This window comes from Jaculus jaculus, chromosome 18 (genome assembly GCF_020740685.1).
Source record: "Jaculus jaculus isolate mJacJac1 chromosome 18, mJacJac1.mat.Y.cur, whole genome shotgun sequence".
NCBI lineage: Eukaryota > Metazoa > Chordata > Mammalia > Rodentia > Dipodidae > Jaculus > Jaculus jaculus.
Window position 1 is genome coordinate 36,708,320 of NC_059119.1, and position 72,089 is coordinate 36,780,408.

At 42.0% G+C, this 72,089-nt stretch overlaps 1 pseudogene; it reads left to right on the forward strand.

The window, feature by feature from the left end:
* Positions 1-27,827: 27,827 nt before the first annotated feature.
* Positions 27,828-29,471, forward strand: LOC101617863 (annotated as a pseudogene).
* The last annotated feature ends 42,618 nt before the right edge of the window (positions 29,472-72,089 follow it).

Consider the following 72,089-nt stretch of genomic DNA (forward strand, 5'->3'; position numbering starts at 1 on the left):
AGGATCTCTGAGCCAAAGTCTAGGCCCTGACTCTGATTCAAGAAGCCAGAACACTCCTAAGCAGGGGCCTTAAGAGGTAACCAGAGAGCCTGCTCCACCATTTCCATTTAGAACATCTACATGTTTTAGCATCAGTCACTGCTCCCCCGTTCTTGCCCAAGGCCGCATAGTGTCCCAGTGGAAACGGTTTGCTTATTTTTATCTCCATGTGTTCATGATGATCTTCACAGAAATTGGGTTTTTCATGTCTTACTTTACACAAAGGCGGGAAAAAGAGACGAATAGCTGACCTGGTGGATAGGTCAGTTATGCTGGACGCTGAGGCATGGAGATTGAAAGTTCCTGAGCTGTGGAGTGAGTTTAAGGGCAGCTTAGGCATCTTAGTGAAACCTTGTCTCAAAGTGCAAAGTAAAAAAGAGGCTGGACATACAGTTCCATAGTTAAGAGCTTACCTAGTATGTGAGAGGCCTGGGCTTAATCCCTAGCAACAGCACAGCCCTCCCTGCAAAAGGCAAAGATGTGATGACGGCAGGTGAGTGACTCACTGACCTGCTCAGTGTGACTGTCCTTCTTCCAAGGAGGAGTAAGGCCCTGGAAGGGGTTGTGCTCACTGTAGTATCCCTTTCTGAACCCAGAGACAAAAGTTCATGGGAGGGTGCAGGAACATATGGGCTGGACTCCTGTTGGGGAGATCAGCTGGGGTTCCTCACCAAAAGATCATCTGTGCTTTAGGCACAAGGGCGGCCAGCTGTATGTGTGTGGCTGCAGTAACAAATCTGGTCAGAGGAAGGAACCTCCAAGCAGGGCCTGAGACATTCCCACATCAAGGTATGTTGTGCCTCAGCCTATAGGAGAAGGGAGGGTGGCTGCAAATGCGTACTCCTGAGGTGGCCACAGAAGTTCAGTAGATCTCCCAAGATGCAGCTCCTCCCCCAGTCTGGCTCAGCTGCTAGTTCCACCTACAATGGAGGGTTCAGTGAGGTCAGGAGAGAGAATGCCCCAAGTTTCAGGCAGCAAAGATCCCTGGCCTTGCGTAGTACCACTCCAGCACATCCCTGGAAGGGAAAGGCAGAGACTGAGCTGGGCACTGTCTGCACTCTGATTTGGCAGAATGAAAAGAAAAGGGAAATGTCATGAGAAACATCCACTTCCAACAGAAGATGGAAGTCTTGAATTAAACAAATTTAACAAGTGTCAAAGCCAAATATCTCTCACTGTACTCCATACAAATGAAAATACAAGGAAAAAAAAAAAAACAGAATCAATGCCAAGTAAATTGCTGGTCCCACCCTTACCTTCTACCATCTCCCAATGGAGACAGATACCACCTGGGTTCCTGGCCTAGAATGGTATTCCCTCAGTGCCCTGGGAAATAGGTCTAGGCCTTACTCTGAGGACAGATACCTACCCAGGGGCCCAGCCTTCCAGGTTAAGCAGCAGAGCTCCACCTGAGTTTAACAGCCACTGAGCCTGGGGCTGAGAGCTTATCGATGACAAGAACCTGAGAGACAGCCAGAGAAGCTCCTGTGTTCTCACTAGAGGCGGACAGCCCTATACTGAGGCCCTTGTACACAGAGACCCGAGGAACCCTCCTCTTATCCTGTGTGCTCTGCCTCTGGGTCATTCTTACTGGGAGGGAAGGAGAGGAGAGAGAGAAAAGTCTCCACCCAGGAAATCTATGGAGGTCATGCTAATTGCAAAAGCCTAATCTGCTGGTCATGGTGGCGCATGTCTTTAATCCCAGCACTAGGGAGGCAGAGGATCGCCATGAGTTCCAGGCCAGCCTGAGACTACATAGTGAATTCCAGGTCAGCCTGGGCTAGAGTGAGACCCTACCTCAGAAAAACTGCAAAAAAAAAAAAAAAAAAAGACTAGTCTTTGCGCAGGCTAAGCCTGGAGACATGGAAGACCATGTGCCTTGGGAGGAGCTTCGTGACAGAAAACTCTCAGCTCCTCCAAAGGTCTCCTGATGAAATAAACCTAAACAAATGACCCGTGATCTGGTCTGATGCAAACTCGTGATCCGTCTTGTGCTCAGACTCCCCATAGCTTGGACTGCCTGATTCCTAATAAAAGCTGTGAGAACAGTCAGTTCAGGGAGCTCTAGGAGTACATCCCCAACCCTCCACTAAATCACAATTTGCCTGGTGTGTGTTCGTTTTGTGTTTATCCAAATGTTGCTGGATGGTGTGCACAGAAACTCAGGTCAGTTGAAAAACATGTGCCAAGTGCCCACAATGGGCCCCAGGTACTCACTGACAAGCAGGATGAAGTCCCTTCCTTCCTAATCCAACAGGTCAAGAGTCTTTTCTGAGAAGTGAGCTCTGAGCCTAAAAGGTAACAGAGTCACATCACAGCAATGAGGATCCACTAGAGCCTTGCTCATAGGAACGCTGCAGGCAAGCTCCAGTCCCAGCTTCCGCTGCAACGAAGGCCATGGGACCCAGGGAAACCACAAGGGAAAGGAGGAAGGGGCGCAGAGTCTTCCAAACCATGTCGCTATGTTATAGGAATTGATGAGTCAATGAGAATAACCAGGCAAAATCCACTCCAGAAAGAGGGAGAGGGCCTTTATCCAGGCGCAGACCTCTGCTGGCTCATGCCAAAACTGACAGGGGCCCTGAACTCAGGCTGAGCTGGGCTTATATACCTTTTACAGTCCTTTGTCTGAATTTTCCTGCTTGGAGAAGGGAGAGATTCATATCCATGAGGGTAGGTTCTGTCAAATAAGATTAAGTGCAGGCAGTTGTCTCCTGAGATGAGGTATATTGTCCAAAGGGGTCAGGCTCAGAGTCAGAGAATTCTTGTGAGCTACCATCAGAGGAATCTTCCCCACTGCAGTTTCAGAGGAGGGAAGCGCAGCATCCATTGCTTCACTGGTAGTCCTGGGCACATTTACATTTCTTACAGATATACTGATTGTATCCCAGGTGAACCAACATAAGCTAGAAACATTAGCTATATGGTATTCCATCAATAGTCCCCCCCTTTTGAAGTTTTGTCTATTTTATATAAAAGACTTCAACCTTTATAAATCTGAGTTGTTTTGTTTCACTGGAGCATCTAGTGGCGATAAACCTACCTAATTAGGAGGTCCAAGGTGCAGGGCCCAGATAATAATCCTAAGAAGAACTTTGTTAGTGGTCTGGTCAGGGCCATAGACCAGTTAGCCCATGACCAATAGCTGGTCCCATGGCAGCCAGTAGTTTGTTAATTTTCTCTCTTTTACCCACACTCTCTTTAAATATATGGACTCTATTCATAGCTACTCCAGATTTGTTTGTAGAAAGCAGCATACCTTATTTAAAATAAGCACAGTCCTCCTTTATCAGCTGTAAGCAGATTCAGGACACATCCTCATATCAGCTGGGGAATTTAGCAGCTTTTGTGGGCCTATCAATGACTCAGCTACTTGGTGTACATTACCCATGAACTTAGCAGACAAGGTATTTTAAAAGTGTGTAGAGACTCCTATATTTTTCACTTTTAGTTCATATTCATGGGTGCTTCCCAGTACCGTATGGCTTGATATGGCAAAAAAACCCGACCCTTCAACCACGTTTTCTCTCACTCTAGAATAGGGCTATAGCTATTCTCTCCCCAATGTTTTACCCTTGTAAGGCCATTGACCCTCTCCCCACTGAGAATGCCAGCAATGGTACCACTGTCAGACCCAAATGGATAGACTGGCATCGTGATCATGGTCCCGAGGTGTCCCCATAGACTTCCTTAAGCTTCTGGCACACGTGGGCCAATGGGCTCTGAGTTGCATGATTGGCATGGGCCTGTAGACCCTCCCTCAAGCTCCAGCTGTGCACAGACTGACCAGCTTCTGGGTGTGGTCAGAGCAGAGCTGCAGAGCTTTGGAGCCCTGCGGGCAGCTCGGCGGGGTGGTTCAGAGTGGCGGGTCTGGACGTCATTGTGCTGTCCAAGACGTGTTCCCATCAGCTGTGTGCGGCGTCTTTACCCAAGTGTGATGAATCACAGAGTGGCAACTGTAACCTTAAAAGCACTTATAGTTGCATAGGACAGTATGGGGCCCCTGGAGTGGCGGCTTCTTCCAATCTTTTATTTATTTTTTAAAGATTTTATTTTTATTTGTTTATTAGACAGAGAGAGAATTGGCATGCCAGGGCCTCTAGCTCCTGCAAAATTAACTGCAGATGCATACACCACCATGTGAATCTGGCTTATGTGGGACCTGGAGAATTGAACCTGGGTCCTTAGGCTTCACAGGCATTCACCTTAACTGCTAAGCCATCTCTCCAGCCCCCCCAATCTTTTAATTAGATCATAGCCCCAGGCTGGTGTGAGTGTGTCCAGTTTCCTAAGGGTAAGTGGGTCTCCTTGTATTACAAATTCCAAGGGAACACCATCAGACAACTAACATCACTAGTATTTTTGCATTTATTTATTTATTTGTTGGCTTTTCAAGGTAGGGTTTCATGCTAGTCCAGGATGACCTGGAATTCATTATGTAGTCTCAGGGTGGCCTTAAACTCATGGTGATGCCTCCCAAGTCCTGGGGTTAAAGGCATATTGGCTATCATGAGTATTTTTAAATCAGAGTTCACATTTAGGGCTGGGCTCCAGATTTGGCCCAAACACATCTTTTTTTCTTGGCAGGGCTCTGTCCACTGGAGACAAGATTTAAGTCTGATTTTACAGGCCCACACATTGAAACAAGCTGCCATTTGGCCCTCTGAAGGCTTTGGACCATCTCTGTCTGATACAGGCTTCCACACCCCACAATTTGGCCTCATTTTTCTTCCCTTCTTCGACTCCTCCCTCCTTCTCCATACGTGTCCCTTGGGTTAGCCTGCTCGCAGGTTTCATCCCTTCTTGTGGAAGCCGTGCCGGCACACCAGGCTACACCCCTCAGCCTCTTTTGGGCCCCAACCCCAGGTCTCTAGAAAGATGCAGTCTCGACACCTCGAGTCTCTCGCTCTCTGGTCTGCCATAACCTAAGGGGCACCTTTTGGTTCAGTTTACCATCTTGGGGCACTCCCTCTCCCTCCCTCCTCTCCCTCTAGCTCCTAAGCTTGCATCTTCCACTGCCAGCCACTTTCATCTGCCACTGCCAGCTGCTTTCACCACCGGGAGCACAGTTGCCCTCCTTGCCCACTAACAGGCTAAAAAGCCGACAGTTGTGACCTGTACGGCCTCTGCCCATGTGGGAAGTGCAGGCCCCATTCGCCCTAATGGGCCAGAGGATCATACTGGTGTCCTGTGTAAACCCAGCTTAAGCTCTGGTTTATTTTTCTCTCACCCTTGGTTTGCTCTTTCCCTGTCTCCTTAAGAACTGAAAGCCTCTATGACTCTTGGACGACATCTTATCTTTCTCTGAAACTCTGCTTGGCCACATCCATAAGCTGGACAATGGGTCCAAATGGCCTGAGAATGCTACTGTTGATTTCCAAATTCTCACTGAAAACAAAACAAAACAATGACAACAACAAACTTCTGCCAATGTACAGGCAAATAGTCTGAAATGCCCTATTTTTCACTCTGGGTGCACAGTCTGCTCTCTGCTCTACCTGCTTTTCTCACCAGGTTTTCTAGCCACCTCACCCCGACAGCTCCTCCGGCTCCTCCAGCTCCCTCAGCCTCTCCTGACCCCCTGCCTGGTAACAAGGTTTGATTTTAGTCTCTGGAGTTGTAAATAGAATAGAAGCTTATAATGGGAATGTATAACTTCTGAGTGAATGAATGAATATGTGAAGGGGAAATGGTTGTCTAGAGTCTATATGAAAAGTGCACTTGAAATGAATGTGTGTGTATTTACAGCCCTAAGGCTGCAGAATAATTACTGTTCTGAGCAGTGCCATTACATCGTGGGGGATGTTTTCCACCAAGCCCACTGTACGAGATGGCATAGCCATTTTTTACTGTTGAGTGTCCCCCAGAAGGAACACTAAAAGGAATTAAGATCACAGACCAAAAAAAAAAAGCTCTTTCTTAGCTTCCCTGCCTTGCACAGTCAGGGCTGCAAGCACAGGGAATCTCAGGACCCTGGCCCCAGCTTGATGATGAATGAATGCCAAGTCACTATAAACAGATGGTGACTTCTTTTTTCTTTCCAATTTTTTTTAACAACTTCCATGATTATAAAAAATATCCCATGGTAATACCCTCCCTCCCCCCACTTTCCCCTTTGAAACTCCACTCTCCATCATATCCCCTCAGATTGGGGACTTCTTATAAGAAATTTGTAACTGTTTTTATGTTTACTTTACCTTTCTATGCTTGTATAAAACTACTAACAAACAATAGCCTCAAAATTTCTGCTTAAATCTTGAAGTGCCCAATATGGAATTTGTAAACGTCTGTTTATTTTTCGAGGTAGGTTCTCACTCTAGTGCAGGCTGACCCAAAAGTCACTATGTAGTCTCAGGGTGGCTTTGAACTCATGGCAATCCTCCTACATCTGCCTCTCGAGTGCTAGGATTAAAGGAGTGTGCTACCATGCCTGGCTTTGCTTTCATATTTCTTTTAAAAAAATGTGTTTCAGGAAAGTTATAAGAAACAATGTTCCAAAATCAATAAATGATAAAAATCTGCATGTTTATTCTGGATAAATAGTATAAGTCAAATCTGATCTACTCTTTCTTTGAAAAAGGTTATTTCAAAAGGCCATTTGAGGGGAAAAATGGTCATATTAAAAGTGTTATGGTAAGGACAATAAAAGTTTTTGTTGGTAGTTATGAGATGAACTGACTACAGAAGATCAACTGGAGAGAAAACTTTATAAAATACTTAATCAGATTACAGACTTCTTGAGATATAAAATTATTATTAGCTTAAGGCTTACATCAGACTAACAAAGTATGACCCTGGCTGGTTGCAGGTTGTTGTGGTATTCAGGTTGTAAACTTATCTTTAACTCAGTGATGTTAATCTGGTCATAATAATGGTTTTGAAAGACTGAATTTAGAGTACAACCAAGTTAACTAGGTTCCTCCATTTGTCAACCTTTTAACTAAATCTTAAGGTTAAAATTTACTCAATATTCTCTGCTAAGCTTTTTACATCTAAAACTCTGCCTCAAAAGAAAAAAAAACCTCACAGAAAAATTATTTACTTTCCCCCCTATTTTATAAGGTAAAGTAGACCACATTTGAAACATTAAACAGTATATATCTGTCACACACTTGACAACTGTTTACTTCATGGTGAACAGTAAAAGAAAATTCTAAACAAAGTTATGTTGTGTTTTAAGATGCAATTCCTCAATTTCTCCAACAATCAGTTGTAATACTTTAGATTTCAGTTATGTCATTACTGAACAAGTTTACAAAAGTATCACAGACAGAATTATAGAGTTGGTTAAGGTTAGAATAGTTACAGATTGTGTCATAAAATTTTGTGTGTGTTTGGAATTCAATATAGTTCTATAAAATTGATTTGGAAAAGATTAAAAGTATTTATTACTGGATCAGAAGTTAAAGGTGCTTATTTACAAAGCCAGATGCACATAGTGGAGCATACATTTGGAAATTGCTTGCAGTGGTAAGTGGCCCTGGCATCCTCATTCCCTCTCTCTTTTTCTTTTCTTTTTCTTTTTTGGCTTTTCGAGGTAGGGTCTCACTCTAGTTCAGGCTGACTTAGAATTCACTATGTAGTCTCAGGGTAGCCTTGAACTCACAGCAATCCTCCTACCTTTGCCTCCTGAGAGCTAGGATTAAAGGCGTGCGCCACCATGCCCAGCTTCATTCCCTCTCTCTTCCATGACACTCTCTTGTGTTCCTACACTTCTCCTGACCCCAAAATGCCCCTCTGCCTTCTCTTGTGCCAAGCCCTCTATCTCTCCTCTGAATGCTCATCCTCCCTTTATGCCTGGTGTTTCGATGTCATAGCTGTTGACCAGAGTAACAAGCTCCTTTGTTCTCCCTTCTTTCTTCTTATGGGGTGCATAGAGACCATCTCCCTCATCTTCTCTATAACAGGTGTGTGCCAGTGACTGCCCTGAAGCCAGCTCAATACAGGGATGGTATGAGAGAGGTCTCTGCTTCGCTCAGAACCAAGTCATAACAACATGCTACACTGGCTATCGATCTCATCACTCTGCCATGTCTAGCCACCATAAAATGGCCTCCTCATCACCAGCCCTGTAGAGAGACCCACCAACTGAATTATACTGCATCTCCCATAAGAAGTCATCACCCTTAAGGTCTGCATGAAACAATTAACCTTTCTCTCTTATCATTAACAAAAGGCTGGAATGTTAGGTCAGAACAAAATGGAGTCAGGGAGGACAGATGGAGGGTGACAGAGTCATAAGGAAGTGGGTCATCCACATTCCTCAAGGAACCACCCAGCCATCATCCCTTCCTTGCCTAACAGTGGCCCAGGTCTAGGTTCCCTGCTCCCTTATCTCTCAGGTCACCTGGTCACTTCTGGTCTCACACCCTAGCCATTTGAAATGGCTAATGTAAAGAATAAAGGAGTTCCTTCCCTTCTTCACCTTCTACCAACTGAAGAACTCCATATAGCCCACTGTCTGTGATACCAAGTTGTCTGCGCACCACTTTTGAGAGTCAGTCCTGGCAGCTTGTGTTTTTCCTGAATAAAAGCTTCCATCTTTGCCTCAGAGTGGTCTCCATGGTCTTGAGCACTCCCAAACCTTATTGTAACCAGCCAGAAGTTTAATTTTATCTCCAACCCCCACCCCCACACACACATCTCAGACTGCTCTAGAAACCCAGAAACTTCAATGAACTCCACCACCACATAGCTCTAGTGGTTAATTTCTGATGGATCCTCACCACTGGGGGACACAGCAACCCAGCATAACTCCCCAGCCCCCCAGCGAGACCTGCACTGCAATCTCCCTCCTCATCCCGGCACCCCATTGTCCATCTACACAGCACAAAGGAGACAAAAGGTACAGAACCAGCTACAGCAAATTCTGTCATAATTTCTGTAGGAAGTTCCCGTTAGGTCTGCAAGGACCTGCCCCAGCACCCAACTTTTTCAGATCAACTTCCAGCACTGAGAAAACAGCAGGCAGGCAGTGGCATTGGCACAAGCTGCGCCAAAGCCAGTTTCCCTGACCCCTTCTCAACAGACTCACCCTCTGTGACTCACCCATTCATAGGCTCCGAGGTCCGCCAGGCCTCATCCTGGGACCTCATGTCTTTTCCAGGCTCTGCTCAAGGAGCAAAACTGTTCACAACCTCAGACAGTGAAACACACACACACACACCACACACACACACATTGGTTTTTTTTCAAGGTAGAGTCTCACTCTAGCCCAGCTGACCTGGAATTCACTATGCACTCTCAGGGTGGCCTTGAACTCACCGTAATTCTCCTACCTCTGCTTACCAAGTGCTGGGATTAAAGGCGTGCATCACCACGCCCAGCCATACACATACATTAAGAGGCCTTGCAGTGCGTCCCCCTCTTCTGCTCCCCGCCCGGTTTCGGTGACGCACGACAGACGAGGGATGGGGTTGCCACCTCAGGAGGGAGCCATTCAATTGCCCGGACAGGTCTGGGAAGAACTTTAGCAGTGCTTGGCCGTAGAGGGTTCAGCTTGTGGTTCGCCATTGGTATTCCAATCCCACCTTGAAACTTTATGGCACTTGCCACGGTGCCAAAGAACCAGCCCACTCAAATCTTGTGGCCTTAGAGGGGATCTTAAGGATGCCCAGCCATAGCACTACAAACTCAAACTCAGAGTGCAAGCAAGCTGAGTTGCCCATTCTCTCATACATTCACAAAGAGGCTAAATTACAGTCCCCCCCCCCCATGGGAATTCCCTGGCTATCAGCTATGTAAATGCCTCTTAATGGCTCCTTGTTGGGTCCCTGCAAAGCCTTAACCTTCAGCTCCAAACACATGGGGAGCAACCCTTTCAGCTCCATACACACATGCAACCCTCGTCAGCCACTGTTTCACCCCATGCACACATGGGGTCTACTCCAAATGGCCCACATCAGGCCCTATCTCAGTCAGTTGTCTGGTTCCCAGAGACCTGCCTTGGCCTCTTGTCTGGGGGCTCTGTCCATTTCTCTTCCAAGTCTGGTTGGAAGCTGGGGCACCATGGGAGAGTAGACTTTGGACCCTGAAAACCATCAGGGGTAGTCTCCATCCCCCACAGCCACTTGGCTGCCTTGCTCAAAGGGTCAGGTGTTTGTGTGCAAGACTCTCGTGACTCAGTTTCCTGGCCAATCAACACCAGCTATGTTATAGGGATTCATGAGAATAATCAAGCAAAATCCACTTCAGAGAGAGGGAGAGAGCCTTTTTTTTCACGTGTGGCTCTCTATTGGCTGACACCAAAACCAACAGAGACCCTGAACTCAGGTTGTGATAGACTCATATACCTTTTACAATCCTTGGTCTGAATCTCTGCTCTTGGAGAGGGGAGAGATTTACATCCATGAATGGAGGGTTCTGTCAAATAAGATTAAGCACAGGCAGCTCTCTCCTGAGATGAGGCAGTTATATGTCATCCAAAGGGGTCAGGCTCAGAGACACAGAATTCTCGTTAGCTACCGTCAGAGAAATCTTCCCTGCTGTAGTTTGAAAGGAGGGAAGTGCAACATCTATTGCTTCACTGAAAGTCCTAGGAACATTTACAGTTCTTATAGATACACTAATTATTGTTGCAGTCAGGTTTGCATTGCTAGCAGAAAACACCTGACCAGAGCAGCTTGTGGGGTGGGGAAGATTTATTTTGGCTTGTGGACTTGAGGGGAAGCTCCATGATGGCAGAAGGAAATGATGGCATGAGCAAAGGGTGGACATGACCTCTTGGTCAACATCAGATGGACAACAGCAACAGGACAGTGTGCCAAACACTAGCATGAGGAAGCTGGCCATAGCATCCATAAGCCCACCCCCACAGCACATCACCCCCAACAATACACCACCTCCAGGAGGCATTAATTCCCAAATTGCCATAAGCTTGAGACCTAGCATCCAGAACACACAAGTTTATGGGGAAAACTTGAATCAACCACCACATTCTACCCTGGCCCCCATAAACTGATAATCATACATGATATAAAGTACAATGCACTCATTCAACATTAGAAGACCCCATAGTTACTATCAATCCCAATGATGTTCAAACATCCCTGCAGTTCAAGATAATTATCCCATTATTGCTGGCAGAAAACACCTTTATGGGGAAAAAAAAAAAGGTTTACTGTGGCTTACAGACCTTCATGATGGCAGGGGAAAATGATGGTATGAGCAGAGGGTGGACATCACTTTTGGCCAATAGCAGATGGACAACAGCAACAAGAGAGTGTGAGAAACACTGGCATGTGGAAGCTGGCTATAACACCCACAAGCCTGCCACGACAATACACCACCCCCAAGAATTCACCACCTCCAAGAGCCTTTAATTCCCAAATTGCCATCAGCTGGGGACCTAGCATTCAAAACACCTAAGTTTATGGGGGACACCTGAATGAGCCACCACAATTACAGCCCATCTAAACTAATTTAAGCGAATGGTATTCCTTCAATAATGAACTAGAAGCCTAGGATTGGTGTCTGCATCTGGTAGTCTCAGAGGCCTCTCCCCTTCTACAGAACACCCTGCAGCCAACTAGATTTCTCTCAGTTCCCAAGAGAAATTCAGTCACCCCAAGGCCTTTGGACAACTGGCTCTCTTTGCCTGGACTGCCCTCTTTGTGTTTTCAACATAAAGACCACCTCCTCCTCTGTCATATTCAAACTATGAAATTTCACTCCTGACTCCCCCCAAAGATTCATGACCATAAGGTAAATTGTACTCAGTCCAAATTCAAAGGTCCCATAAGCTTTACCAACTTCAAGACTGTTCCAAGATCCCAAGTCTCATCTAAGATTGAAGTTTGTCTCTGTGAGCAAATTGTTTATCTCAGTCTGGAGAGATGGCTTAGCTGTTATGGTGCTTGCCTGAAAAGCCAAAGGACCAGGTTTGATTCCCCAGGACCCACATAAGCCAGATGCACAATGTGGTGCATGTTGTGTGAAGTTCATTTGTAGCTGCTGGAAGCCATTTTGTGTCCATTCTTTCACTCTGCCTATCTGCCTCTTTCTTTTCTCTCAAATAAATAAATAAATAAAAATAAAATATTTTTAAAAACTTGTGCATCTGGCTTTATGTGGGCACTGGGAAATTGAACCTAGGTCATTACTCTTTGGATGCAAGCACCTTAACTGCCGAATCATCTCTCCAGCCCATCTATTACTTTTTTCTTTATTTATTTGAGAGAAAGAGGCAGAGAGAGAAAGAGAGGGAGGGAGAGAATTGGTGTGTCAGGGCCTCCAGCCACTGCAGATGAACTCCAGATGCATGCACCCCCTTGCACATCTGGCTTACATGGGTCCTGAAGAGTCAAGCAAGGATCCTTTGTCTTTGCAGGCAAGTGCCTTAACTGCTAAGCCATCTCTCCAGCCCCCATCTATTACTTGTAAATTCAACCTCGCTCAAATTCTGTGGGTTTGGGTAGATGAATGCACCAGGCTTTATCCCAGTAACTCAGTTCCAACAGAGTTTTCTGTCTCTCCTTCCCTTTTGAATGCTCATAAACAAAGCCTCCAAACACAATTCTCTCTGCATTTAGCATTTTCAAACTCATAGCAGAAGAGTTCATACAATTTGGCTTACTGCACTGTGAGGCTTCTTCAGTCCCCAAAAGCAAGTCCTTCCACATTCCTGCAGCACACAAGTTCCAAAAGACCAAAATCCGCATGGTCAGATTCATCCACAGAAACATTCCAACTCTCTAGTACAAAATCCTTTTGTCCACTCCACATTGCTGGGATGAATAACCAGCCAGACACAGTTTATGGGAGGAATGGCTGACAGATCCAGGGAAGCTCCATCACTGGTGGAAAAAGCTGCTTCCTTTCACAGATCTAAGCAGAGAAGCACAACCACCAACAGCCAGCAAACACCAAAAAGAAAGCAAGCAGGAACCACCAGAGCTCAAACTGCTCTTGCCAGGCCTTTTGGCTGGAATCAAGAAGGCTGGATTCCAGGATCTACCTCACGTGACATGCGCTCTGTAGTAGGAATCTGCCTCGTAGGTGTTGATGTTGCAAACTCAGTTTTAATGATGCATCTGAGACTATGGGGCCATACACTTATACTGTCGTATTCAAACCACCACACTCTTCATCTGTGCCTTCCAAAGGGAAAGGCAACCCTGCAGGACACTCATGCAGGAAGTATCTCCCCAGGCTTTCTTTCCACCTTCCTGCCAAGAGCCCCAAGGACTGTGAGAGAGCTCCAGTGGTTTGCTCAGTTCATGTAGGAGAAGGAAGCTCAGGGGCCTAGAAAAGTAGCTCCAGGTGAGATCTGCGGGAGTGAGAAAGGGGTGTAATTAATGAGAATAGTGTGTTGAATTGGAGACTGAGTATTCTAGCCCCACTGCTTAGTACACGAGGCCCACAACCTTCCTCCTCCTCAAAGCCACACTCTCAGATGCATTCTTCAGTTGAGTTTGTAGCCCCTGAGGCTGGTTGCCAATGCAACAATCAGGTTCCTTTCTCAGGTGAGTAATGCGTGGGGGAAAAATGGTAAGTAATAAATGGCATCAACTCACAGAAGAATCAAGAAGCAGCACCATCAACTACATCAAGCCAACAGAAGGGCTGAGAGGCACTGCAGTAATGAAGGAGTGCCCAAGGTACCTCAGAGAGCAGGGTGCTGCTGGTCGGGATTTTGCCCAGCCGTAGCAGTCCTTGAAAGAGGAAGAGACACACGGGGCAGATCAGCGAGTTACTTTCATGTCATTTAGCCAGTACCATGTCTTTTATTTTTCTCTGGAGGTTGGCAGCCCCACCATGGTGTCAAGGGTCCACACTCACTTCCCACCTTTTTCAGGAGGGTTAGCTCGTAGAGGTGCCTCTTCTTTCTATTACTTATTTGAAGACACATAGCTGAGAGGAGCTCACAAATAAAATAAGCTAAACTTCTCCTATGTGAACATAAATGACCTTTAAAAACAGAAGGAAGTTGGTGGGGATGCACTCCCTAGAGTGTTTGCCTAGCATGTATGAGACCATCGGTTGAATCCTCAGCACTGCATGTGGCACATGTCTGTAATTCCAGTACTTGGAAGGTAGAAGCAGGAGGATCAGAAGTTCAAGATCAGTGGCTCCTACACAGTCAGCATGGGCTTCATGAGATCCTGTCTCAAAACCAAAATAAACAAGCAAATGACAATAAAAGCAAAAGACAGGGAGCAAAGCTTCCCAAATAACTTGATAAGGACTTCAAAGGCGCTCTGGCCTAGCTGGGTGCTGGCTTATGTCAGCCTGGACTACATAGGGAGACTGTCTCTACAAGAAACAACAAAAGAAAACTTTGTCCTGGAAATTAGAGACCAACTAAGGAAAGAATAGAAGGAAATTAATAATGAAATAACCAAGGAAACAGAAGAAATACAGGAAGAATACAGAAAAAAAAAGCTTCTCTTTACTTTATAGCTCACTAGGTGTGTGTGTGTGTGTGTGTGTGTGTGTGTGTGTGTGGTAGTTTTTATCAGTTATATATAAATACTACAAATAAACAAAAAGAGGCAGCAAAAATTTAATTTCTAAACTGGAGAGATAGCTTAGTGCTTAAGTCGCTTGCCTGAGAAGCCTAAAGACCCATTTTCCACTCTCCAGATCCCACTTAAGCAAGACGCACAAAGGTGAGCCAAGTGCAAGGTCTCACATGCCTACTAGGTGGCATAAGCATCTGGAGTTCGATTGCAATGGCTGAGGCCCTGGTGTGCCAATTCTCTCTCGGACCCTCTGTCTCTCTAAAATTAAAATTTAAAAAAATTAACTTTTATTAAATTACCTACCTGCATGAGGACTATGAAACAGAATGAGACATGCTATCTTTTCTGTAAAATCAAGAGTCAACAATCCTTAAAACAAAGCTGCAATTTCTGCATTCTGTAAAAGGTCCCCAAATATTTTCCTCATTTAGATTTACTTGAAACATTTTATTGTTTTTGTATTTTAGCCAATCATGTGGGATCGTGATATGGAGTAAACTTAGGACCCTCTTGTTAGGGAATAGGAAGTTTAGTAGATTTCCTGAAGGTGCTTGCTTGCTTGAATTCTTTAAAAGCTATCCACCCTTCTGCAGAAATAAATATTGCCTTGCCAATATTCTTAGGAATGTGCTGTTATTCTCAGACTTTAGACTCATTTCTGACACCACCTCCCCTGCACCCCCCCAAAAAAGAATTAAGGCCAAAATAAATTCAGAACCTGGATGTATGGCCACATAGACTCAGGCATTATTTTTATTAAGACTGAGCTTGTGGGAGAGATGGCTTAGCAGTTAAGGCATTTGCCTGCAAAGTGAAAGGTTCCAGGTTTGATTCCCCAGGACCCACATAAGCCACATGTACAAGGTGGTGCATGCATCTGGAGTTCATTTGCAGCCGCTGAGGGCCCTAGTATGTTCATTCTCTCTCTTCTGTAGGCTCCAGGATACTGGTGACAGGAGAGAGCTCAATTATAGGTGAGGGTGACTTAGAAGACCAAGTCAAGATTTCAGGTTCACTCTGCAAAATGAGACAAAGAACTTTCAGGACAACATGTGTAGACTGAGTAGAGGAATTATCTATGGGGGTGATTGGAGAGAGGGGATAGAAAGATTTGAAGGAAGGAAGTAGGCTCAGGATAATCATGGCAGAATCAACACTGTGTCCATGTGTTTTCTCCCAAACACACTAAATTTACACCAAAGTAATAAGAGAAACTTACACCCTCAAAACCAAAAAAAAAAAAAAAAAAAAAAAAAATTGGAAGGAAGGCTAGGCATCATTGGCACACTTATAATCCCAGAACTTTGGAGGCTGAGGCATGAGGATCTCAAATTCTAGCTTGGGCTACATAGTGAGACTGTCACAATGCACAAAACAGGACCAACCAAAAGAACAAAAAAAGAACAGTTGTTTGTGAGAGCTGAGTCGGAAGACCTCCAGAGACAGCAGAGGAGCCAAGCAGCAGTGAGAAGGCCAGTGTGAGAGCAGATCGCGGAGCAAGGGTCCATTACCTGATACCGTTCTCAGAATGCTCAGAAGCACCACCGCCAGGCTTGCATGAGGGAGACAGAATCTGGAGGAGTCTTTACAGACAGAAGGTGGCATGGGAAATGTGGCACATGGGTCACCCTTGTGTGCTTCAGCTGCAAGGTCTAGGTGAGCACATGGGCTGGTCTGCGTAGCACAGACTGCTTCCCCAAATTGCCAGTGCTGTCCTTAGTAACAGGACAGCCTGGTGGCATAAGCCTGGAGTTCTAACTACCTGGGAGGTGGATGCAGGAGGATTGCAAGTTCAAAGTCTCCTTGACTTTAGAGGGAGTCCAAACCCTGCTGGACCATATAAAAATCATGTCTCAAAAATAAGAAAAAGTGAAAAAACAAAGGGCTAAGGTTGTTGGGGGGGGGGCATGAAACTGAAGAGTAGAGTGCTTCCCAAACATGCTGGAGGCCATAGGTTTCACCTACATATTGTGTGTGTGTGTGTGTGTGTGTGTGTGTGTGTGTGTGTGTGTGTGTGTGTATGAAAGGAAGGCTCATCAGGGCCATCAATCTGAAAAGTCAGAGGCAAAAGATAGGATAAGGATCTTGAGACATTTGGGGTAGGGCTAGACAGGACCAGGTGACAAAACTGAGGTGTCAACTGTCACTGGACTTCTCATCGACAACCATCGAAGCTAAGGACAGGAATGTGAGGGAAAACCACTTCCAACCAAACTATAAAGATCAAGTGAAAAGTAGAAAAAGCACACTTTAGACCTGCAAGCATTTACCTCCTTATACAACCTTCTCAGGACATGCTCCACCCAAACAAGGAAGCCAGTCAAGGAGATACAGAATCCAGGAGACAAAGACTCCAACACTAAATAAATAAATAAAGAGCTGGAGAGATGGCTTAGTGGTTAAAGTGTGTGCCTGCAAAGCCTAAGGACCCAGGTTCAACTCTCTAAGTCCAATGTAAGCCAGATGTACAAGGTAGCGCATGCATCTGGAGATCGTTTGCAGTGTCTGGAGGTTCTAGTGCATCCATTCTCTCTCCTCTTTCTCTATCTCCCTCTTTCTCTATCTCAAATAAAAATAAAAATAATTTAATAATAAATAAGCATGCACAAGACAACACAGATGAATCCCCAAAACAGAACACTGCTCAGTAAAAGCCAGGCACAAAATGTACTGACTGTATGATTCCACTTCTATGAAATTCTAGAAAGCTGAAAGTAGTCTGCTAAGACAAAAAGTGTATTGATGAAGACTTGAGACTAGGCAGTTGGAGGTGGGACTGGAGGAGCAGCAGCAGGGTACACTGTGAGGATGTCCCAAAACTTCTGAGTGTTATGGAAACGAGTTGCATCTTTATTGTGATCTTTAGATGGGTGTGTCTATTTGTCAAAATTACAAACCTGTGAACCTAAAAGCAGTACAGATCAGCTGTGGTGGTGCATGCTTGTGCTCCCAGTACTTGAGAGGCTGAGGCTAAGGTATGAGGATCGTGAGTTGCAGGTGAGCCTGGGATACTTAGTGCAGTCCCGATTAGACTGAGCTAAACAGCAAGTGTGTCTCCAAAGAACAAAAAGGCTTTCCACAGTGTAGGCACAGGGAGAGTGAACTGTCTATGAGGAAGCAGGCTTTCACCAGACTCTGAGGGTGCATGGTCTTCAGAACTGTTTCTCAATTGGGGATAATCCATAACAACTAAGTGTGCGGAAAGTATGGTTTTATGACCTAGTAACTGACAATACCATATGCTAATCTAGTACTAGAATGATGGTAAGAATTGACATAACTTCCCCAAAAGGCCAGTGAATGTGAGGGAGAGTTCCCGAATCCCCACAGCTGGGTTTTTGGAGTGAGAAGCCAGTGTTAGAAGCTATGCTAACGTTTGGAAATGGGAATTGACAAATGATGATCTAGGGTCAGGTGTTCTATGTCTCTAGCTACCACTTCCCAGGGGAGTTTGGACAGGTCAAGAAATTAGTACTCTTCAGTGTCTTAAACCCTGAGAGGTCTTGTGTTTGAAGACCATGGGAGGAGTGTGTGTGCATCATGGAGGAAAGTGTCTGTGGGCTGCAGATTAACAGTGGATACCCAGAAGGACATCCAACCACAAAGCAGCAGCCAATGATCTATATATGCAGAAACCATCACCATGGAAGATGAAATCAAATCCAGGGATCCAGTCAGATGCAGGGAGTGTGGATACAGAATAATGAACCAGAAAAGACTAAAAGATTGATTTTTAAATATTTATTTATTTATTTATTTGGGAGAGAGAGAGAGGAAGAGGTAGATAGAGAGAAAGAGAGAACAGGTGCACCAGGATCCCTAGGCACTGCAAACAAACTCCAGATACATGCATCCCACTTGTGCATCAGGCTTACGTTGGTCCTGGGGAATCAAACCGGGGTCCTTAGGCTTCCCAGGCAAGCACCTAAATGGCTAAGCCATTTCCCCAGCCCAAGATTGGTGGTTTTTTATGCTTGATGAAATATGGGAATACAGAATTGTTTTCATTTCCCTCATTAATGTTTCTCTTTATTGTATAGCCTTTGAGTTAGCATACTTATGAGTACCACCATATATGTATAATTTCATTTTACAAGTGAGATTGTATTTTAATACTCTGTACAAAGAAATTTTTGTTCACTGTGACTTAATTTATTATATAATCTGGCATACAATGAAGAATAAAATTGCTTACCTAATCAATAAAACAACACTATAGCAACCCAATTCCTGAAAAGGTCTTTAGTTTTCACTTTAAAATTCATGTAAATGTAATAGTCTATGCTGCTTGTGTTTGTTTTCAGCCTAAAACAAATGCTGTGAATTGTTGCCTAGAAAAGTGACACTCCCATAAGACACAGCAGTTTTACCCCATGGCTTCAAAATTCCACCTCCTATCTCTCCGCTCCATCTTGAGTATGCATTTTCAGTTTAAAAGCAACCATTAGGCCATCCCAGCACCCCAGCTATACTGTGTGGATCTCATTTGTGAGATTCAAGGCCATGAAACTGCTGCCTATGACATCCTCTGCCACACTTCACAGACACCTTTGTATAGTCAGAAGTTGCATGACTGCCACCTTGTCACAGGGCCCCTCATGAGATCAGAAGCTGCACGCAACTCACCTAGCTGAGCTAGGATCATGATAGTTACTCCATCCCCAAATCAGCACCAAGTGTCTCCAAGACATAACTTCAAGAAGGACCTAGGCAAGTCAAGACTAGCTAAGCTGAGGGAATACCGAGCATTGATCCAACCGCTCACTTAATACAGGTGTGCTAGAAAGACTCAACTAGCCAACTGTCATTGCAGAAAAATTAGTAACATAAAAGAAAAGCCAAGACAACATGTCTCCTCCAAAAATTATCAATCCAATAGTGATGGCCTCCAACAAAAGGAACTTATATGAAATTCTAGACAAGAAACTCAAAAGAATGACTATGAATATATTCAAAGAGGAAATGAATGAATGAATTCCAAAAGAACACAAACAGCTGAATGAAATAAAAGTCAACTAAGTATATGAAAATAGAATTCAATAAGGAGATAGAAATTCTGAAGAAAAATCCCTCTGAAATGATACTAGAAATGAAAATTTAGTAAGACAAACAAAAAGCTCAGAGCAAGCCTCACTAAGAGAATAGTTTGTGTGTAGGGCAGAAGATGAAGGTTTGAGGTCGAGGAAGAAGAATGGAATCATTCACTCAAGAATAATGATTTTTTTTTAATTTATTTATTTATTCGAGAGTGACAGACACAGAGAGAAAGACAGATAGAGGGAGAGAGAGAGAATGGGCGCGCCAGGGCTTCCAGCCTCTGCAAACGAACTCCAGACGCGTGCGCCCCCTTGTGCATCTGGCTAACGTGGGACCTGGGGAACCGAGCCTCGAACCGGGGTCCTTAGGCTTCACAGGCAAGCGCTTAACCGCTAAGCCATCTCTCCAGCCCAAGAATAATGATTTTTTTTTAAAATGTGAGATCTTTGAGACACCAACAAAAAGCCAAATCAATGAATTATGGGTATGTAAGCAGTAGATTTCTGTACTAAACGCATAGAAAAATATTTTCAATAAAATCATAGAAGAAAAACTTTCAAACTTTAAAAAAAAAAAAACACAACCTAGAACACCAAACAGACAAGACTAGAAAGGAAATCCAGAGACAGAGAGAGAATGGGCACACCAGGGACTCCAGCCACTACAAACAAACTCCAGTTGCATGCGCCCCCTTGTGCATCTGGCTTACGTGAGTCCTGGGGAATCGAGGCTTGAACCAGGGTCCTTAGGCTTCATAGGCAAGCACTTAACCACTAAGCCATCTATCTGTCCAGCCCTTATAAATACATTTTAATAATAATTCTGAATATTAATAGTCTCAAATCTCCAATCAAAAAGGTATGGACAGGGCTGGAGAATTGTCTCAATGAGTAAACAAGTATGAAGTCCTGCATTTGGATCACCAGAACTTGTGTGAAATGCCAGGCATAGAGGTGGATGCCTGTAATCCCAGCACTGGGGAGCCAGAGACAGGGAATCCCTAGGGCTTGTTGGTTAGCTAGTCTAGACAAATTGGTGAGCTCTAGGTTCAGTGAGAGAATTTGCCATAAAAAATAGTAACTGAAGAGAATACCTGATACAACCCTCTGGCCTTGGCACACAGACTCACACATGCACATGAGCATCCCCCCCAACATGCACACATGAACATGCACATACGTCACAGACATATACATGTGCCAAAAGGCGAAAAGATTGCATTGACAAACAGAATCCATCTTTTTGTTGCCTTCAAGGAATGTTTCTCACCATCAAAGATAATGTAGGGACTGAAGAGATGGCTCAACAGTTAAAGGCGCTTGCATACAAAGCCTGCCAGTCTAGGTTCAATTCCTAAGCACCCATGTAAAACCAGACTCAACAATGGTGCAACTGCTTTTCATTTGTAGCTGCAAAAGACCCCAGTGTGCCCATAAATACACACACACACACACACACTCATATACATACACTCATATGCATGTGCACATGTGAAAATAAATAATTTTTTTAAAAATTGGCCTAGCAGAAGTTATAACTCATATTGAAAAAAAGGGCAGGGGCTGGGGAGATGGATTGGTGGTTAAAGGTGCTTGCTTGAAAAGCCTGCTGGCCCAGGTTCAATTCCTCCATCACTCATGTAAATCTGGATGAGCATTCATTTGCAGCAGCAAGAGGCCCATGCATGCATGCATACAAATGAAAATAAATAAATAAAAGTAAAAATAAAGACTGATCAGCCTTAGGGTGGGATGATGGGAAAAGTATTCTAAGTGAACAGATCCAGGAAAGAAGCAGTGTCACTATTCTAATATTTGACAAGATAAACTTTAAAACACAGTAGAGGAATTGAAAAAGGTCACATTATACTTTAATGATCCAGCAAGAGGAGATTATACTTCTAAACATACATGCACCAAACATGAATATCCCCAGTTTCATGAAATAATTATTGTTGTATATAAAGACACAGATTAATGCCAATACAATAATAATAATAATGGGTGACTTCAATATCACATTCTCACCAATACACAAGTCATCCTGATCCAAAGAAAACTAGAAAAACACCTGACTTAAATGACATCATAGATCAAATGGACCTACCAGACATCCAAACACTGCAGAATATACATTTTTCTCAGGAGCTCAGATAACTTTCTGTCAAATAGGTCATATGATAGTATACAAATTGTCTTAACAAATAGAGAAAACTGAAATAATTTCTTGTATTCTAATTGATCACCATAGAATAAAAGAAGAAATCAAGAGAATGTGCAGCAAGAAATATTACCAAGTGTGGACAAACTCATGGAGATTTAATAACACACTGCCTTTTGTTTTGGGCACTTTCAAACATAATTTGTTTTTGCTGATTCCCACTCCTCTCCTACCCCCTCTTCCCTCAAGCCCCCTCCCCCATGCATTTTCTTTCCTTCTGTTTACGTATTACATGTATCCTTTTGCCCAGCTCTCCTCCATCTTCAAGCTCACTTCTTTATATTCACTTTTGGTTATGACTCTACCTTTATAGATTTTTACACATATTTGTTCCTCCTATATCCATACTTGCAGATATTACAAATTATGCCTCACATATCAGAAAGAACATGTTTTATTGGTCTTTCTGAGTTTGAGACACTTCACTTAATATGATTCTTTCCATATCCATCCATTTTTCTGAAAATTTTATAATTTTGTTCATCTGTACTACTGTACAGAATTCAATTGTATATATGTACATATTTTTAGTATCCAATCATTTGTCACTGGGCATCTAGGCTTTTGCAAAGCTATTGTTAGTAGCCATTGTTAGTAGAGGTGCAATAAACATGGACATACATACTCTGTAGTAGTGTGGCCTCCTTACTACATGCCCAGGAGTGACATATGACTGGCCATGTGGGGGGCAGAGGTCTATTTCTGACCTGTTGAGGAACTGCCATGCTGATCCCCATCATGGCTATGCTAGTTTGCACTCCCACCAAAAGTAAATGAGAGTTCTTCTTTCTCCCACATCCAGAATTTGTTATCTGTTTTCATAATGGTGCCCATTTTAACTAGGGTAAGACTGTATCTCAAAGCTGTTTTGGTTTACATTTTCCTGATGGCTAAAGAAGTTGGAAATTTTCTTAAGTACTTGTAGGCCAATTTGGTGGTTAGAACATTAATTTTTGGGGTGTTTAATTTCTAAAGATCTTTTAAGGCCTAGTACAAGTGGCAAAGATTTCCTCCCATTCTGTAGCTATCTGTTTGCCTTAATGATGGCTTCTTGTACTGTGCAGAAACTTTTGAATTTCATGTAGTTCCATTTGTTTATTCTTGGGGCTATTTCCTGTGATATTAGAGTCCTGTTCAGAAAGTGCTTGCCAATCGCTATATCTAGAGCTCGAACAGCACACTACTGAATGATAAATCAGTCATTGAAGAAATCAAGAAGGAAACAAAAAAATTCCTAGACTGAAATGAAAAGGAAAGCTTGCCCTCTGGGCTCAGCCCTCAGCGTGCGGGCTCTCCCTTCAGTGGTTCTTACTCTGTGTGGCCTTAGTACCCACAGCCAGTGCTTCCGTGCCCATCTGCAGAAAGAGAAATTTTTCTATCCCACAAGTAAAGGAACATGTTCAACCCCACTCAGTAATGTGCTTTCTCCATGGCACAGGGCATGTGGTCTCATGCAGGCTGTGGGCTTGTTGTCAAACTTCTGAAAAGCAAACTTTATGGTATTAAGTAATCATGGAAATCTAGTAACCAGGACAGCTGGACAGGAACCAAGCTGTACCATCCATTTGCCTGTGTAAGGAGTAGCAAACACCCAGTGGAGGAAATACGCTTGGATGGAAATTTGCCCATTAAAAGAGAGGTCGGATTACTTGCCCCTACAATGACTGGCTGAAGTTAGAGGAAATATAAGCACATTAACATTCAACAGTGGTACCTAGAGAAGACAGGAAAGGATGATTAAAGTTAGAAGAAAATACATTACATGTTCAGTATTTCAGTTTGGTTTTTACAAGAAGAAATTCTTTTATTTCAAACCAAATTTTGTTAATGTTCAGCTCTTTCATGAAAATGCAGACAGATTCCTGTGAAAAATCAAACTTAGCCAGGTGTGGAGCAAATGCTTTTAATCCCAGCACTAGGGAGGCAGAGTTATGAGGATGGTCAAGTGTAAGACGCTACCTCAACAAACAGAGAGAAAGAGAAATAATCAAACTTCCTGGCTTCGTAGCTCAAGAAAAATGACATTACTTCTCTAAGCCCCAGTTTCTCCTTCTGTAAAAAGCTTTGATGATGAAGCGACTTATAAGTGACGTAAGTTACTTAGGCAGTGGCAGAGGGAACTACTTATAAATTACAGCAGTACTGGTCCAGACAGTCACTTGGGAGAGGAAACATGCATTCCTCAGATTTCTGCTAGATTTTAAGGATTTTTGTCATTTCTAGAAGTCACTTATTCATTCATTCTAAGTTTTACTGTCATAGCTATTCTTCTGAGAACTGGAATCATTTCTTTGGTTAAAATATTTATTGTTATAGTAGATTATAAAAAGCAAAATACGTCTTGTATTAGTTCTTATAAAGGAGAGGAGGCACACCTTTCATGAATATTTTTTATACATAGGTAATAATAATAAACTATGTACTCCCTGTTTGCTTGACCAATAAGCCATCTTCAAGGCATTATTGTGTTGTTAAATTCTAATAAACCATCTTCAGAAAATAAAAAAAAGATAACACAACATATGAAAACCTATAGAATTCAATGAAAGTAATACTGAGCAGGAAGATCATAGCTACAAGCTCCTACATTACAAGACAAACCATAGAGATCCCAAATAAACAATTTAGCAATACATATTAAAGCCTTGGAAAAGTCAGGACAAGCAAAACTCAAAATCAGAAAATCAGTAGACAGACAGAAATAATTAAAAGCAGAACTGAAATTAATGAAATAGACACTTAAAAAGTCCCAATGAAGCCAGGTGGGGTGGCACATGCCTTTACTCCTAGCACTCAGGAAGCAGAGGTAGGAGGATCACCATGAGTCCGAGGCCACCCTGAGACTACATAGTGAATTCCAGGTCAGCCTGAGCTAGAGTGAAACCCTACCTTGAACAAAAAAAAAGCCCCAAATGAATCAATAAAATAAAGTTGGTTAACAAAATCCATAAAACCTTAGCTAAACTAATGAAAAGAAAGATGACTCAAATTAATAAACTTACAGAGGAAAGATGAGACTTTAAAACATACAATAGACTGGGCATGGTGGTGCATACCTTTAGTTTCAGTGCTCAGGAGGCTGAGGTAGGAAGATCATGGTGAATTTGAGGCCAGTCTTGGACTACAGAATGAGTTCCAGATCATCATGGGCTAAAGTGAGACCCTATCTTGGAAGCAAACAAATAATAACAAAGAAAAACCAGATACTATTGAAATTCAGAAAGTCATTAAAACATAACTAAAAGAATTAAATTTTACCTAAGTGGCAAATATAAAGAAATGGATGAATTCCTAGGCACAATGACCTACCAAAGTTAAATCAAGAATGAGATGGGGCTGGAGAGATGGCTTAGCGGTTAAGCGCTTGCCTGTGAAGCCTAAGGACCCCGGTTCGAGGCTCGGTTCCCCAGGTCCCACGTTAGCCAGATGCACAAGGGGGCGCACGCATCTGGAGTTCGTTTGCAGAGGCTGGAAGCCCTGGCGCGCCCATTCTCTCTCTCTCCCTCTATCTGTCTTTCTCTCTGTGTCTGTCGCTCTCAAATTAAAAAAAAAAAAAAAAAGAATGAGCTGGATAATTTAAACAGATCTATAACAGTCAATGAGATGGAAGCAGCAATAAAAGTCTGCCCCCCCTCCAAAAAAAAAAAGCCCAGGTCCAAATTCACTACAGAGTTCTACCTTTAAAAAACTAAAACCAATTCTTCTCAAATGAGTCCATAAAACAGAAAAAGAAGGAATGCTTTCAAACACTTTAGGAAGCCAACATTAGACTGATGTAAAACCAGATAAAGACACCACAAAAAAGGACATTATAAACTAATCTCTTGTGATTGTTTGAAGGTAAATATCCCCATAGTCTCAAATCCCAGAAGGTAGAGCCCTGCTGCAGGAGGTGTGTCACTAGTGGGAAGGCTGGTTGCATTCTGCTCATGTCCTGAGAATTTGAGCGAGGTTGAATTAAAAAATAATAGTGTACTTGGTAGAAGAAAGTATATAGAACAGAAAGATATGAAAAATGTAAAGGTAGCCACTGAAAGAAATTGAAGCAATTCTTATTTATTTTTATTTATTTATTTGACAACGACAGAGAGAGGAAGAGGCAGATAGAGAGAGAGAATGGGCACGCCAGGGCCTCCAGCCATTGCAAACGAACTCCAGACGCGTGCACCTCCTTGTGCATCTGGCTAACGTAGGTCCTGGAGAATCGAGCCTCAAACTGGGGTCCTTAGGCTTCACAGGCAAGCTCTTAACCACTAAGCCATCTCTCCAGCCCAGAAGCAATTTTTAACTCATAGGCACAGAGACTGATTTCAGGTCACTTAAGCTACAATTATTAAAAAGATTATCACCACAAAGATGGGCCAACTGTTTTTCATTGGGACATTAGGAAAGATGTCCTGAGGGGAAAATACTTAACCCACTGAAGGCTCAAGCGAGTGAAAACACAGTTTCTTTGGAAAGGAGAGGGCCTGAAGGAAGAGTGCTGGAGTATCTTGCTCCTCAACACCAGGCCTTGTGCCCTCATGGATTTAAAATTTGGCTATGTTGCCCACCTGGTCCTGCTTTTGGAAGTATAAGAAATGCAGACAGGCTAAATGTATATATTATGCTTATCGAACTGCCCAGTCAGCAGTTATCTTAATGTTCATGCCCTTATATTAATGCTACTCTCACTTTTGGTAGAGAATCTTCTCTTTCCAGATGGCAGTGACTTTGGGATGACTCAGAAGGCACCAAGGTGCTGGAAAGAAGTGATTGGAGTGCTCAGCGCTACAATATCTCTATCACACCTTCCAAGGCTCAGGGTCTAATGCGGAAGAGTTGGCAGAAAGAATGTAAAAGCCAAAGGAAGGGTATGACTACTTACAACGTGCTCCCCCAGACACAAAATGGCCTGGATATCCATGACCTCACAGTGCCTGACACTACCTACACAAGACCGTCATAAGAGGAGGAAAAGATCATGACATCAAAATAAAAGAGAGACTGATTGAGAGGGGAGGGGATATGATGGAGAATGGAGTTTCAAAGGGGAAAGTGGGGGTAGGCAGGGTATTACCATGGGATATTTTTTATTATCACAGAAGTTGTTAATAAAAAAAATTAAGGAAAAGAAAAAGAAAAAAATACAAAAATATTGTCTTCAGGGCTACTAAAATGTTCTGCCTATACTTATAACTGACAGATACTTAAACGATAGAATATGTATGCTTTCTATATCCCAGATATAGCTTACACTGTCACCTCACAACAAAGCTTAAATATTAATCAGAATAATTAAAAAAAAAGAAATGCAGACAAATAGGGTCATGGACTTGCTCAGGAAATAATGTCAACAATTGACAAATGGGAATTCATGAAACTAAGAAGCTTCTGAACAGCAGAGGGAACAGTCAGGCAAGTGAAGAGAGCCCAGAGAACAGGAGGAAATCTTTGCCAGCGATATATCTAAGCATTAATATCTGGAACATAGAGAACTCAAAAGAGTAAAGAAAATAAACATCCCAGTGAATAAATAAGACGAATGGCTACTAAACATATGAAAAAGTGTTCAACCTTATTAGCCAAAGAACCACACTGAGATTCTATCTACCTCCTGTCAGAGTAACAGTCAATAAGAGAGCAAACATGGAGGCCCTTGCGCCCATTCTCTCTCTCTAATTATCTGCCTCTTTCTGTCTGTCACTCTCAAATAAACAAACAAACAAAGAACCACAAAAAAAAAAAAAAAAACAAGAAGAAAGAAAGAAAGCAGCGGCAGTGCAGGCTGACAGCAGCTGCGGCCCTGCCCTCGCGATGGCCTGCCCGTCACCCTGATGCCTGGGCACCCAGAGAAAAGCTGAGCCCGCCACCGGCCACCCAGCTCTGACTCACTGTCCAGTCAATGTGTTAAGAGCCACTGACATTTGAAGATCATCAGAAGTGAAGATGAAACATCTCAAAAACTATAATCGCGTCTGCTCATTCAGAGAACTCAGTGCATACAAAGTCAGCTTCGGTTGTATCATCGATTCCATTTCAACTCCAACAGAGAACTTCTCTCCTGATCTGAGGGTCCTGAGGGAGTCAGACAAATGAGCAGAAATGGAAGAACCACCCTTGCCGCCAGGAGAAAATACTAAAGACATGGTCAAAGATGTAACTTACGTACATCCCTTGACTGTCACAAATTACAGATTATATTTCAAGAGCAGAGATCCCCCATTTGTTCTAGATGCTTCACTTGGAGTGATTAGTAGAGTAGAAAAAAAAATGGTCGTGCTTCTAGCCAGGTTGAAAATTCATACTGACTGTGGAAACTGTGTGCAAAGATAATTAGGAATTTATGATTTGCTCATAAGCCTGAGGAGGGAACTAGAAGGTCCATATTTGAGGATCCCTCCCCAATAGTCTGCCTCTTTTTGTTTTTGTATATAAAGAAGTATTCCCTGAAAATGGGTGGAAACTTTATGACCCTCTTTTAGAGTCCAGAAGGCAGGGGATTCCCGATGAAAGCTGGAGAATGACAAAGGCACGCTATGAACTTTGTGATACTACCTTGCTCTCCTGGTGGTGCCAGCAAACATTCCTGATGAGGAATTGAAGAGAGTGGCATCCTTCAGGCCAAGGGGAGGCACCCCAGTTTTATCATGGATTCATTCACCCTGGAAGTCAAGCCACAATCTCCAGATGCAGCCAGCCTGTGGCAGGAGCGAGCGGGAAGCAAAGCAAAGATGAGAAAAACCCTCAAGCTATCATGGATTCCGAAAATGCCCAGTGGCACAAAATCCTCATATTTGATGCCCGGACCAGTGTCAATGCTGTTGCAGATAAGGCAAAGGGCACAGGTTCTGAAAGTTAATACTCCTATTGAAATGCAGAACGAGTTTTCCTGGAGAGTCACGATACTCATTTATGAGAGAATCACTAGGGAAACTTAAGGAGATTGTGTATCCCAACATGGAGGAAACTCACCGGTTGTCTAACCTGGAATCTACTCACTGGCTAGAGCACCTCAAGCTCGTTCTTGCAGGGGCTCCGGATTGGGACACGCAGTGCGTCAGGGACGCCGTCTGCGGTGACCACTGCGGTGACCGCTGCACTGACCGCACTGTGCTGACCGCCCCTGTTGGGTGGATACCACTGAACTGTACCAGGATTTGAAGTCCATGGAGAAAAGGTGGCTGAGCTTTGGACATCGGTCCAACTAAGAGTTGGCCATGGGGATAAGAACCATGCAGATGATGACAGATCACTTGTTTTCCTTTGGTTTATTGACAAATTGCCAAATGACAAGACAGTTTCCTACCGCATTTGAATTCAGTGAATATTTTCTCACGGCTGTTTTGGACCACCTACACGGCTGTTTATTTGGAACATTCCTTGGTCACAGGGAACGGCAGAAAGGAAAAGAAAAATCTTCCTAAAAGGACTGTCTCGCTGTGGTCTTACAGAAATAGCCAGCCGGCGGCTGCAGGAGTCCTCTCGCTGGGAGCTACTCCAACCACGTCCCTTATCCAGTAGCCAGCATGCGCCACCTAGAGCTCGGGGTGGGTGCTGCATAGGGTGGAAGCCCGGATGAAGCCACGTAGGAAGAACTTCTTGCTAAATGAGCAAGGCTTCAGAAAAAAAGTCTAGGAACTCCAGAGAGAGATTTCCAACCGGCCAACCTCATCCTCCGAGACAGCCGGCTCTCCTGCACAGCTTGTTACTCCTGTCCAGGCTGCTGTGTGAAAGGACTATGAGCTGGGGGCATCATTGCTAGGAACTCTTCATTACAGCGGCAGCTCTGTGAGTGGAAAGCTCTTCTGTACTGGGAACCCTTCCATGGGACAAAAGTTCAGATGCTTTATTTATTCGAAGGCCCTCCTAGGTGTGAGTTCAGAAATGTAGCAGTGAGCCGGGCGTGGTGGCGCACGCCTTTAATCCCAACACTCGGGAGGCAGAGGCAGGAGGATCGTCATGAGTCTGAGGCCACCCTGAGATTACATAGTGAATTCCAGGTTAGCTACAGCAAAACCCTACCTTGAAAAAATAAAAAAATAAAAAGAAATGTAGCAATGTAAGCAGCTTAAAAGAAACAGCTCCATATGTAATTATAGATTATGACAGCAATCTCAAGTCAACCAAAGAACATTAAAATCTTTTAATTCTATATTCACAGTGGGAAGTTTTCAATTTGAAAGGAACATGCTGTCTTAACTGTAGTTCCTGATAAGATCTCTTAATGAGAGTAAGTCATTTATTGCACAGCACAAAAACAGTTTCACACCAAATCAGTACTGAAAAAAAAAAATAGATTGGGCCTTGATGTGTGACAGATCAAAATGATTTAATGCCTCTTTCTCAGATTTCCCTTTTTGTTTTGTAGTCATTTATCCTGATCACCTTTCATCTTCCACTCTTGGTACAGGAAAAGGTAAAAATGTGCTGCTGAAATTAGAGGCTTAATTAGGATGTTTTTTAATATATATTTATGTTTTTGTTAATTAGTTTTGTACTCAGTGAATACAGTCAAGTTGGTACCATTGTTTGGCTCGTCTATGTCCTACCCTCTCCCTCTCACCCCTCCTTGTTAAGGTATATGGGTCATGCATTGTGGAGTTAGCCCACAGTTATGGGTAGGAGAAATACCTCTGCATATTAGGATGTTTTTAATAGCAGTTTCAAAACGATGACTTAGGGATGTGCTTAGGAAGAAAAAAGAGAACTAAGTGGTAGCCATCCTCCAGGAGTTTGAAGAACATGCCATACTCCAGATTAATTTCCATTACTCCACTGACCAGAAGCAACATGGAAGATGATTTTGAAATATCATTTACTCAACTTTATCTTATGCTAATTTTAATACAATATTTCAAAACCTTGAAAGATTGATTTGACCTTTTCTATGTACTATGTATGTAAGTACTATGTTCAAATTTTATATATTTTCTTTTGCAATTCCACTGAGTGATTAAGTCTCCCAAAGAATATATTGCATGTAAAGATGAATTACAGTCTTTTTGTTTGTAGACAAAATCTTGCTTCTGTTCACTTGAGTTGGGTGCTGGTAAGAACATGTGACTCCCTGATGTCCATTTTCCTCCACATCAGAGCCATATGGAATGTACTGTAACAAAGGAGCTTCTTGTCCCTGGGTATTTAACGAAAGAAATTTCAATTAATTTTAATTAATAAAGAAAGCAAATAGCAACAAATATTAATAGGATATGGACCAAAGGAATCCTTACACGCTCCTGGTGGGAATGCACACTAGTTCAGTCACTACAGAAATCATCATGTAGGCTTCTGAAGTAACTAAAAATCAAACTATCATATGACTCAGCTATAAAACTCCTGGGTATTGACTCAAAGAACTCCTAGTCAACACACCAGACATACTCGCATGCCAATGTTTATTGCAACACTACTCACTACAGTTAAGCTATTGAACCAAGTTAGGTGTCCAATAACAGAGATAAAAATGTGGTATATGTAAACAATAGAATTTGTTCAGTCATAAAGAAGAATAAAATTATGTTACAGAAAGACGGGCACAATTAGAAATAAACATGTTGAGCGAATTAAACCAATCTCAGAAAGACAAATGTATGTTTTATTTCATATGTGGTTCATAGAGTTTAGACAAATACATATGTATCTGTATGTGCGAATGTAGAAGTGAAACTGTTTAAGGTAACAAAGGGAAGTAAGGCAGGGAAAGAGGTGAAAGCGGAAGAGGGGATATAGGGAGAATATGCACAATATTTAATTGTATGAAAATATTCTTGTATAATACATGTACAATGAATATATACCTTGAAAAAATGTAAAGAGTGCCAAACATAAAAACGAACGTGACAGGGCTGGAGAGATGACTTAGCCATTAAGGTGTTTGCCTGCAAAGCCAAAGGACCTCGGTTAGATTCCCCAGGACCCACATAAGCCAGATGCACAAGGTGGCACATGCATCTGGAATTCGTTTGCAGTTTCTGGAAGCCCTGGTGCACCCATTCTCTCTCTGCCTCTTTCTCTCTTTTAAATAAGTAAATAAATTTAAAAAATATATAAGAACATGACAAAATTGAAACCCCTATAGACAGCTGGTGGGAAATGAAAATGGTACAGTTACTATGAAAAACAATATGGTGGTTTCTCAAACAGAATTACCATATGACCCATGAGTTCCTCTTTTTGGCATCTAACTAGAGAAGTGCACTGAGGATCTTGAAGGGATATCTCTACCCATGTTTGCAGTAGCATTCATTAATCACAATAGCCAAAAGGTGGAAGCAACCTGAGTACTCCAGCATATTAATGGCTAAGTAAAATGTGTTATGTACATGCTATGTAATACTATTTAGCCCATGAAAGGGAGGGAGTTAAGACCCAGGTATGAACCTTAAGTATGAGGATATTATGTTGAAGTTCTGCACAGAAATAGAACCAGTAGGAAACAGAGACAGAAAGATATGAATTCATTTTAAGGAATATAAGGCTTGACAAGTCAAATCTGATCTTATAGGCTGGTAGGCTGAAGACTCATGGACTCTGTAATTCTCCATGGTTCTACCACATTAGCATCTTCTCACATATCCTCAAATATTGGAAACTTATTATGTTGAAGTTCTGCACAGAAATAGAACCAGTAGGAAACAGAGACAGAAAGATATGAATTCATTTTAAGGAATATAAGGCTTGACAAGTCAAATCTGATCTTATAGGCTGGTAGGCTGAAGACTCATGGAAGAGTTGCTGCTTAGGTCCAAAGCAAATCTTGCTGGCAAGATTCCTTTGTACTCAGGGGAGGTCAGCGTGTGTTCTAATAGGGCCTCTGCTGAATTGGATCAGCTCTACCCCACTTTATGGAGGATAATCTGCTTTACTTAATGTTCAGTGATTGAAGCGTTAACCTCATTCAAAAACATGTTCACAGAAACATCCAGAATAAGGTGTGACTAAATATCTGTGGTCCATCCGTGTTGACACAGACAATTAACCATCACATTATAAGTGAATTAAGCTAGTCACAAGAAAGCAAATACTTCTTGACTCCATTAATATGATTAGCCAAATTCACACAGACAGAAAGTAGAAAGGTAGTTGGTAGGTGGGGAGAAGAAATAGTTGTTTGATGTCTCTACAGTTTCAGTTTTACTAGACGAGCTCTACGCATTGGTTGTGCAATGGGAAAGTGCTTGATTCAGTGAAACTACCCACTGAAAATAGTTAAGATGGAACATTTTGTTATGTGTATTTTACTACAATTTAGGAAAAGAGGACAGGAGAGGAAGAGAGAGTGCATGCACATGTGCAAAACATCTGAACATTTAAGGGTGGGGGTGGAAGATGAGCTAATGGTCAGTTGGAGAAGGAGAAGGTACGGGGAAGATTGAAGAGGTAGGCACAAAACTGGAATGTCCTCTCTTTCTTTGCCCATTTTATTCTGTAAGGTAGCCTGATCTGGTCAAGATCCCCAAACATAAATGACTTGAACCCCCATGAAGTTTGGAGGAGGCTTTGACAACTGTACTAAGAATATGCAGCCAAGGAACACTGCAAGATTACCTGCGATTAAAGGCGGCCCCGAGAAGCCCAAACTGCAGGCAGATTGAAGAGGAGATTCCACGGCAAATACAGAGCAAAGCTGGTCTGCAAACACCAGCAAAGAAAGTGCACAGCTTCAAGGCTTTGCTCCAGAAGTGAAAACCAGGCAGCGTTACTCTGAAGTTCCAGCTCCCTCACCGCCCAGCCCTCTCTCCTGCCAACAACCTGACGTCTCTCACTTTCCAGAGGCTGATGCATGTACCTGCAGTCTTAAGTCCAGTGGATTGCTGTAACAAAATATCATATACTGGGGGATTTAGAAGCAACAGGAGTTTAATTCGCACAGGTCGGGAGTCTTGGAAAGTCCAAAAATCAAGGCCGATTTGGTGCCTGGTGAGGACACTCCTCCTAGTTTACAAGATAGAGCTGTGCAGGAATGCCCTCCACAGATTAACCCAACACCAAAATGGGTGGAAAAGAGATTTGTTCACACATGGTCAGGAGTCAGGATAGCTCCTGAAAGTCTCCAGCCCCCAGCACTGTGTGTCCTAATTTGTAGTTTCAGTGAAAAGCAGAAGCCAGCGGGCAAGTGGGTGTTCCAGAAGCAGAGCTGAGGGCTAGCAGCTACATTCACACAGGGAAGTGGGGAGGGGTGTTGCAAGGAGACATTCCTGAACTGAGCCCAAGGACTTGCAGTTCTGATCTCCAGCAAATAGGACTGGCTGGCCTCATGCCCTTGCCCCACCCCAATGGCTAGCAACTTCAGGCCTTCTTTCCTAGCAACTCTGTAATTCTCCATGGTTCTACCACATTAGCATCTTCTCACATATCCTCAAATATTGGAAAGATGAGGGGCCCCTTTTATAAAGGCACGAATCCTATTCAGAAGGGCTCTGCCTTCATGTCTCAGTTACCTCCAAAGGTTTCACATCTTAATTATGTAGTCCTGCAAATCCAAATTCTGCAAGGGTAGGTCTTCAGGCTGGAGACCCAGGGAAGAGAGGATGAGAAGTTCAAGTCTGACGGTCAACGCTATCTGCTTGAAAAAATTCCTTCCTGTTCAAGGAAGTCATCCTTCTATTTATTCAGGTCTTCAGTTTACTGGATGAGGCCCACTGGGATGAATAATCTCCATTGTTAATTTCACTGGATTTGGGATTGTTAGCTCTCAAACCTCTGCTTAGGATGGAAAATCACAAGAACTAGAATATTTAGTTTTTTTCTCTCTAAACTGCAACTTTGCACCCTCACTTTCTTCCTCCTAATGTGTTCAGTAACATCTGTTTCCACTTCCTTCCTCCTAATGGGATCAGTAGCAGCTGCTCCCATCTCCTTCTCTAATGGGATTGGCTAGCTGAACAATCCTTACCCCACTTCCTCCTAAGGGCCTTTAGCCACTCCCCCATGGGTGAGCAGAACTGGGCTCTGGATCTTCCGCTGGTGCTTACCCTGAAGAACCTTGCTGTTGTTGGGCCACTCCCCCTCGCCTTTCTTCTGGACATCAAACTTGTATCTTAGAAGAATCTCCTAGGAAACACACCTCTGGACATGCCCAGAAGAGCACCATGAGGTTTAAATGGAGAGGGAAGGCCCACCCTGAATGAGGGCAGCCCCACCCATGGGCTGTTGTTCCAGACTGAATAAAGAAGGGGAATAGAAGAGAGCAAGCTGAGAACAAGCACTCAGTTCTTTCCGTTTGCTGGCATCTCATGCCCCTTCTACAATATTGTCCCCCAAATGGACGGTGTCCCCTGAAACTGTGGGCTCCTATTTCCTTAAGTTTCTTTTGTCTGGTGCGTTGTCACAGCAATAAGAAAAGTAGCTAATACACCACCTTCTTCTCTTTACTGAGAATCCAATTTTAATGTTAACCTCATTTAAAAAACTAATTACCCTCACCCCTGGGTAATAACTACATTCCTTTATTAGTCATGTACACTCCAAGTATATAACCCAGTTTTATCTAGTAAGGTAAAATCTATGAGGTAACAACTCTAAATACTATTACTTACAAACAAAAAAGAGACTAAGCCTCAGAAAGTTTTGTCCAAAAGTTCACAAAATTCACAAACCATCACATTCATTTTGATCATTGCTAACTTCAATGAAATATACAGTCAATGCTAACTAAAGTAGAAATTCATTCTTGCATATTTTCTCATCTTTCAAAGTGCTACAAGCTACGTCAGCCTGTGGCACACAATTCCAGTAGTGTTTCATTGCTTTTGAAAGAAAAAAAAATCCATGTCCAACTGCTGTGTGCTTTATATTCATTGCTGCCTCTGGTCTTTACAGCCACATTGAAAGATGAAGTAAATCTGAGGGATTGAATTTACCTGTGATGGACAGCAAATAAGCCCCCTGCCTTCCCTCCAACTGAGTGAAACCTGAGGTTAGCTTGCCAAATTGGTAAGCAGTTTTGCTACCATAAGTGATTGAGGATTTTTCTGCTTTTGGGTTCTTCCATTTCTTTTGCTTCTGTCTACGTGTTTGTTATGTGGTTAGGAAGGAGCCTTGGGTTTCCTGATCAGCATTGTTATTTGATCCACGGTCTCTTACTGATCTCAGAACTTTGCCATTTTTTGTGAGTACCAGCAATTCTTGGGTCTCTGCACCCTATCAGACTGGGGTTACAGATGTGTGTGGCTACATCCAGCTGTGAATGTAGGTCCTGGAAATTGAACTCAAGTGGTCTTTCAGGATCCTCAGTGCCTCATGCTTGCACAGGAAGTGCTTTTAACCACTGGTCTATCTTTCCAGCCTGGTTCTGCTTTTTTTTTAAATTTAGTACATCTTCCTGAAGTTCAAGATAGCTGTTTTTCCAGAAATCATCTTTCTGCATTCCTGTTACCAAGAAGACTATGAGGATAAATAAGATCCATTCTTGCTCTTTAAGATTAATTCCTAAAAACCACATAAGCCACTCCACCTGATATTTGTGTGGCCAGAAGTAATTGCATGGCCATTATGGAGCTGCGGAAAAGGCTGGGAAACATATTCTCTATTCTAGGCATCCAAATTCACGTTTTACAACAAAAATAACAATATGATATTGGGGAATAATACCATAGGAAACATGGTATTGAGAATGAGGAACTAGACACAAGGAAGATCGAAACAGAACTTTGAGCTCCCACCGAGAACTAATCAGGGTTCATGTCTGCTGGGTGCTGGGAGGAGTGTGCACCAAACACCATGGCTGCCTTCCCTCCCCCAGCGTTTACTCGGCACTGTCTGCAGTAGCCCGCTCGCTATGGAAAAGCACTGAGGAGGGAATTCTGTGAGCTATCATTCAAGCCACATCAAAATTGACATACTTCCGAACCACGACACTTGCTCAGATTACTCACCTACAGAAATGCTAATAAATTTTAACTTTAAAAAATTATTTGAAAGAGAGAAAGGCAGATAGTAAAAGACAGAATGGGTATGCCAGGACCTTCAGCCACTGCAAATAATGCCTTGTGCATCTGGCTTAGGTGGGTCCTGGGGAATTGAGTCTCGGTCCTGTGGCTTTGCAGGCAGGCGCCTCAACTGCTAAGCCATCCCTCCAGCCCCAATTAAAAAAAAAAAAAATTAAGTTTTTTTTATTTTTTCAAATGTTAACTGTTTAAGAACATCAGTGGTGACTACGTGGAAGTTTAAGGTTATGCAGGGAGACACCGCTCAAAAGAAACAGATGGGAATTGGTTATAGAGGCACTTGTCTGCTACCAATATTCAAGAGTCAGGGGACTTATAAGTTTGAGGCCAGCCTGGAATACACAGCTAGACCATCTCAAGAAAAGTAAAATTGAGCTAGGCATGGTAGTGCCCTCCTTCAGTGCCAGCATTTGGGGGGCTGAGGCAGAAACATCACCATGAGTTTGAGGTCAGCCTGGGCTAGAGTGAGGACCAGCCTCAGAAAAACAAGCAAGCACAAAACAAACGAACAAACAGACAGAAGAGAGTCAGTGGTAACTGTTGTCCTTGCCATGTGTGTGAGTGGAGTCACCCCCAAAGCAGCCACGGGGTAGTTCCCAGAACAGTCAAGACAGGGCCATGGGGCCCGTTGGGCCTCCAGAGGAAGAAGCACCGAGCGCCTGGGGTGACCCTGCGGTCTCACGGGTGTCAGGGAGAGGAGTTCCCGGTGGGGCTCCTGTTCGCTTTATGAACTTTGGCTCGGGACTGACGCTCTTAGCAGCGGCATAATCACCTTGATCGGCGCCTGCAATGTTCAAAGCCCTACTTAGTTCAAGCCTGCTGGCAAAAACAGCTCGTGGCTGTCTGGGTAAAGAACAATCAAAGAACTTTGTGTCCCTTGGTCAGGACAAAGAAAAATTGAGAGAAACTAGGTGGCCCTACAAGTGACATGGTGTAGAGGGAATGAGGATTCGGACCAAAGTTTCAGACAACAAATTTTAAATTATAATGGGAGGGTTATTCGACAATAAAGCCACTTGCTCAATGGCAGTCTGATGTGCGTGGTTGAACGATGGAGGGGGCCATAGTCACTTGGCACTGCCCTGGTCATAACCCATCACCCTCCTGTTCAGCTCGAAGCGGGCATCCGGAGATGCCCATGGTAGCGTCAGCCTTGAGAACATCACCCAGCACAGCCAGACACATTTGTTTCTTTCCGCAGTGACTCAAGCTGTATCGGTTCTGTTGCCTGTAGTCCTGATTTTCCATCAAGCTATCAAAGCTGACCAAGGCAGACGTAGGTTCTTTTATTCCAGTCTTAGCTAGGACTATGAATTCTCACATTACACAGCACACAGTAAATACATCTAATCCAGCTCTGCATACACAGTTTACAGGCTGGCTACAGAAGGGTTAAAGAGGCCGCAGAAGACTTCAAGGAGATCCCAGCTGGAGGCGAGCAGAAAGCCAGAGGCGGATGTGCGCAGGTCTCTGTGGGAGGCAGGAAACCCTGCAGCGGGTCCCCTGGTGCTGCAACTGCGGGGTCCCATCGAGTCACCCCTCGGGGTTGAGTCAAGCTGCAGAAGTGAGGCTCAGGACTCCGAGGGGAAGGGTAGAACTGAGCCCAGATGAGTAAGTGTGTGGATAGATGGATGAAACGTGGAGTAGGCGGCATCAACAGTGGGGACTGAACCAAGCTGAAGCCCCTGGATCAGTCAAGAGGCTTCTGCCTGGGGTTCTCTACTCACAAGCTGCGTGGTCAGAGTCAGCGATCATCCTGGGCCCGACAACCAATCATGATCCTTCACGTGCATTTGGATTTGGCAAAGAGGCTCATCCTAACTGGACACCTAGGTTAATTAAATGAACCAGATCCAAGCCTCCAGGTGAAATTATTATTTTATTTATTTATTTATTTATTTTTGCTTTTCTATCCCCTTTCTAGTCTGGGTGGAAAGCGGAAGAACCCCTTTAGTTTAAGGAGCATTCTTCCCTTGCTTATGCCTTACCTCTGACATTCTTTTTATAATTTTTTCACAATTTATCCTTCTCTATGTCTGTGTTTCTCAATTCTTTGCTAAATATGGACATAGACTCAAGACTAGAGAGCCACTGGCTAGGTTTTAAGCTCACCCAGAGCCAAGTCTTTCTCCCACAGCAATAATCTCTCAAGGCCTTGATTTTCCTGGTAGGCCTTTAATCCACCCATATTTTCATATGGTTCTAATTTACTTAGATAAGGTTATAAGATGGAATGCTTTTAACTTAGAAACAAGTTATTTATCAGACTGTGTTTCATGGATGACACCATACAGATGACAGTGTTTATGTGCCCAACAAAGTGGTAAGTCATCCTGCCTCTGAATGGAGTCAAAGGTTATTTATAAAGTGGAATCTCTCAGGGCAAGTCACAGACTGAAAATAGCCACTGTTTTACACAATGTTGAGTAACTTAGAACTGGGACCATGTAGAGCTCAGCAAGGTGTGGAGGGGCAGAAAAGACGACACTGTTCTCCTCCCCTGTCTCCTCCCTGAATGCTGAAGACAGACTGACTGCTTCCAGAATTGTACTGACCCTTGGCTAACCCTGAAGACTCAAGGACTGAGATGGAAGCCAGCTTACCTCAGAATGAAAATTTTTATTCTTTATTTTATTTTATTTATAACTGTATGTGCTGCTAGTTAACACCCCCTTAGGGAGATAAAGGGCAGGCACCTCAAAGTGGCTTCTTAGGTTCAAGGCAAAATGGCCTGACCCACTGGACAAAAGGTGGGGCAGACTGTGGAGAAACTCATTGACTTGTGCTCAAATAGTTGGGAAAGCATTGGCTCCAAGTTTTAAATACCCCAGGACACTCAAACATCTGCATGTTACACACTCTGCTTCTTTTATTTATTTATTTATTTATTTATTTTTGAGGTAAGGTTTTACTCTAATCCAGGCTGACTTGGAATTCACTATGTAATTTCAGGGCGGCCTTGAACTCATGGCGATCCTCTTACCTCTGCTCCCCAAGTGCTGGGATTAAAGGCATGCACCATCACACCCTGCTCTTCTTTTATTTTTAAATTTTTTTTGTTGTTCATTTTTTATTTATTTATTTGAGAGTGACAGACATAGAGAGAAAGACAGATAGAGGGAGAGAGAGAATGGGCGCGCCAGGGCTTCCAGCCTCTGCAAACGAACTCCAGACGCGTGCGCCCCCTTGTGCATCTGGCTAACGTGGGACCTGGGGAACCGAGCCTTGAACCGGGGTCCTTAGGCTTCACAGGCGAGCGCTTAACCGCTAAGCCATCTCTCCAGCCCTTCTTTTATTTTTAAAAATGTTATCATCTTCATTTATTATATTTAATTTAAATTTTTATCTAATATATATCATGGGACAAAATGATAGGTTTTGCTATGTCTTATTCTTATTTATCCCCTTATGACTTTTTCCAGACCTTCCTCTCTCTGTTAAGTAGACCTTTTGGCCTTTCAAGTCTTACTCTTTTAAGCCTAGATTCCTCATATGAGAAAAAAAATGCAATATTTTTAGTTCCGGGCCTGGCTAATTTCACAACATGATGATATATATATATATACTTCTTGAATATACATACCTCATTTATCTCTCTATTCATCAACTGATAGCTGGCTCCACCTCCTATTACTATAGAAATATTGGGCTTACAGGCCTGTGTGCCATTTTGTGGCTGGTCTTACATGGATTATTCTATAATTGGGCTATTGTGAAAAATATTGCAATAAACATGTATGCACAGTTATCTCTGAGAGGTGCTGTATCAGTTACTTCTCCTTGCTGTGAACATCTACCTGAACAGAAGAGCCTATAGAGGAAAATACTTGTTTTGTTTAAGTTCCATGGCTATAGTCCATTGTGGGGGGAAGGCATGGCAGAAGCAGATAGCCAGTGTCCCATGGTCACATTAGTAGGGTGGGAAGATGGCTCTCAATCCACAGCACCCATGTAAAGCCAGACACAAAGTGGTACGGGAGTCTACTATTCTAATATGCAGATCTACAGTAATAGAGGCAGAGCCAGACGAATCCAGTAGCTTATAAGCAACAGCAACAAAAATAAGAGCAACCTCATCTCAAAAGAAGGTGGAAGGAAAGGAGAAACACTTCAAGATTGTCCTTTGAACACATGCATGCACATACATCATACACACACACACAGACACACACACACTCACATATAAATAAATAAATAAATACCCTGATACCCCAGAGTACTAGGATGAATCCCTCTAACTATGCTTCCTTGTGCTCTGGCTATTAAGCCTCAAGCTGCATACACCCCTAAACATGGTTTTTAAATGAGGAACCAGATCCAAGATTGGAAATGGCTACAAAATAAGAACTGCAAATGTCACAATTCACTAGGACCACAGAGAACATCTAACCCAAGCCTATGTGCTATTAGTGAGTTAATAAGGCCAACACTGAGGAGACTCAGGAGTAGTAGAATCAGGATAAAATTCATGTTCAGGGGTATTAGCAGCTGCCTCGGGACCACACTACCTTCATAAAGTCTCTGCCCTGCTTTTTCATGGCAGTGCCTATAAACTTTGGCCATGAAATCTGTCAGGTTCTCCATGGCCACCACCATCATCCATCATCTAATTGATCAACTAGATTTGGGTGAAATACTCTTCAAATGTCTGCAACAGGGGCATCAATCTAGATGTGACCAGAACCTCTGAGTGACATCCAGACTGCCTTTGTGGTTAGGGAGAAAAGAAGAGTCCCTCTTGGAAGCATGGCATACTTTCCTTCTAAGCCTGTGTTACATGCAAAACCCTTGAGCATACTTTCACTGGGAACAGAGTCTGGGGATTGTAGGGACAAAATACTAAGCTAAGGTAAAGTGTGGGACACAATGATTGTAAAGGCAGAGTGGAAAGAGAGGGAGAGACTAGGCTAAATTTTATAGTGACATCTCTTTGAGGCTTAAGTTGGCTCTACACATTGAAACTTTTAATACATAAACATACTATAATTTGACCGTATTCTTGTCCAGTGACAATCTTTTGCCCCACCTCTCCCACCACATTCCACTGAGCATTCTTCTCTTTTCCAGAAGTCCTTCTTTTGATAATCTCATTCTTTTTGTCCTTCTCTATCTTCTATGTCAAAATGTTGATGGGCTCAGAATTGTGCTGGTTTGAGGTCATAAACGCACTTATCAGTTCATGTCCACAGAACAGTGCCCCAAAGTATTTCTTCCCATGCTGTGGCTCTTACAATCTGTTTTGTTTTGTTCAGGGTAGGGTCTCGCTCTAGCCCAGGTTGACCGCAAACTCATGGCAATCCTTCTACCTCAGCATCCCAAATTCTGGCATTAAAGGCATGTGTCATGACAGCTGGCACTCTTACATTTTTTCCCTCCCTCTTCTGCACTTTCCCCTGAGCATAGGAGGATGTGATAAAGGCTTAGTGTTGACCTCTCAACAGCTTCTTATTTTTAGTTCTGGTGAGTTTTGAGTCTCCTCAGTGTCTACAGCCATCTCCACAGAGCAGCTTCTTTGGCTAGCAGTGAGAACAGGGCACCTATTTTTTCTTCCACCTCCACTGCAATGTTCCCTGAGCCCTGGCGGATGTGATAGAGATGACTTATTCAGTGCTGAGCACTGGGCTTTTTCTTCTCTTATCACCTTGATAAATCTTGAATCTTCCCAGTGTACACTGCCATCTGTTTAAAAAACAAAAACAAAACAAAACAAAAAAAAAGCTTTTCTAACTAAAAGTGAGAATATTATTAATCAATGATCATATACATACATTTAGAGGAAAATTGGTTGGTTCAACATATCCATTTAGCCAAGTAACAGTGTTAGCTTACCTTTAAGGCCTATGTCTTTCCAAACCATAGGCTTTTGACTAAGTTCTCAGTACTAGGTATGGATTGCTTCCCACTAAGCAGGCCTCAGATCAAATCAGAAAACAGTTGGTTACCCTCATAATGTATCTGCCACTATTGTACCTCAGGGCACTTCTTGCCTGGCTGGTTGACTGTGTAGCTTGCAGGATTTACTGCAACATAAACATTTCCAGGATTATGAACTAACCAACAGAGTGGTGGTTCTGGCTTGATTTCTCAGTGTTCTGGGACCACTGTAGTTGGTGTCTTCAGCGATATATTCTTAGCACTTAGTGCTGGTGGCATTGGTAATACTCTGGGTTGTTTTGGAAGCTTGTGGAGCACCCTGACCAACAACTCACTGTCAGAGAGACCCATTCATGGCATTCAGATTTACCTGCAACAACCTAAGGCTTCAAGATAAATCTTTCTCTAACCCAGAAGTGCATTTCTGCCCAAACTCTCTCTTTCTCTCTTTTTAAACAATTAGAACCTTCACTACTACCATTAGGGAATCTTGAGCTGATTTCATTCCCAAGGGAAGTGAGTAACTGAATAAGAGCCCAGGTGAGGTTCCCTCCTCATCCCATGTGGGTATCCGCCCTGACTTGCTCAAGCTAGGTATCAGCCACACTACACTAGTCACCCCCACACATATACCAGTGTTGCCTTTGCCATCAGTAGAGATTTCAGAGCTGATATCACTCTCTCCATGGGCAGTGAGTAGCACTGGGTGATCAGGATGAAGATGAGCTTTCCCTACACAGGTTCCCAGACACTCACATTCTGGGATGAGGTATCAGCAGCACTACCCATGGTAACCCCTCAACAGCCTCTTCCACTGCCATCAGTAGGGATCCCATAGCTTATCTCACTCTCAGGCCTAGGAGAGCCTTCCTCAAGCCCCCTTCACATACATCCCCTCACTCTCTGGCCTGGCCTGGCGTTCCTGAATGCATCTCCCTGAGTAGGGACTTCCTAGCTGGTTACACTCCCCAGCTTGGACACTGAATACACCCAGGCTCCCAGGGTCTAGCTTAGACCTGCGTGGAGACAGCACACGCAATGTGGAACCTACTCAGATTCAAGTGTACCCAGCCCAAACCTGTGGAGAGACTGACATTCCACACCAACCTTGTTCAAAGCTGACCCATCCATACAACACAGGCTTCATAGAGTTGCTATTGCTGCATTTTTAACAAGACAAAAAAAAAAAGACTATTTTTGAGATGGACAAACCCCAATGTAAAACAAATAATGCAAGATACCAAGGTAAGATGTTCCCACCAAGAACACCTAGTCCCAATGTGGAACACTCCAATGAAAATTTAGAGGAAATTCCAGACATAGAATCCCAAAATGAAACTATGATAAATACATTAAGCAAACTTAATGAGGCCATGCACAAATGGCTGGATGAAGTGGAAAAGAATTGGCAAAAAGAGTAAAAAGAACTCAAAGTATGGCTGAATGAAATGGAAGAAACTCAACAAAAAGAACACAATAGATGGCTGAATAAAATGAATGAGAATTAAAAAGAATTTAATAGATGACAATGAAATGAATGAGAATCAACCATAAAATAAACTCAATTGTCACTAGAATCAGCTCAGTGAAGACATGATCAAATGCAGGAATTAATTCAAGCATACAATAACAAAGCCAAAGCAAGAAATGAAAGTTCAATAAAGAGATGGAGATGCTGAGTAAAAACAGTAGAAAACATAAATGAAATACCTTCAAAGACTTCCTCCCAAGAAACCCTCACAAACAGCTTAGATCATGTCAATGACAGACTATCAGAGCTTGAGGACAGTCAGAGAGATTAGACCAGGATTCACACCCCCCCAAAAAAGTGAACAGAACATGAGGGAAATGTGGGACACCTTAAAAAGGCCAAACATTTGAGTTATGGGTATACAAGAAGGAGAAGAACTACAGGCCAAAGCCATAGAGAATATCTTCAATAAAATTACTAAAGAAAATTTACCTAATCTTACAAGAGAGGCCCATTCAGGTACAGTAGGTAGACAGAACACCAAATAGATAGGGCCAGAGAAGAAATTCTCCATGTCATGTTATACTTAAAGCACTAAACATGGAAAAATAGTACTAAATGCTGGAAGAAAAAAGCACCTCATTACTTACAAAGGTAAGCCCATCAAATTTCCTCTGATTTTTCAATGGAAAGTCTAAAAGCCTCTAAAATGGGTTTGGAACAGAATACTTCAAATTTTAAAAGACCATGACCACCAACTCAAACTACTATGCACAGCAAAATTATTCCTCATAATAAAAGGTGAAAGAAAACTTTCTATGATAAAAAGCCAGCTTTAGGAACATATGAGCACTAAGCCAGCACTGCAGAGAATACTGCATGGAATACTTTATTCTGAAAAAATGAATAAACATAAACAGGCTGCAGGAGGGAAAACACAATAATAAAATTAGAACACAGGGCTGGAGAGATGGATAACTGGTTAAAGGCACTTGCTGGGTCTGGTTCTGTAGTACACACACAAAGGCAGGTACACAAAGTGGTACATGTGTCTGGAGTTTATTTGCAGTGGCAGGAGGCCCTGGTATACCCTTTCTCTCTCATTTTTCTCTTTCTTCTCTCTCACTTTCCCTTTCTCTCTCTCTCAATGCTTACAAATACATAATAAAAATATTTTTTTAATGAGGAGAGACATGAAAGCATATGAAGATCAAGGAATGACAAAACTCTACAAAGTCTTCAAAGTGTCAGGGATTGATTCAAATCTCTCAATTATATCCCTGAACATTAATGGACTCAACTTCCCAATCAAAATACATAGGTTATCAGGCTGGATTAGAAAACAGGGTCTATCCATTTGCTTTCTTCAAGAAACCAACCTTATCATTAAAGATATCACTTTAGCATGAAAGAATAGAAAAATGATATTCCAAGCAAATGGAATAGGAAAAAGCAGGTGTGGCCTAACTAATATTTGAAAAAAAAATACTTTAAACAGAAAGTAATCAAAAGAGATAAAGAATGCTAGGTTACACTCACTAGGGGAACAATTCAACGAGAGAATATTACAATCATAACTGCATATGCAACAAATAAAGGCACACCAAATTTTATAAAGCAAAATCTACTAGACATTAAATCAGAAATATATTTCAACACAATAACAGTAGGAGACTACTGCCCCTTTATCATCAATAGGCAGATCCTTTAAACATAAAATACACAGAGTAATAATCAAGCTAAACAATACCATAGATCAAATGAATGTAACAGACATCTACCAAACATCCCACTCTAACTCTACAGAAAACACATTCTTCTCAGCAACTCATGGAACCATCTCTAAAATATATCACATATTAGGACATAAGGCAAGTATCCACAAATTCAGGAGAATAGACATAACTCCTTGTGTTATATTGGATCATATTGCAATAAAGCTAGAAATCAATATCAAGAAAAACAAATTCAACAACTATAAAGTGAATGACTCACTATTAAACAATGAATGGGTCATCAAAGAAATAAAAAGGAAATTTAAAAAATTTAGAACTTAATAATAATGGAAACACAACATACTAAAACAAAGAAGGCAGTCCTAAGAGGGAAGTTTATAACACTAAATGCCTACATTACAAAAATAGAGAGATCTCAAATAAATAACTATCTATGTGAAGGCTGTGGTAAAACAAGAATAATATAAATTCAAAAGTACCAGATGTAAAGAAATAATAAAGATCAGAGCAGAAACCAATGAACTGGAAACAAAGAAAACAATTTTACAAATTGATGAATCAAAGAGCTGGTTCTTAAAAAAACACAGAATGATAAACACCTAGCCAAAATGATTAAATAAAAAAGAGAGAAGACACAAATCAAAGGATTAGAGATGAAAAAAGATGTTACAACAGACACCAATGAAATTGGCAGAAACATCTGAACATATTTCAAATACCTATCTTCCACAAAATTAAAAAATCTGGAAGAAACAGATAAATTCCTTGACTGATACCACCTACCAAAACTAAACCCAGAAGAGGTAAATTACCTGAATAGAGCTATAGCATCTAATGAGATGTAACAAGTAATTAAAAGCCTCCTAACAAGAAAAGTCCAGGTTCAGATGGATTACCTACTGATTCTACCAAACCTTCATTAAAGAACTAAAACCAGTATTTGAGTCTGTTTCCCCACCCCCCAACCCCAGGTTACTTTATATGTGTGCTTTTCTTTCTCTTCAGCATAGAGAATCCTTTCAAGTGTTTTCTGTAGAGCTGGTTTTGTCTTCAAACAAACCAGACTCAAAATACAAAAGAGCAAAGGTAAAACCAGAAGAACTACAAAACAAGAAAAATGACAAAAATAAACACACACCTTTCAGTAATAACTCTTGGTATCAATGGCCTCAATCCTCCAACCAAAAGACACTTGTCTGCAGTCTTGGTTAAAAAGCTGCATCCTTAAATTTGTTATCTCAGAGAAACTCACAAAATCCAATATCCTTTCATAATAAAAGTCCTACAGAGACTGGGAATAGAAGGAACATATCTCAACATAATAAAGTCTATGTATGACAAACCTACAGCCAATGTAATACTAAATGGAGAAAAACTTGAAGCTTTACCACTAAATTCAGGAACAAGAAAAGGGTGTCCACTTGCCACGGACTGGCAAAGCCGGGACCACCAGCCTGAGGCAAAACAGGGCTTTGGGAGGTGGGCAAGGAGTTGGCGAAGTGACAAACAGACACACACACAAGGTTAATGTATCTGAGAGTATTTTCCTGAAGTAGAGCATCAGGTTATATACAATTCTGACTGCATAAGCTTAGCCTTTGTTTGGTACAATTTCTATGAACAGCCTGCTTCAAGCATCAAGTATTTTTAACAAAAGTTCTAACAGGGTGACATCATAACTCTAATATGTTTTCTTCCTTGAACCATGCCAAAAAAATATAGGTCTATCAAAGCCTGCCTTCTCATAATTGGATCCCAGTTGTTTCCTAATGCTTTCTCTTTGTGCTTTCATAACCAAGCACCAAGGTGGCCTCGACCTAGCAAGTCTGTCCACAAAAGTTAAAGATTACCAAGAAACATGCTTCCCACCTTTGTTTACTAGCGTATCCCCCTTCCTATACACTCCCGTATAAGGTAATGGTTTATCGATTGGTTCTGGTCCTCGGAATTCTGACTGTGGCTTGAAACAACAACGGGGTCTTGAGGAAGCGTCACACCATCAGGTGACTTAATTTTTGGAAATTGTTCCATATCTAATTTTTACTAAATTGGGAAAGAACATCATGCTGCCATCATGTGTCAGGAACAGAACAGTAGTAATGAAGAAAACAGCTATTAGAGAGCAGCAAAAGGCACTGGAAAATGCATGTCCTTCCAGGAGGCTTTCTTCCTTGAAGCTTTTGCCTTGGTCTGGTGAACAGGTCATGCAGACTTCACTGGAGTTGGCGTGGCATCCACTGTCCCCACTTTTATTTAATATAGTACTGGAAGTCTTAGCCATAGCAATAAGGCAAGAGACACACAGAAAAGGGATATAAATTGGAAAGGAAGAGATCAAGTTATCATTATTTACAGATAATATGATTCTACATATAAAGGACCCTAAAGACTCTAGCAGCAAACTGTTAGAGCTGATAAACACTTATAGACATGTAACAGGATACAAAACAAACACACAGAAATCAGTAGCCTTCCTATATGCTAACCACAAACACACATAGGATGAAATCAGAGAATCATACCCATTCATAATTGCATAAAAAATAAAGTACCTTGAAATAATCATAACCAAGGAAGTGAAGGATCTCTACAATGAAAACCTTAAAACACTCAAGGAAAGAAATTTCAGAAGACACTAGGAAATGGAATTACATCCCTTGTTCTTGGATTGAAAGAATAAATATTGTAAAAATGGAAATCTTACCAAGACCAACTACACATTTAATGCAATCCCCATCAAAATTCCAACGGCATTCTTTACAGAAAGAAAAATCAATCCACAAATTCATGTGGAAGCAAAAAATCCTCAAATATCTAAAACAATTTTGAGCAACAAAAATAAGGCTGGTGGTATCACCATATCTGATTTTAATCTACATTACAGAGCCATAGTAACAAAAACAGCATGTTACTGGCACAAAAGCAGACTTGTAGATCCATGGAACAGAATAGAGGACCCAGATATAAGTTCGGGTAGCTATAGCCACCTGATCCTCGAGAAAAAGGCCAAAAATATTCATTGGAGAAAAGACAGCCTCATCAGCAAATGGTTCTGGGAAAAGTGGATATGTATCTATAGAAGGATGAAAATAGATCCTTCTCTCTCTCCATCCAGAAAAATTAAGTCCAAATGGTTCAAAGACCTTACCATCAGACCCAAAAACTCTGAAACTGCTAGAGGAAAATGTAGGGAAATTCTTCAACATATTGATATTGGCAAAGACTTTCTGATAATAACCCCAATTACTCAGGAAACAAAACCACAGATAAACCCTTGGGACCTAATGAAATTATAAACTTGTACAGGAAAGGACACTGTGAATACAGCAAAGAGATGACCTACAGAATGGGAGAAAATCTTTGTCAGCTATACATGACAGAAGATTAATATCCAAACTACACAAAAAAACTAAGTAATGAGAAATCAAACAACCCAATTAAAAAATGGGTTATGGAACTAAATAGAGAGTTCTCAAAAAAAAAAAATAGATGGTATATAAGCATCTAAAAACAAATGTTCTACATCCCTAGTCATCAGGGAAATGCAGGTTATAACTACGTTGAGATTCTATCTCACTTCTGTCAAAATGGCCACTATCATGAAAACAAATGACCATAAATGCTGGCAAGAATGCAGAAAAAGAGGAACCCTTCTACACTGTTGAAGGGAATCTGGTACAGCCATTGTGGAAATCAGTCTGGAGGTTCCTGAGAGTGCTAAAAATAGATCTACCATATGACCCAGCTATACTACTCTTAGGCATATATCCTAAGGATTTGCCTAATCACCTTAGAGATCCTTGCTCAACCATGTTTATTGCAGCTCTACTCACAATAGCTGGGAAATGGAACCAGCCTAGATGTCCCTCAGCTCATGAGTGGATAATGAAGTAGTGGCACATTTATAAGATGGTTTTCTACTCAGCAGTAAAGAAAAATGAAATTATGAAGTTTGCAGGAAAATACACGGATCTGGAAAGGATTATACTATGTGAGGTAACCTAGGCCCAGAAAGCCAAACGTCACATGTTCTCTCTCACATGTGTATCCTATCTACAAATGACTGGACTTATATGTGAGTAGAAATAAAACTCAGTAGCAAAGGCCAGTAGGCTAGAAAGGGGATATAAAAGGAATAGAAAGGGAGGGAGGGGGTCCTTAATAGGATGGTATTGTATATATGTAAGTAGAAGAAAAGATTAATGGGGGTGCAAAGGCCTAGGTGAGTTCAGGGGAAGAGATTGGGTAAAGGTCCCCCAAAACAACAAAGGCTATTACCAAAGTACTCAATTATCTCTCAGAGTTAAATGCTAAGACCCTATTGCTGAAGGCCACACAGGCTGTGAGCGCAGGATAACGAGAGATCACACTGAAACTCTGGAGGAAGCCAGCTCCCTGACGGCTTCCCCCGTGGTGCTGCAAAGAGTTGGGGTAACTGTCTCCAGCAACATGAAGAAGCCACAAACTGACCAGCTGGGCAAGATGCACTTACCTATGAAATAATGACACACGGGTCTTGAGGGTAATCAGCTGCTCTCTGATCAGATATAAGGCCTACTCAGTGGGAGAGAATTCATCTGGCACTGAGAACCAAGTCAGATCCTTAGGGATAGGAAGGTCAGAGACTCTTGAGAGAAGCTCCCACCCACTGCCCGTTGGCTGGGAGAGGGTATGCCCTTCAAAAGTCTTTGGAAGGACTGTGCTTATCCCCTCTGTTCCAAGGTGCTCTCACACTTGGTTGGAGTATCTTCTTTTTACAGATGGCAGTGAATTCCAGGGAGAACCAATATCCATCAATAGGACAAGAAAAAATAGCCAACTGCCTAGTAAAAGATGAGCATCCCTATGACACCAGAAGATACTCCAGAGGAAGTGGCGATGTAAACATGGGTGCTTCTGTCACTGCTGGCCTGAGAACCTCCTCCAGGAAGATGGTTGTAGGCACTGCTGAGCCTCAAAACATCAAAGTAGAAAGTCAGAAGATGCAGAGAGCTGAACTCTAAAGGAGATTCATAAGCTGCTTGCCAAAGCTCAGGGAACATTGTGGAGGAGGGGCCAGAAAGATTCTAAGAGCCACAGGGTGGCAATGTGCATCCTGAGGCATTGTTCCCCCCACAGAGACTGGTTGGTACATTCATTACCTCACAGTGAATATCAATAACCCCACTGAGGAATGGGGTGAGGGATAGGGGATATGAGAGTATAGCCCAACATATGACCTATATTCAATATGCTCATACTGTAAAGTTCATAAAAATACAATTTAAAAATATTTTAAATTAACTAACAAAGAAGTAGGTTTTTATATGACTTATGCACATCTTTTGTTTTGTGAATTCCTTCCCAGTACCTCTCTTCTTCTCTCTCCCTTTTATTTGCTCCCACTTAGACCTTTCCACCCCCTGTGTTCTGCTTTGTACTTGCCTGTCTGCTAACCCTCTCCGGGCCCCTCCTCCATCCAGGCCGCCTTCTCCGTTCCTGGCTTCTGCTGCTACTTCCTACTCCAACCTACAGATGAACCTAAGCATTCAGAACTAAGATACTCGTAGGAGAGAAAACATGGGATATTTGTCTTTCTGATCTGAGTTTTCTCAGCATAATTTTTTCCAGATCCATCCATTTCCCAGTAAATTTCGTATTTCTTTACCGCAGAATAAAACTCCATTGTATTGTCTTCATGACCACATCTTTATAATCTATTCATCAGTTGTTGGGCACCTTGAATAATTCCATTTCCTCGCAACCAAAGACATGGCTGAGCAACATCTCTAGAGTAAACTATGGAGCCCCTTAGGGTGTATGCTCAGGAGGAGTATCGCTGGGTCATGTCGATGCACATTTAGGCTTTTGAGAAATATTCATCGTGATTCTCACACTGACAGTACCAGTTTACACTCCCAACAACAATGAAGAAGGCTCCCATTTCTCCACATCTCCACCAGCATTTGCTGTCAATTGAGTTTTTGATGATAGCCATTCTGAATGTGGAAAGATGGGATCGCAATGTTGTTTTAATTTGCATTTACCTGATGGCTAAAAATGTTGAATATTGAAAACATTTTGTCCCTTTGTAGTTCTTCTTTGAGAACTCTGCTCAGTTCGATAGCTCATTTATTGATTGGATTTTTTTTTTTTTTTTTTTACTACTTAGCTTTGTGAGTTCTTTGCATATTTTTTTTTTCTTTTTATTTATTTGAGACAGAGAAAGGGAGGGAGGGAGTGAGAGAGAGAGAAAGAGAAAGAATGGGCACGCCAAGGCCTCTAGCCACTACAAACAAACTCCAAACCCATGCACCACCTTGTGCATCTGGCTTACATGGTATCTGAAGAATCAAACCTGGGTCCTTAGGCTTCACAAGCAAGCACCTTAACCACTAAGCCATCTCTCCAGCCCTCTTTGTATATTCTTGATATTAATCCTTTGTCATATTTTCTCCATTTAGTATGATACTTGCTTTAGGTTTGTCATTTATAGAGCCTGTATTATGTTGAGAAATGAACCCTCCAATCTTGGTCTCCCCAAAGTTTTTATCATTAAGGAATGTTGCATTTTGCCAAAGCTTTTTTTCTGCATCTATTGAGATTATTATTTGATTTCTGTCCTTAATTCTGTTTGTATTACATTTATTGATTTTTTTAGCTGGCAAAGATTTTCTCTTGTTCTGTGGGTTGTCTGTGGACTTGATAATTTCCTTAGCTGTATAGACGCCTGTGAGTTTCATGAGATCCCATTTGCGGATAATTTGTCTTATTCCCTGGGCTACTAGAATCCTATGCAGAAAGTCCTTCCTTATGACTACACTTGACACGTTCCGCCTACTTTTTCCTGCAGTAATTTGAGGGTTTCAGGTCTTATATTGAGGTCTTAGATCCACTTGGAGTTGATTTTTATGCCTGATGAGAGAGAAGAGTCTAGATTTATTTTTCTACATGTATATATCCAGTTTTACCTGCACCATTTATTGAAAATGTCTTTTTTCCAGTATATATTTTTGCCTCTTTGTCAAATATCAGGTGGTTTTAGTTAAATGAACTTACACTTGAATATTTTTATTCTATTTCATTTGCCTATGTGTCTGTTTTGTGCAAGAACCATGTTGTATTTATTATGACACTGTAGTATAACTTGAAATTGTTTATGGTCATACCTCCAGCAGTATTATTTTTGCTTATGATATTTTTTGACTAACTGGGGCCTTTTTGCTTTCATATGTATTTTTAAATTGGTTTTTCTATTTCTGTGAAGAATGTTGCTGGAATTTGGATTAGAATTGCATTGAATCTATAAATTGCTTTTGGTAGGTTGGCCATTTTCATAATATTAATTCTTCCAGTCCATGAGCATGGGAGATCTTTCCACCTTCTGGTGTTTTTCTCAATTTCTTTCTTCAGTGTTTTAGAGTTTTCATTGCATAGGTCTTTTACTTCAAAGATATTTAACTTTCGGGCTGGAGAGATGGCTTAGCGGTTAAACACTTGCCTGTGAAGCCTAAGGACCCCGGTTCGAGGCTCGGTTCCCCAGGTCCCACGTTAGCCAGATGTCCAAGGGGGCGCACACGTCTGGAGTTCGTTTGCAGAGGCTGGAAGCCCTGGCGCGCCCATTCTCTCTCTCCTTCTATCTGTCTTTCTCTCTGTGTCTGTCGCTCTCAAATAAATAAATAAATAATTAAAAAAAAAGATATTTAACTTTTGTGGCTATTGTGAATAGGACTGTTTCCTTGTTTTCTTTCTTAGTATATTTATCATTGGTATATAGGAAAGTTATTAATTTTTGTATGTTAATTTTGTATCCTTTCACTTTATGAAAGTGTTTATTAGCTCTAGGAGTTTTTTGGTGGGGTCTTTAGGGTCTCTTAAGGTCAAAATCATATCATGTGCAGGTAGGGATAGTTTCATTTCTTTGTTTCCAGTATATATCCATTCGATTTCTTTCTCTTGTTTTGTTGATCTAGCTCATGCTTCAAGTGCTATGGCAAGTAGCAGAGGAGAGAGTGATTACCCTTGTCCTGTTCCAAATATTATTGGAAATACTTCAAAATTTTCTCCATTTAGTATGATACTTGCTTTAGGTTTGTCATTTATAGAGCCTGTATTATGTTGAGAAATGAACCCTCCAATCTTGGTCTCCCCAAAGTTTTTATCATTAAGGAATGTTGCATTTTGCCAAAGCTTTTTTTTCTGCATCTATTGAGATTATTATTTGATTTCTGTCCTTAATTCTGTTTGTATTACATTTATTGATTTTTTTAAAGTTCACTTACTCTCTCTTAAAAATATTTTTTAATTTTTATTTATTTGAGGGGGGGGCAGATAGAGAGAATGGCACATCAGGGTCCAGCCACTGCAAAGGAACTCCAGACACATTTGGCTTATGTGGGTCCTGGGGAGTTGAACCTGGGTCCTTTGGCTTTGCAGGCAAATGCCTTAACTGCTAAGCCATCCCTCCATCCCACATTTGTTGACTTTTGTATGTGGAACCATCCCTGCATCAAATCTATTCGTGTGAGCCAGATGACATGCTTGAGCATGTTCTTGGATGTGATTCATGAGTATTGTATTGAGAATTTTTGCATCTGTGCTCTTCAGGGGTCTTGGTCTACAGTTTTCTTTCTTTCTTTTTCTCTTTTTTGTGACGTCTCTGTCTGGTTTTGTTATTCAAGCTACATCAAAGGAGTTAAGGAGCAATCTTTTTCAAGTTTATGAAGTAAGTTGAGAAGACATGGTTTCAGATCTTTTATAAAGGTCTAGTACAATTCTGCCTCTGGGTCTGTATGTTTTTATTGGGGGAGCTCTGTTTTATTGATTAAATCTAGTTACTTATTATAGCCTACATAAATTATTTTATTTTTTTGAAGCAGGTTCTCCCTGTAGCCCAGACTTAATTTCTGAACGATCCTGCAACCTCAGGCTCCAGAGTTTGGTGTGCCACCATGGCTGGCTATTTAAACTTTTTATTTCTTCTTGGTTTAACTTTGGTAGATCATATTTGTCAAGAAATTCTTCTATTTCTAGGGCTGGAGAGATGGCTTAGCGGTTAAGCGCTTGCCTGTGAAGCCAAAGGACCCCGGTTCGAGGCTCGGTTCCCCAGGTCCCACGTTAGCCAGATGCACAAGGGGGCTCACGTGTCTGGAGTTCGTTTGCAGAGGCTGGAGGCCCTGGCACACCCATTCTCTCTCTCTCCCTCTATCTGTCTTTCTCCCTGTGTCTGTCACTCTCAAATAAATAAATAAAAAATGAACAAAATAATATTTTTTTTAAAAAAAGAAATTCTTCTATTTCTTCTAATATTTTTTTGTTTTTTGTTTTTCGAGGTAGGTTCTCACTCTAGCCCAGGCTGATCTATGAGACTATGGAGTCTCAAGGTGGCCACAAACTCACAGCAGTCCTCCTACCTCTGCCTCCCGAGTGTTGGGATTAAAGGCATGCACCACCATGCCCAGCTTAAATGTTTAAAATACAGTGTTTTTGAAATATGTCCTCATGGTTCTCTCAATTTCATTTTTATCTGTTGTAATAACAAATGTCTCTTTTTCATCTCTGGTCTTACTGATACAAGTTTGAATTCTCTTTCAGTTAATTTGGGTAAAAGTTTCTAAATCTTGTTTATATTTTTGAAGACATAACTTTGTTTAATCAATTTTTATCATTTTCTTAATTTCTATTTTATTGATTTCTGCCCTGATCTTATTTCTTTCTATCTGGTACTTCTAGGTTAGGTTAGGTTTGTTCTTATTTTTCCAAAGCCTTCACTTTGCTCATTAAGTTATTTATTTGGGAGTCTTTCTATTTTTGTAATGCAGCCATTTAAAACTGTAAACTTTTTCTTGGGACTGCCTTCATTGTGTCATATGTTTGGTAAATTGTGTTTTCATTTCCATTCAGTTCTGGTAATTTTAGGCTTTACCTTTTACTGAGTCATCTCTCCAGCCTCAATTTTATTTTCTTATATTTATTTATTTGTAAGGAGGGAGAGAGAGAGAAGGAATATGAATGAGAGAAGGGGACTGGGCACATCAGGGCCTCTTGCCACTGCAGACAAAGTCCAGATGCATGTGCCACATCATGCATCTGGCTTTATGTGGATATTGGGGAATTCAACCTGGGATGTCCAGCTTTGCAAGCAAGTACTTTAAGATATTGAGCCATCTCCCCAGCTCTGTTTATTTTATGTCTAGATGATCTATCAATTTGGTGATTGTGGGGTATGAAAGTCAACCATTATTATGTTCTTGGGATTTATATATCTAGTAGATTTTGCCTGATAAAATTAGGTACACCTGTGTTTGTTGTGAATGTGTGTAGAATTGTATGTCCTCTTGGTAAATTGTTCCTTTGATCAGTATGAAGTGACCTTATTTGTGCCTACTGGTTACTTTTGGTTTAAAGCATATTTTGTCTGATATTAGGATATCAATACCTGCTTGTTTCCTAGATCCATTTGCTTGAGATATTTTCCCCATTTATTCACTCAAAGTGAGTTTCTTAATGTCAGCAAAAGGATGGATCCTGTTTTTTGATCTATGTCTTTTGATTAGGGAATTGAGATAATTAATATTCAGAGTTACTGCTGAAAAGTGTGTGTTCATCCCTGTTATGCTGATGATCTTGTGGATTTCTTGGTCTTCATTTGCTTAACAAGTGTCTGTCTAGCTTTGGTTAGTATTTTCATTACACTTTCTCTGTTTTGGTTATTTAAGGCCTTGTCTGGCATATTATGGAAGGGATTTATTTTCTGTTCTGGTCTAGTTGGTATTCTGTATGCTTCCTGTACCTGATGGGCATCTCCTTCCCTAGATTTGAGACATTTTATTTTATAATTTTATTAAAATATTTTCTATAATATTGGCCTGAAGTTCATGTTTGCTTATAATTTGGGCATTTGTTCATTTCAAGGTGTCACCCATTTCTCTCATGTTCTAGTTATATGTTTTAAAAATACCTTTTTATTTGAAAGAAACAGAAAGAGAGAGAGATTAGAAGTATGAGTAAACCAGGGCCTTCTGCAGCCACAAACAAACTCCAGACACATGTGCCACCATGCATCTGGCTTTATATGGGCACTGGGGAATCAAGCCCAGGCTGTCAGGCTTTGCAAGTAAGTGCCTCTAGCTCTCAGCATTCTCTCCAACCCCATATTAAAAAATAAATAAATAAAGCTTTTCAGTGGATTTGACTAATTCCTTTTTGTCTTCAAGGTTTGATGTTCTGTCTTTCACTTGTTCCACTATATTGCTGAAGCTTTCAACAGAGCTGCTTGGTTTGGTTGCTGGGTTTCAGCTTTTCTTTGGAATTTCTATCTCTTTGTTGAGTTCTATTTCATAATTTGTATCATGGTTAGATTTCCTCATTTTACCTAGCTGCTTGTTTGTGTCCTCTTTGAACTTCTTCAGGATTTCATACATGCATTTATCCATTTCTTCCTTGAGTTCTTTGTACATACTTACAATCATCCCTTTGATCCTTTTGTCTGGAATTTCCCCTGGGCAGCTCTCATGAGCATCCTATACAATGAGTGAGGTTGGCACTTCTTGGGAGGTATGTTGGCTTGATTTTTCATGCTATGTTAAAACTTACTTATCTAGAGAGTATGCTTTAGTCGGGTCTGTCTGGCCCACCTGTGTTAATGGGGTACTTGGAACAGCGCGTGTTGTTTCGTTGTGGTCACTTTTCTCTGCTTTGTACGCTTATAATTCAGTCTTGGAAGTACGCGGTTGCTCTTCCCGGATGATGTGTTATAATTCACTTGCAGCTGTTCTGGGACATACCCTTGGCTCTCAGCCCAAATGGCTTTGGTTCTCCCCTGCCTTGCGGGAAAGAGGATTGCTGAAGGGAGCCTAACTGCTGGGCCTCAGCTTGGGTCCTAACCCCAATGGTGGATATACTAGGCACACGGGGTGAGGGTAAGAAGATTTCTAACTGGAATCCAACAACTGGAACTTAAGCACCCTGTCCTGTAGAGAGGGCAGATCCCGTGTGCCTGTGGGGCCAAAAGGATGGGACTTCTAAAGGGATCTGGCTTTTTAAAAAATTATTTATTACTTATTTACTTGAGTGACAAATGGAGAGAGAGAGAGAGAGAGAATACTAATGGGCATGCCAGGGCATCCTACTGCTGCAGACAAACTCCAGATGTATATTTATGCATCTGGCTTTATGGGGATACTGGGGAATCAAACTGGGTTAGAAGTGTTTGCAAGCAAGCATCTTTAATGGCAGGGAGATTCTCCAGCCCCATCTTTTTTCTTTTCTTTTTTTCCCCTGTGTTGTCTTAGTAGAGCACTTCCATGGGAGCTGGTCAGATCTGTGAATCCAAACTCTTTCACCTCTTTCTTTTTTAATTAATTACTTCTTAATTTTTTTTTTTTTTGCTTATTTTATTCATTTGAGAGCAACAGAGAGAGAAAAAGGCCGATAGAGAGAGAGAATGGGTGCGCCAGGGTCTTTAGCCACTGCAAACGAACTCCAGATGTGAGCGCCCCCTTGCGCATTTGGCTTACGTGGTCCTGGGGAATCGAGCCTTGACCCGGGATCCTCAGGCTTCACAGGCAAGCGCTTAACCGCTAAGCCATCTCTCCAGCCCAATTAATTACTTTTTTTTTTTTTTTGGTTTTTCGAGGTAGGGTCTCACTCTGGTCCAGGCTGACCTGGAATTAACTCTGTCATCTCAGGGTGGCCTTGAACTCATGGCAATCCTCCTACCTCTGCCTCCTGAGTGCTGGGGCAATTAATTACTTTTTTAACGTAAGTTGTAATATGTCCCCTCTTCCAGGCTCTATTTCCCTAAGGACCCTCTTTAGTAGGGCTATTATTATTAGTGTTCACTGTGGGGTAATTAGGGCCTCTGTCACTGGGGGTGGGGTGTCTCCTGGTGTTTCTACCCACTTTATGGCTCTTACAATCTTCCTCCCCTTCTTCTGAAACAGTCCCTGATGGTGTATTATCAGTTAATGTTGACTTCTCTTGTAGCCTCTGTATTTCTGCTATAATGTATTTTGGTTCACCACAGTGTTTATTGCTATTTTCCTGGATGTGGGTATTGGTCTAGCATTGGAAGCAATATTCATCTCATTACTTCCTCCACAATTTCCCCTGGGCCCTGGTAGATGTGGTAGAGGTGGCACATCTCTTGGTGGGCCCTTGGCTGTTTTTTCTTGTGTTGATGGATCTTGGATCTCCTCTGTATTCTCTGCCATCTATAAAATTAAACAGAATCTCTGGCCAAGGGTAAGAGCAATTTTGATTAAAAGGGATATGCGGGCTGGAGAGATGGCTTAGTGGTTAAGAGCTTGCCTGTGAAGCCTAAGGACCCTGGTTCGAGGCTCAATTCCCCAGGACCCACGTTAGCCAGATGCACAAGGGGATGCATGCGTCTGGAGTTCACTGGCTGGAGGCCCTGGCGCACCCATTCTCTCTCTCTCTCTCTCTCTCTCTCTCTCTCTTTCTTTCTCTCTCTCTCTCTCTATCTGCCTTTCTCTCTGTGTCTGTTGCTCTCAAATAAATAAAAATAAACAATTTTTTTTTAAAAAAGGGATATGCTTAGGAGCTTGAGAGACATTTATATGAGGCTACCCACTTGACCTCTACAGAGACACTAGAAGCTTCTCTCTGGGTGTTGTGATTTCCCTGATCATGGGGTGCTGACTTGGTTCCCAGTACCAGTTATGATTTCTCTCCCACTGAGTGGGTCTCATGTCCAATCAGAGGGCAGTTGGTTACACACGAAGGCTGCATGCCTGTGTTACACACATTCTTGTCTGCCTGGTGGGTTGTGTGGCTATCGGGGTCCTCTGTTTATTCATGCTGTTGGAGACCATTGTCACCCAACAGTTCCCATAGCACTTTCCAGCACCATGAGGGTTGCCAGGAGAGGACGGTTGTCCTCTCATTTCCGACTTGCCTCTCAGTGTTCTGAGATGGCAGCCTGCGGTGACTTTTTCGTTCTGTCAGGTAACAAAGTGCTTGGCAAAAGTCTGCATTGTTTTGGGGGGATCAATATATTACCCTGGCCAACTGTTTGCAGTGGGGATAACCCAGATATGGCCCAGGGATCTGGCTTTTAAAAGGGATCTAGGGGCTGAAAACTTGGCTTAGCAGTTAAGGTGCTTGCCTTCAAAGTCTAAGGACTCACGTTCAACTCTCTGGGTCCCATGTAAGCCAGAGGCACGAGGGTGAGGCAAGCAAGGCTGCACATGACCACCAGGTGCAAAAGTGGCTGGAGTTTGATTTCAGTGGCTGAGGTCCTGGTGCGCCAGTTCTCTCTCTGTCTCTCTGATAAAAATAATTTTAAAAGTAAAAGAGATCTGTCATCCAGACAGGATGACAGGCTGCATGCGTTACAAGGTGGAAGGAAGAGTCCTCTTTATTGCTTGTGATTGGCTTTGCTGTAAAGTTGTACTTTTTATTATTAATATTTTCTCTATCTCCTGCCAACAATAAATATGGGTTAACTTACCAACATAACTCTGTCAGCATTTTTTGTCATCGGCTCTCTCAATGACAGCTATTCTGAGAAGGGGTGAGACGAAACCTCAAAGTAGCTTTAATTTTCACTTTCCTGATAGTTAATGTATTGAACTTTTTAAAAAACATATATTGGGCATTGGTGTTTCTTCTTTAATGAACTCTGTTTTATTAGCGCATTTATTGCTTGGCAGTTTGGTTTTTTGGTGTTTAATTGTGGTTGTTCTTTATGTAATCTAGGTATCAGTTCCTGGCAGATTTTCTCCCACTCTGGAGGCTTTCTGTTTGCTGTGTGGATCGTTTCATTACCTGCACATAAAGGTTTTAATTCCATGTAGTTGATTCTTGGCACTATTTCCTGTGCTATTGGAGTCCTGTTCAGAAAGTTCTTATCTATACCTACAACTTCAGTGTATTGCTTATGTTTTCCTCTAGCATTTTGTGTGTTTCTGGCATTATATTGAGGTCTTGAATAGATTTTTGGTTAAGGTAAGAATTGTGGATCTAATTTCACTTACCTGCATGTGGTTTATCCACTTTTACCAGCATCATTTGTTGAAGATACTGTATTTTTTTTCTTGTATATGACACTTTTGTCAAAAGTTAGGCAGCTATAGCTGTGAAAGTTGATTTCTACCTCCTCTATCCTGTACTATTGGTGCATATGTGTGTTAGAAAGCAGAGTATCTGTGTTTTTCTTGTGCATATGGAACATTCACCAAGATAGCACCTATCTTGCCTTACAAGGTAAAACCTTTGCAATTTTTAAAAATATTTTATTTATTTATTTGAGAAAGAAAGAGAGACAGAGGAAGAGAGAGAGGGAAAGGGAGAGAGAGAGAAAGAGAGAATGGGTGCGCCAGGGCCTCCAGCCACTGCAAACGAACTCCAGATGCATGCGCCGCCTTGTGCATCTGGCTTACATGGGTCCTGGGGAATCAAAATGGGGTCCTTAGGCTTCACAGACAAATGCCTTTACCATTAAGTCATTTCACCAGCCCACCTTTGCAAATTTTAGTGACACTAAATTAGAAATCAATCACCAAAGATAACAAAAAATTCTTCCAACCTTTGAAAATTAAACAATTCTAAATAACTTAATGGGTCGAAGAGGAAACACTAAGAGAAATTATAAATACATTGAACTGAATGAAAACAAGAATACAATATAAGCTAGGCATGGTGATGAACACCTTTGATCTCAGCACCCAAGAAGCAGAGGTAAGAGGATTGCTATGACTTCAAGGCCAACCTGAGACTACATAGTGAATTCCAGGTCGGTCCAGGCTAGAGTAAGACCTTACCTTGAAAATAGAAAAAAAAAATACATATATGAATATATGGGGTACAACTAAATATGTCCTTAGAAGTTTTTAGCCCTCAATTTTTTTTTAAAAAATATTTTTTTGTTTATTTGTAAGAGAAAGAGAGAGAGAGAATGGGCGCACCAGGACCTCCAGCCACTGCAAACAAACTCCAGATACATGCGCCACTTTGTGCATCTGGCTTATGTGAGTTCTGGAGAGTCGAACTGGGATCCTTTGGCTTTAAAAGTGAATGCCTTAACCTCTAAGCCATCTTTCCAGCCCAGCACTAAAATTTTTATCAGAAGATAAAGTTCTGAAATCAGTAGTCTAGCTTTCCACATTCAAAAATATATGGAACTGTTTGGTGTGGTGGTGCATACCTGTAATCCAAGCCCTTGGGAGGCTGAGACAGGAAGATAATGAGTTTGATGCCACTTGAGCTACATAGAGAATTCCAAACCAACTTGGGCAGCACACTGAGACCTTGCTCCCCATGTGAATATGAATGAATAAAATAAATAGCAAAACAACAAAACAAAAAGATGATTCTTTGATAAATTCAGTGATTAATAAACCTCTATCAGAATTAACAAAGAAGCAACAGAAAAGGCACAATATGAGCAATAAAAAGTTTATATAATATGCCAAACAAAATAAGGGAATACTTCCTTGCATAAATACATAAATTAAAGACATGAAATGGGCCAAATATTTAAAAACCACAAACCACCAAAACTTATGCAAGATGAAACAGATGGCTTGAATATTCCTATGATTAATTTAAAAATATTTAATTACTTAATTTGAGAGGGAGACACAAAGAGAGGGGGAGAGAGAGAGAAACAAATATATGGATTTCCAGGACCTCCTGTTACTGCAAACAAACTGCATACAAATGCACCATTTTGTGCATCTGGCTGTATATGGGTACTAGGAAATTGAACCCAAGCTTTCAGGCTTTGGAAGAAACAGCCTTTAACCACTGAGCTCTCTCTCAACGCCCCCCATGATCATTATTTTTTAATGATTTATAAATTTAATTTTATTTACTTATTTGAGAGAAGTTGAGAGGGAGAGGGAGAGAGAGAGAATGGGCACACCAGGACCTATGATTATTTTTAAAATTGAATTTATAGTGGGACCTCATGAAAAAAGATATCTTCTTCAGGTCAAGATGATATCAATCATCAAATTATATCAATCAATGAAACCCAAGAAAAAATATCAATATGATTACATCTCTTCCATGAGAGAGTAAAATTACAATTCATTTTATGAGAACAGAATTACCTGATATCAAAATCAAAAAGAAAGCTACAAACACAAATCCCTCATGAACATAGACACAAAAATCCTCAACAAAATATTATCAACTAAAATCCAGCACTATATGAAAATAATAATGCACCAAGATGAACTGAGGTTTATCCCTCAGATGACTGTAATATTTGAATATCAATCAAGGTAATCAGCCATATTCATAGGCTAAAGAAAATTAACAGGATACAGAAACATCATTTTAAATGATTTCACATAGGGCTGGAGAGATGGATTAGTGGTTAAGCACTTGCCTGTGAAGCCTAAGGACCCCGGTTCGAGGCTCGATTCCCCAGGACCCACATTAGCCAGATGCACAAGGGGGCGCACATGTCTGGAGTTTGTCTGCAGTGGCTGGAAGTCCTGGCACGCCCATTCTCTCTCTCTCTCTTCCCCTCTTTCTCTCTCTGACACTCTCAAACAAATAAACAAAAAAAATTTTTTTAAATAAAAATAAGATAAAATGATTTCACATATATTTGTATTGTAAATACTTTAAAAATATTTTTTGTTCGCTTTTATTTATTTATTTGAGAGCGACAGACAGAGAGAGAGAGGGAATGAGTGCGCTAGGACCTCCAGCCACTGCAAAGAAACAAACGAACTCCAGACGCGTGCACCTCCTTGTGCATCTGGCTAACGTGGGTCCTGGGGAATTGAGCCTCGAACCGGGGTCCTTAGGCTTCACAGGCAAGTGCTTAACCGCTAAGCCATCTCTCCAGACCGTATTGTAAATACTTATCAAATTAGGAAAATCTGTAGCTACAGTTTGGATCTTGAATCCTCAAAAGCACATACGTCACAGTTGTGGTCTCCAGGCTGGTACTGACAGGAGGCTGTGCAAACCTTTAGAGGTGGGGTCTGCTGGGCAATTCTTGGAACACTGGGGGCACGATCTTGAAGGGAAACCCTAGTGCCCTGGCTCATGAAGTGAGTGCTCAGCCATGTGCTCCTGTCGTGATGTGCTGTAACATTACAGGCCCAAAGCAACAGGGGCATCCTTACATGGACTGGCAGAGCGTGATTATAATCCTACCATTGGAGAGGTGGAAGCAAGAGGATCAGAGTTTAAAACTATACAGAAAGTTTGAGGCCATCCTGAGCTACATGAGACCCTGTTTAAAAGAAATCAACGAGTGAGTGGACTAATTGATAAAAATGAACCTGCAATTCCAAAGAATCTTTTTCTCTTTATAACTTGATTATCATAGGCACTTCATTGGCGTGACCAAAAGCTGACTAACAAGGAAGAAAACTTATAAATGGCACCTACAAAATGCCTACAGCAGACATCATGCTTAGAAGTAAAATTCTTGAATACCTCCCTGCCAAGGTTGAGAGCAATGCAAGGTCACTGACTCTCCTCCCTCCCACACAGCAGCATACTGGAAGTGCTACCTCATTATACTGGCAGCCATAAAAATGAAATAAAAGAAGTTTCTATTCACAAGCATAATAATCTCTACATAGAGAATTCTGAGGAATGTCTGCACATTCAAAAAATCCTAGATTTGGCTAGAGAGATGGCTTAACGGTTAAGCACTTGCCTGTGAAGCCTAAGGACCCCGGTCTGAGGCTTAATTCCCCAGTACCCATATAAGCCAGAAGGACAAGGTGGCCCATGCATCTGGAGTTCATTTGCTGGAGGCCCTGGCGTACCCATTCTCTGTCTCTCCCTCTTTCTCTGTCTGTCACCCTCAAATAAATACATAAAAATAAACAACAACAACAAAATCCTGGATTTGATATAAGATCGACTCATAAATTTCAACTGAATTTGTATATATCAAGACATAGCTGGGCGTGGTGGCACACGCCTTTAATCCCAGCCCTTGGTAGGCAGAGGTAGGAGGATTGTCGTGAGTTCAAGGTGATCCTGAGACTACATACTGAGTTCCAGGTCAGCCTGGGCTACAATGAGACCCTACCTCAAAAAGACAAAAAAAAAAAAAAAAAGAAAGAAAAGAAAAGAAATAACTAGAAACCCAAAATAAGTAAGTAAATAAATAACTGCATTTATAATAGCTCTACAAATGAACTTCGTAGGCATGTGCAGGATCTTTATGCCTAAAACTACAACATGTGAATGACAAGAGAGAAGACAAATGAAGAGTCGGGCTACGCTCATGATTGGATGATTCCACGCACTAAGGATCCAATTCTTTTTAAAGCGATACAAACATTTGACACAGTTCCATCAAAATTGTAATGGGATGTTTTGTAGCCATAGACACGTTGGTTGTCAGTTTCACATGCAGAAGTAAAGGTGAAAAGATTCAAGTGGAGGAATGATGCTACACAACTTTAAGACTTGTTCTGAAGTTAGAAAAATCTACCATTAGTGAAGGAATCGACACAGAGATCAACAGATTAGAATCCAAAAATCACACATATATATCTGGCTGACATCTTTTATTTTTCTTTGCTTTTTTGATTGTCTAAAGTATATTTATGAAAGGGAAGGAAGAAGAGAGAGAGACCCTTGCTCTGCAAGGAAGCTACAGAGACTCGGGCACCATGTTGTGTATCTGGTTTTACATGGGCCAGTAGGCTTTGCAAGCAAGCGCCTTTAACCACTAACCTGACTCCCCAGACCTTAATTTGCTCCTTTATTTTGTTTTGTCATTGAAATATGATCTCACCATGCAGTTCAGACTATCCTCAAATTCACTCTCAGGTGGGCTGGCTTTGAACTCCATCTGTGTCTACCTCCACATCATTAAAAGACAGGACTGACTGAGATACGCAAAAGCTTGGAAGAGGATTTCTTTCTTCACCTTCTTTTTATTGTGTGTGTTGCTGGGATTGAACCCAGGGCTTCATCCATGCTGAATAAGTGCTCTGCCACTCAACTACGTCCATAGATCAACTTGGAGAATTTTAAAAGCATAAACTTGGGTTAGAAAAAAAAAAAAAAAAGGAGACATAAAGGGAAGAGAAAGGAAGGGAGGAAGGTACTTAATAGGTTGATATTGTATATATGTAAGTACAATGATTGTGATGGGGAGGTAATATAATGGAGAATGGAATTTCAAAGGGGAAAGTGGGGGGGAAGGGAGGGATTTACTATGCGATATTTTTTGATAATCATGGAAAATGCTAATAAAAATTTTAAAAAAGAAAAATAAAAGCCAGTCTCATGAAGGTTCCACATCAGACTCTGGGACGAGGTGACCTCTGGGAAGCTGTCTGCAGAGTGCCCTGCATAGCCCTGGCCTCCGTGGGTTTTTGAATCATGAAACTTTCACTCTTCTTGGGTGTATTGGCTTTAGCTGCTGCAAAACTTGGTTGAAACTTAGGAACACAGTGGAGCCGGTGGAAGACAACGTCTAGGAGACTATCTGGCACGAATGAGAGCAATCTGTGAAAAGAACATGAAAACTGTTGAGCGCACATGGGGAACACAGTTCGGGAAACAGGACCTCACGGCAGTGAGACTTATGGTGACAGAATCAAAGAAGAGGCCAGGCAGGGTGAGTGAAGGGTAGGGCGCCCAGGGCCCTTGATTTTTAAAAATATTTTATAATTATTTGTTTGCAAGCAGAGAGTGGGAGGAGAGAGAGAGAGAGAAGAGAAGAGGGAAGACAAGAGAAGAAGCACGCCAGGACCTCTTGCTACAGCAAATGACCTCCAGACGCATGCGCCACTTTGTACATCTGGGCTTATGTAGGCACTGGGGAATTGAACTCCGGAGTGGCAGGCTTTACAAGCAAGTGCCTTTAGCAGCTGATATTGCAGGCATCCATCCTTCTAACTACCCAGCTTACAGTCTGACACCCCTACTCATTGTGGCCTGTGCCAAGGCAGAAGGAAGGGTTAATGAACCATTAACTAGGTGGAAAAGTTTTGTGAACCATAAAACTTTTCTGGACACTTGTTACATAGCAAATTCCTATTTAAATTTTTTAAAATATTTTATTTATTATTTTTGAGAGAGAGAAAGAGGAAGAATGAGAGAATGGACACATCAGGGCCTCCAGCCACTGCAAAAGGGCTCCAGATGCCTACACCACCTTGTGCACCTGGCTTATGTAGGTCCTGGGGAATCAAACCTGGGTCCTTTGGCTTTGTAGGCAAATGCCTTGACCACTAAGTCATCTCTCCAGCCCAGATGGGGCTATCTTTCAAGTATGACTTGGTGGGCTGGAGAGATGACTTAGTGGTTAAGCACTTGCCTGTGAAGCTTAAGGACCCAGGTTTAAGGCTCGATTCCCCAGGACCCACATAAGCCAGATGCACAAGGGGGCGCACACATCTGGAGTTCGTTTGCAGTGCCTGGAGGCCCTGGTGCACCCATTCTCTCTCTCTCTCCCTCTTTCTCTCTCTGTCTGTCGCTCTCAAATAAATTAAAAAAATAAGTAAAAAAAAAAAAAGAAATTAAAAGAAAGAAAGAAAAAGATAGCCACATTTGACCTCAAGAACTATCAGGCCACCTGGGGAATGACCTTAATTTTTTTTAGTAATGTTCTCAATAGCAAATAGTAAACAATTGAATGTTATTTTTATTATTTATTTAATTATTATTTAATTATGTTTTTCCTTTTGAGCTCAAGAGCTACCAGGCCACCTGGGGAATGGCCTTAATTTTTGTATTATTATTCATGTTCTCAATAAGTGAATAGTAAACAATAGGAAAGGCCTTACCTTTTTCCTTTTTAAACTTTATTTATTTATTTTGTTAAGAACAGTCCAGGCTGACCTGGACTTCACTATGTAGTCTCAGGGTGGCCTCGAAAGCAAGGTGATCCTCCTACCTCTGCCTCCCAAGTGCTGGGATTAAAGGCATGCACTACCACGCCGGGCTAAGAGCGTACTGTGTATGGATACATCATGTGTTGGTACCTTATTTTACCACATTCTGCTGGGGGCGCCAGTCAGCCGGGTTGCTGGTATTCCCCATGGGGCTGTGGTTATGTGCTGTGGGAGCAGCAGTCAGTTATAGGGGGGAGGCAATGCCTCTGGGCAAGATCCCTGTGGCTCTTAAAATCTTTCCTTCCCCCTTTTCCACAAAATTCCCTGAGCTTTTGTGGGTGTGTTTTAAGTCAGAAGCCTCTGGATTTCTGCTTTGGTATGTGTTGAGTATCCTCAGCGTCCTTTTTCTTCATACTGGCAAGTCTTGTCTGCTGGTCTCCCCACTTCCTCTGCGGTTTCACCTGAGCCTTGGCTGGAAAGTGGGGGGTTATTTCCTCCGGTCTTGCTACTTTCTGAAAAAGAGAAAGTGAAATCAGCATAGGTTAATTGGGATATATATATATATATTTTTTTTTGGTTTTTCAAGGTAGGATCTCACTATGGTCCAGGCTGACCTGGAATTAGCTATTATAGTTCAAGGGTGGCCTTGAACTCATGGCGATCCTCCTACCTCTGCCTCCCGAGTGCTGGGATTAAAGGCATGTGCCACCATTCCCGGCTTCTTAACTAATCTTAACATGTACCTAAGTGTTTTGAGAAACTGTTGAAAGGATGTTAATCCTGGTTATTCAATTTTGGTTGGTGACAAGATTTTGATTTTCTTGGTACTTCTTAGTATTTTCTGTACAGAATATGTACTTAAGTAACAGCTGTCACTTCATTTAAAGTTTAGAGAGATTTATTAGTTTTCTTTTCTTTTTTTTTTTTTTTTTTTGAGATAGGGCCTCACTCTAGCCCAGGCTGACCTGGAACTCACTCTGTATTCTCAGGCTAGCCTTGAACTCACAATGATCCTCCTATCTCTGCCTCCTGAGTGCTGGGATTAAAGGTGTGCACCACCACACCCGGCTAGAGATATTTACTATATGATAGCCAGAATTTAAGGCACATAAGAGAAAAAGAGCATATGGAGAGCTCCTGCCCATGAGAAGTCAGGTGTAGGGCAAAGCCCCATGGCTATCATTTTAAATCAACATTTATGCTGCTACAGGATGTGGCTCTTCCAGTTTCTGCTTTTGTGCCCCCAAATCTTCAGTTTCAAAGGAGCAAACGCCTCACTAGCCATTGCAGACTCAAGGCCTCCGCACAGGCATCCCTAGGCCTCTCAGTCTAATTGGGATATATTAAGTTAGGGAGATTTTGATGGGTACAGCCCCTCTTTTAGCCAAAGACTAGTGGGAGCTTGATGATGGAGAACATAAGCTTGGTCTACATAGGATTTTGACTTGGTTCCCAGTTCTTCATTTTTTATTTTCAAAACAAAACAAACTTAGTAGGCAACAAAAGTTTTTTTGGTTTTGTGTTTTGTTTTGTTTTTTAACTGTACCCCCTCCCTGGCCCTTTAAATCTCCAGTCCCTCACACTCTACCAGGGCAGCTTCATCCCGAGAGAGCTGTTCTTTGTTCCAATAAAGAATAGCCTATGTTCAAGTTGGCTTTCTTTTTCTTGCAATTTTTACAAGAAGAGACCCTGAGGGAACATTAGTCAGGTAGCTTTATTTTCAGGCAGTCAGCAAGGAATGACCCAAAAAGAAGTGTTTGATGCAGTCTAGTCTCTTCCTGTAACTCCAGCTCTCTCTCTGATTCACAGAGCCTGAAGATAAAACCCACTCCAGTGGGCTGTTGGGGGGTTAATGGGTGGGCAATTCCTTCTTATTGGCTCTTCCGCTCTCCTGACTTCTGTGCCTCCAGGTACCTGCTCCGGTAAACTTTCCCCCATCTAACCCTGCTGGGCTGGGATAGGGGTAGGGGACCTTGCTAACCCACCTCTCAGCTTTTTTCATAATGTGATGGCAGACTTAGGTCCTTGTGTGTGTATGTTTGTGTGTTTCTATAAGCTCTGATCTTTTTTCAATTTCCCTAGAAAACCTCTTTCACATTTCCTTCTATTCCCATGCTCAGCTTTCTGTATGAGTTCCCAGGCCATGTGGGTGTATACAGCCCCCGCCTCTGAATAAACATAATGATTTGTAATCTGTTCTTCTCAGGCTGTTTATTTCAATTCTTTGTTTAAAGAAAATAAAAAAAGATAAAACCCGATAGGTTTGGAGGCCCTAGTGCTGGAGCGCTGCCCCAGGGCCGAGCTCCCAGTTTTCACAGCTCCGCTCCAGTGGTGCGCAGACATGCTCTCTGCTCTGTTCCGGTGGTGAACATGTGGGCTGCTTCGTAGCTTCTGCTGCAGAATGCTGTCCCCCATGTGACATGCCATTGCCACCTGGAAATCAGAGTAGCCGTGATTACCTTCAGGAGACCCTCACGAGATTGGGGCCCCCTAACATTCCTTTGTGGAGGGGTGGAGAACTTATGAATCATACTTTTGATCTGTTGTTAACCTATCTCAGATGAATACACATTTTTTAATTCAAATATCACTAGGAAAAGCTAGCATGTATCTTTCCCTTTTAAACTTCTGTCCCTTAAAGCTCTTGTTCATTATATCATGGAAGCTTCCCTTAGAGATCACCCCACATGTCCCAGATGACCCATGGGATCACTTTTCATAAATGTTAAAGAAGAGAAGTAGAAACCCAGAATCAAGGTCCAGAGAGTTGAGTGACTTGTCTAGGAATATAAACAAAGTATTGAAACTGGTATTTTGTCTCTAGTGTTTATGAGTTGGGAGAGGATTGAGGGCGCTAGCTAGTAAATTGGTCAATTTAGTAGTTTCAGAGTCATTGAGGAATAGTTTCTTGAACCTGCTTACAAGGACACAGGGAACGGTAGATATAGATATAGAAAGTGGCTTGTGGCCACCAGCACTGTGATCCCATTGTTCCCGTTCCAAGCTGAAGATCACCACAGGAGAAAAGGAGATCAGTTCCATGGTAAGGGAGTTAAAGAAACCAAAAGGGAGGTGAGAGAATGCCTGTTCACCTCCAGATTTATTTAACTTTTCACAAAGCTCACATGAATGATTTTGCATCTTGTCCAGGATGGAAGCCCCCACCTAGGTCCTCATTCCCATCTGGGGAAAGATGAGAAAAGTGGTCCTGAAGTTGAGTACATGCACAAAAAAAATGCTTGCGTATCTGGGATAATAGGAATATTTTTAATTCAGGGTACAGAAGGCCCTCAGAGGAGGCCTGGCTTTATACAACAAAGGCTTTGAGTGGATGGTGTGTTTTTACTCACCCGTAGGGAGATCAAGGGCATCACGTCTGAGGAGTGGGACATGCAGCCTGAAGCTCATCTCCATTAGCGGTTTCTACTCAAGCATGACTGGCCTCCTAAACTACAGAAAGTAATGTCAGCACAAGTCAATATGAAGCATAGCTGGATTTATTAAGTAGAGCTGAGACCACACGTTCTTTAACCATGGGTGTTCACAGACACACATGCCTAAGAGCATATTATGGTTGCATATTTCCTTACTGTCAAGTCCCTTTTCTCATTACCATGAAAAATGAGGCATAGGAGGGCTAAGGAGATTGCTCAGTTGGTAGAGTGCTTGCCACTGAAGCATGAGGACCTGACTTCTGATCCCCAGAACCCATAGCAAATGCTGGGCATGGTGTATGTGCCTGTAATCCTAGTGTGGGGAAGTGAAGACAGAGAACCTGAGGGCCTCTGGCTAGCTAGTGTAGCCACGTTGGTGAGCTCTCAGTAGGTTCACTGAGAGACCTTGTCTCCAACAATAAGATGGAAAGTGTATGAGGAAGGAAGACACCTCAAGTTGAACTCTGGCCTCCACATACATGTGTACATACATGCATGTGCACCTGCACACATGTTCCTATATACTCATACAAGTATACACACACTTATGCACATTACACACTACATGTGTAAAATAAAAAGCAAAAAAAATGGCATAGGACCAATGGGGAGTAGTGCAAGGAGAAGTATTGAAGGAAGGAGGGCTGGAGAGATGGCTCAATGATTAAGGCACTTTGCCTGCGAAGCCTAAGGACCAAAGTTAGATTCCCCAGGACCCACATAAAGCCAGATGCACTGAGCGGTGCATACAATTGGAGTTCATTTGCAATGGCAGGAAGCCCTGGTATGCCCATGCTCACTCTCTCTGTTTCTCCTGTTTCTCACACACTCGCTCTCACATAAATAAAAGTAAGAAGGAGAAAAAGCCCCAGAGTGTCAGGATGCTTAGGATTTGGGCCAGCATCCAAAGAAGAGAAAGAAAAGAGAAAAGAGGAAAGGAAAAGTCACACTTCCTGAGTTAGAACTCAGAGAAGCAGGCAGAGTTAGCCCTGAGAATGTGTAAGCAGCTGTCCTGAGGAAGGGGCGTCTGGAGGTATGAAACATTATCAAATCCCTCAGGTCTCTATGACATTTGGACCCTTTAAAGTTGTCCTGTGATCTCCTTGGACA